Genomic DNA, 72,089 nt, shown 5'->3' on the forward strand with positions numbered 1-72,089 from the left:
ATGAGGTGTCGCTGTAATCGTACTGACCCGAAGAATAAAACTGCTTTATCAATTTTACCAAACGCGGAACGGTATAAACGCCTCCCACAAAAGAAATTCATGAATAGCTGGTTTTTGGTCATTCTTCCTCACAAAAATCGGAATAAAAAGCGATCAAAAAATGTCATGTGCCCGAAAATTTTACCAATAAAAACGTCAACTCGTCCCGCAAAAAACAAGACCTCACATTACTCTGTGGACCAAAATATGGAAAAATTATAGCTCTCAAAATGTGGTAACGCAAAAAATATTTTTTGCAATAAAAAGCGTCTTTCAGTGTGTGATGGCTGCCAATCATAAAAATCCGCTAAAAAACTCGCTATAAAAGTAAATCAAACCCCCCTTCATCACCCCCTTAGTTAGGGAAAAAGTTTAAAAATGTATTTATTTCCATTTTCCCATTAGAGTTAGGGTTAGGGCTAGGGTTAGGGCTAGGGTTAGGGCTAGGGTTAGGGCTAGGGTTAGGGCTAGGGCTAGGGTTAGGGTTAGGGCTAGGGCTAGGGTTAGGGTCAGGGTTTAGGCTAGGGCTAGGGTTAGGGCTAGGGCTAGGGCTAGGGTTAGGGTTAGGGTTAGGGCTAGGGTTAGGGCTAGGGTTGGGGCTACAGTTAGGGTGGGGGCTAAAGTTAGGGTTAGGGTTTAGATTACATTTACAGTTGGGAATAGGGTTGGGATTAGGGTTAGGGGTGTGTCAGGGTTAGAGGTGTGGTTAGGGTTACCGTTGGAATTAGGGTTAGGGGTGTGTTTGGATTAGGGTTTCAGTTATAATTGGGGGGTTTCCACTGTTTAGGCACATCAGGGGCTCTCCAAACACGACATGGCGTCCGATCTCAATTCCAGCCAATTCTCCGTTGAATAAGTAAAACAGTGCTCCTTCCCTTAAGAGCTCTCCCGTGTGCCCAAACAGGGGTTTACCCCAACATATGGGGTATCAGCATACTCAGGACAAATAGGACAACTTTTGGGGTCCAATTTCTCCTGTTACCCTTGGGAAAATACAAAACTGGGGGCTAAAAAATAATTTTGTGGGAAAAAAAAGGATTTTTTATTTTCACGGCTCTGCGTTATAAACTGTAGTTAAACACTTGGGGGTTCAAAGCTCTAACAACACATCTAGATGAGTTCCTTGGGGGGTCTAGTTTCCAATATGGGGTCACTTGTGGGGGTTTCTACTGTTTAGGTACATTAAGGGGCTCTGCAAACGTAATGTGACGCCTGCAGACTATTCCATCTAAGTCTGCATTCCAAATGGCACTCCTTCCCTTCCGAGCCCTCCCATGCGCCCAAACGGTGGTTCCCCCCACATATGGGGTATCAGTGTACTCAGGACAAATTGGACAACAACTTTTGGGGTCGAATTTCTCCTCTTACCCTCGGGAAAATACAAAACTGGGGGCTAAAAAATAATTTTTTGGGGAAAGTTTTTTTTTTTTTTTTTTTTCACGGCTCTGCGTTACAAACTGTAGTGAAACACTTGGGGGTTCACAGCTCTAACAACACATCTAGATGAGTTCCTTAGGGTGTCTAGTTTCCAAAATGGTGTCACTTGTGGGGGGTTTCTACTGTTTAGGTACATTAGGGGCTCTGCAAACGCAATGTGACACCTGCAGACCATTCCATCTAAGTCTGCATTCCAAATGGAGCTCCTTCCCTTCCGAGCCCTCCCATACGCCCAAACAGTGGTTCCCCCCCACTTATGGGGTATCAGCGCACTCAGGACAAATTGGACAACAAATTTTGGGGTCCAATTTCTCCTGTTACCCTCGGGAAAATACAAAACTGGGGGCTAAAAAATAATTTTTGTGGGAAAAAATTTTTGTTTTATTTTTACGGCTCTGCATTATAAACTTCTGTGAAGCCCTTGGTGGGTCAAAGCGCTCACCACACATCTAGATAAGTTCCTTAGTGGGTCAACTTTCCAAAAATGGTGTCACTTGTGGGGGGTTTCTACTGTTTAGGTACATTAGGGGCTCTGCAAACGCAATGTGACACCTGCAGACCATTCCATCTAAGTCTGCATTCCAAATGGCGCTCCTTCCCTTCCGATCCCTCCCATGCGCCCAAACAGTGGTTCCCCCCACATATTATGTATAATCGCACTCAGGACAAATTGGGCAACAAATTTTGGGGTCCAATTTCTCCTGTTACCCTCGGGAAAATACAAAACTGGGGGCTAAAAAAATAATTTTTGTGGGAAAACATTTTTGTTTTATTTTTACGGCTCTGCATTATAAACTTCTGTGAAGCCCTTGGTGGGTCAAAGCGCTCACCACACATCTAGATAAGTTCCTTAGGGGGTCTACTTTCTAAAATGGTGTCACTTGTGAGGGGTTTCAGTGTTTAGGCACATCAGTGGCTCTCTAAACGCAACATGGAGTCCCATCTCAATTCCTGTCAATTTTGCATTGAAAAGTCAAGCAGAGGCTCCTTCCCTTCCGAGCTCTCCCATGCGCCCAAACAGTGGTTTACCCCCACATATGGGGTATCAGCGTACTCAGGACAAATTGTACAACAACTTTTGGGGTCCATTTTCTCCTGTTACCCTTGGTAAAAAAAAAAAAAATTGGAGCTGAAGTAAATTTTTTGTGAAAAAAAGTTAAATGTTCATTTTTATTTAAACATTCCAAAAATTCCTGTGAAGCACCAGAAGGATTAATAAACTTCTTGAATATGGTTTTGAGCACCATGAGGGGTGCAGTTTTTAGAATGGTGTCACACTTGGGTATTTTCTATTATATTGACCCCTCAAAATGACTTCAAATGAGATGCGGTCCCTAAAAAAAATGGTGCTGTAAAAATGAGAAATTGCTGGTCAACTTTTAACCCTTATAACTCCCTAACAAAAAAAATTTTTGGTTCCAAAATTGTGCTGATGTAAAGTAGACATGTGAGAAATGCTACTTATTAAGTATTTTGTGTGACATATCTCTGTGATTTAATTGCATAAAAATTCAAAGTTGGAAAATTGTGAAATTTTCATAATTTTTGCCAAATTTCCGTTTTTTTTTCACAAATAAACGCAGGTACTATCAAATAATTTTTACCACTATCATGAAGTACAATATGTCACGACAAAACATTGTCAGAATCACTGGGATCCGTTGAAGCGTTCCAGAGTTATAACCTCATAAAGGGACAGTGGTCAGAATTGTACAAATTGGCCCAGTCATTAACGTGCAAACCACCCTTGGGGGTAAAGGGGTTAAAATAGGAAGCAGATGTGAGGTTTATTATGGAAGTTTTGAATCCCCTGTAGGTCTTTCGCAAACATTGTATCAAGCTCGCAAACTTATTGCACAACATTGGCCAGATACTCAACCACTGACAGTTAATGAGTTAATAAATAAGCAAAACAATATTATTTGGTTGGAAATTTGACAACATCTGGGCATCCTGGTTGAATGTTCCAGGTCTACCATCTGGAGTACTCCTGAGAGATAATATATGGCAATTTCTGGCTCCATGAACACTTGTAGCATCATCAATCCAGGTTAAATGATATAAGTAGGGCTAGTACACATGCAAACTAATTATGATAACTGAATGGCAGATATTATAAGGTATACACATCATAAAACAATAATACTATGAATACAGATTTATCTGGAGTGTTATCGGGGAGGGGGGTTGAATTAGTTTGAATGAAAACAAAAAATCGAATCCTTGCATGCAAGTCTGTAAAATACCAAAAATAATCCATCCCGCTAGGCCGCTAAGCCAATTGGCTGGATTTAAAAATGAGTCTATATATTGTATAAGCCTCATTAAGAACCTTAAGGAACCTAGAAAATCTGAGTCCAAGTCTCATTGTGTATGCAGTGTGGTACCTTCCTTGGCTCCTGGGGTAAGGCTAAGTACAGCATAGTCCTTGCAGATACTTGTCTGTGTGTACAAATTCAACAGTCCAGCAGTTTTTGTCCTTCTGCGTCTTTTATAAGAAAAGCATGATGTTGAATAAGTTTGTTGTCCCTGTCAACATTTAAACGTTTATCAAGTGTCTCTGTAGGGTGCAAAAATCCTACCACTGCCAGCAAGGTGATTAGGAGAACAGTCATTTTGCTGGCGAAAAGATCTATTTGCAGTGACGGGCATGGATCTAGGTGGGCTTTCCCTCAAGTTTCACTGAGGTGAATGTGGTCAGCTGGACTTTAAAACGGGCCGTCAAACCGTGGATCTAGGCTCCTTCTCACGTGTCTATGTATAACCACCCAATCACCTGGATTCAGCTGATATACGTCTGCACTGGCATTAGGATCTGGAATGGATGAGAACACATGTTTATGCACCACATTAGGTCTTTTCTGCAAGGCCTGGACATAGGCTGTCATAGCACCGTGTTGCATTTGTAGCACCTGTGGGAAGTACAGACCAGCCTTTGGCAAACTACCAAATGGGACTTCAAAAGGACACAAGCCTGTCTTTCTATCTGGAGTGTGTCTGACTGAAAAGAGTGCAAGAGGCAAGCACTCTACCCCGCTCTTTCCTGTGTCTGCCATGGCCTTTGATTTTTCAGTTTAAGTGTCCCGTTTAGTCTCTCCACTTTCCCACTACTTTATGGTCTATATGGTGTATAAAATGCTTGCTGTACTCCCAGGGCCTGCATGACTTGCCTCATTATTTCTCCCGTGAAGTGTGTGCCCCTATCGCTTTCTATGGTTTCTGGGACACCATACCTGCAGATCAGCTATTTCATCAGTTTGTCTGCAGTCGTTTTAGCATTTGCACATTTTACCGGAAAGGCTTCCAGCCAACCAGAGAAGAGATCTACATATATTAGGACATTTATCACACACTCCTACCATGGGTAGCTGTATGTAGTCAGTCTGCAGTCTCTGAAACGGGTAGAGAGGCCTGGGTGTCGCTTTCATAGGGACTTTTACTATTTTACCTGGGTTGTGCTGTGCACAGATGAGGCATGACTGTACGAGTTTCGCCCCTGAGTAACTGAAACCAGGAACGATCCAGAAGGCATCTACCATGGACACATGTGACATTTTGAGGTGTGAGTGGGGCCATGTGTTGCTTGCGCCATCATTAGGAACAGGGACCTTGGTATATACAATTTATCCTTATTCTTCCATGCTCCATTTGAGCTAATCAGCTCCCATTCTCCCCCAGTGTTCCTTCTTTGGGCAGCTGGAGGGATTTCAGGACATCTAGGCTCATTGTGGCAGGAATACGCTGACTTCCCGCCACCGTCCTCTGCTCCCTAGGTCGCCTTGCTGCTACTTTAGCAACCTCGTCCTCCCTTCTGTTGCCCTCTACCTCCACGGAGTCACCGTTTGTGCGTGCTTTCACCTTGATTATGTCAACCTGGACTGGTAACATCAATGCCTCCATTAATTGTTTCACCAGTTCTGTATTTTTAATGGGCTTACCGGCTGATATAAGAAATGCTCTGCTTCTCCAGATCGGGCAATAATCATGGGATATTCCCCATGCATAATTCAAATCTGTGTAAATATTAGCGACTTTACCTGCAGCAGCTCTACACGCCTCAGTGAGTGCCTTCAACTCTGCCTCCTGCACAGACATGTGAGGAGGGAGTGGTTCAGCTCGGATTACCTCATGTGAAAATACTACTGCATATCCATTATCCAGTAGAATTGTCCATTCTGGTGGTATCTGGAGCCATCTACAAAAATAAAAACCTCAGAATATGCATTAGGAACTGTTTTTTTTCCCCTGAACATGTGTAAAACCCACTGTCTCCTGACTCATCAGTTCCTATGCAGTCATGTTCGTGCGTCATGTCAAAGTACTAGAGTATTCTTTTTCACCTGCCAATGCTGTCACCAATTCCCCCTTTTGTGAATCCACAGGCAGATGAGTGGCTGGATTCAGAACATTATATCTTTTGAGGGTGACTTATTCAGGAATTAGTATTAGAGGACATTCAAGTCTGATCTGTCTAGCCTGATGTCGCTGTTATCTGTGACAGTACGGTGAGTGTATTAGGGACAATTGAGGTCATACTCACTGTAACATCATTAATAGCCCGTAAGTCATGATCTATTCTGTAAGTGTCAGGGGAACCCTTGGGTCCTTTTACTTCTTAATGGGATACAAAGGGGTGTTGCAGGGGGGAGATCTCTGCACTAGAACCCCTGCCTTAACATACGCTTTAATATCCCAGCTCAGGGCCATTGATTTGACTAGGCTTAAGGGGTATTGCTTTAAACAAGGAGGAGCGGTTCCTTCTTTCAATTTAATCAGGACAGGGGGAATGGGCAGCCGACCCACATCAGATTTTCCCCTTGCCCAAACGGTATCTGGTACCTGACTCTTTTCCCTGTCCTCAGACATTCTGGTGTCAGGTGTTACTTTCACTACTCTTGCCATTTACACCATTTCTGCAATCTTACACAAGTGTTTATATAAGTCACACATTAATGTCCAAATATTACTTATACCCGTATTAGATTGGGTAGAATACTCCTTAAAGAACTAAATTTGATTCACAAAATATGTTAACAAATTATATATATTAAAATATATAATTACGAAAGATGCGGAGTCATAAAATGGGGGAGCATAATGCCATAGGGCACAGCAAAACACAAGCTAATTTGTCAGTATCTAGTCCTGGAATCTGTTTCTCTTGCCCTTAGACTTGCCCTTAGTTAACATGGATCTTGATGTTTCACGTCGGCCATCTTGCTTCCTGCCAAAGTTGTATATAAAGCCAGCACCTGCTCTGTTTCATTGCTTGTGTATTATGTTTTGGACCTTGTTCCTCTGCAGTCCCAAGCCTGGATTTACTATCCCTGTTGGTCCTTTCCTAACGGCGGAGTCCTCTGCCAACCTGCACATCTGGATCCCTGCCTGCTGACCAAGTGATTGCTGGACACCTGACTTCAGAAACCTCTGACTGACCGACCACACCTGCGGTGAAGTAAGAACTCCAGCCGGCTTGTGTGTTCCTCTGCTCTGCAAGAGACTGTGTCAGTGCTGGACATTCTTCTGCACTCATTGCTCAGTGACTTTGCATGCTGTGTCGCAGAGTATCAGCTCTGCTATTACTGTTTATCAGATTGACTGAACATTTATCTGGACTTACATGCTATATTGCATTCAGATCACAAATACAATTCTGCTTGTTCAAACCAATGTGTCTGCAGTCTCTTTGACCTAGCCACTGGTGTCCAGTTGTATCCACTAGTATCGTGACATAATTCTAAGAAAGTAGCAGCCCTATGTAAATCCAAAACTATCAGTTTCAAATACAAAAAGAATGGATTTGAAAAATGCCAAATATCAATGCCAGATGCTTGCGATAAGGTATAAGAAGTGGTAAAGACAATTAAACAGTGACTATGGTTTGAGACAATATAATGAATGGCAAAAAAAAACTATATCATATGAAGACAACCTAGAAATACACGGTAACTATAACATCTTGTGTAAGGAAACTACTAAACTGGCAAATGAATGGAATTAAGTGTAACTATAATAGGGCATGATTTACCTGTGGTATAATGTGCACGTGGAAGACCCTGGCGTCGCTCTGCTCCAAGTATTTATATGAAAGGGGACTTGTGACTGTAATACCCTCAGGAGAGTACTGTATGGTGGCCTAGATAGCACTCAACACATCTTCTCCCTGCAAATTCATAGGGGTATTGTCACTAACTAAGTTTTGTAAGCACCTCTTGGCTGTCTCGTGATTCTAGTCTTATTTGTTTAGTCATAGGTTCTTCAGTCGCTTGACCCTCTACCCCCACACATTCCACAGTCTCGTCAGTAATCATAAAGAAACAGGTTACACGGCACTCTATAAATTTGTGAGTAGAGGTGCTCAAGTAGGGTCTCCAGCCCGTTAAATCCAATGTATCAAAAAACATGGCACTCAATAATGTTTGAAAAAAATAGTCATTTATTACACATCTGGACAAACAGATCAAATGTAGCTCAATTCTTGCTGAATGTTTTCGGTCCTATAAGGGCTTTCCTCAGAGCAAGTTTATCTGGAGCGTAGGATCTGGATATATTTTCAGATGAAATGAGTTTACTGGTAATATATGGTGGCAAATTTCAAAGGCAGTTATGGAGACCGTGACTGAGCATATTAAGCTGCTGGGGCATGCGGTGTGCCCACACTGTACACGTTCTGTGCCTGGAGCGCTGGTGGCATGCTGGGACGCTGCCCCTCAGTGTCCCAGCGCTCCAGGCACAGAACATCAAGTGGATTTATTGGACTGTACCCAATTTCTGCCCATTGCAGCTGTAACCGTCCAAAGTACATCTCTCCTTTTTGCTGTCACGTCAGTCAGGAGTACAAACTGCTCTGATTGTTTCACTATAGCCCATTGTTTTAGTGATTCTCAATACGTCACCCCAGACCTTGCAGATTTGTCATCCATGCCCTCTGCTTGATCCTTTGCCACATCTGCATGTGTCTTTAATTGTGTACTAGTACGTCACCTGCCTTTGCACACACCAAGCTCTCTGGGTCTGCACAGGTGCACTTATACGTCCGTCATATTGTCTTTGTCTGTAAAACGAGAAAGGTTGGTTCTTAGGGTCAGCCACTGTTTTAGCGTAGCTAGCTAGTCAGAGGGGCTCCAGGGATAATACTCCTGTATGTCTTACCCTACTCACCCTTCTTGGTCCTGATGTGGTTGGTTCTCTGGTAATGGATCTGGTGGTGGAGGTGACTGGATGATCAGTGGGGGTGACATGCTGTTCTACAGCTTCCTTCCCAAAAGGATTACTGTCAGCTTACTCCCAAAAAGGTAATGTCCCCACTACCCACATTCCTGTGTCAGCTTCTTATGTCACTACATGTGATATTGTCTGGACAGGATTCAGCACAATTCACTTTGACCTGTGCTGCAACCTGTCCTTACAAGTATTTCTCCACTCTGGGTTTGTCTGACCACAGTGTTTACAAGTCCAACTGTCTTGGCTGGGTTCCTGGTTATACAAAGGTATGATGGTAGCAGTAATGTGTCGGTCATAGTCTGACTTTTGAGCAGCAAAACATTCATAACACACCTTACTTCTGTACTGCTGCACTCTCTCAGACACCATTTATTCACTTGCTATTTTCCTCCCCTGTCTCTGCCTTTTTGTACATCCAAACAGCCACACTCTGGCATGTTTGCTTTTTCATTATTGGTCCCACATCTTTCACTGCTTCCTTTCCCTCTGTCTTTTACAATCTGCATAGTGGTTCTCTATCCCATCGGGGCCCTGACTGCACCCAGAACAAGTTGCCCATGTCTTTAACTTATTCGTCAGACAGCTCACCTTTATTCTGCAAATGCCCTTTTTAGTGTGCCTGTACCTTATCTATGGGCAGCCACACATGGCAAGTCAGAGCGAGTGTCGAGATTTAGCGGGAAAGCTAAACCACCTCTCACCCGGTAGACCTAAAGGATGTAACGGGAAGGCTAAACCACCTCTCACCCCATTAGATCAGCTGGCTAGAAAAGGAAGGCCCTGATGTGTTAGGTCTCTAACCCACTAGCTCAGCTCCATGAAACGGGAAGAAGGGGGGCTGTAATGGGCGCAGCTGGATGAAAGCCCCCACATGACTGCGTTGCCAAGAAGGGAGTTTTAGAGTTTTGAATAAAAAAAAAAAAAAAAAAAAAGGGATCTTATAGGTGATTGGTGGAAATTTTTGAATAAGGGGTGGACCTAGTGGGGAAAGGAGGCAGGGGCTGGAGAAGTGCGGGAAGGATCACTTGTGAGGTGAATCATCAGGAGAGAAGCCCACCCTCCCTCCCTTTATTGTGGATTAGTTTAAGTGAACAGTTTGATGGAGGGGTAGCCGGGGAGTTGGGTTTTTTTTCATCTCGGTTTTTTAATCAGTTATTGCCAGAGGGGAGTTTTCGTTATCATTGTCACAGTGGCAGTTTTGGCGGGGGGTGGGGTTCTTGGAGGTGGTGATGACGTTTTTACGGGGTTGATCTGGCTTTTGTTTACGGGCTCTGGACGGGGAATTTACCTCGGGAGCTTTGGGGTTTTGGTTTGCCCGAAATGGGTTACATGGTGCCCTTGAGCTGGTGGTCACGGCTGAGGGTAAAGAAGTGTTTGGTTTTAAAGTTGGTGGTGGCTTTATGCCTATTTTTGAGCCAGATTTCTTACCCCCAAGAACCCTCCCCTCCAGGTTTTTACATATGGTATATATGTTGTTATTTATGTTATTGTTTGTTTAATAAAATGGCCGCTGTGGCCAAAATTATCCAAAGAAATTTACGTGTTGGTGTTTAATTTAAATTTACAGGAGAAGGGGAGAATGGCCCCCTGGGGATGGTGTGGGGGTCAGGAAGATTGAGTACGGGAAAGACCCTGTTTTGGCGATACGCGGTCAAGAATAAACCACCTCTGACCCGTAACAAAAAACAAGCTGACTGTAGCAAGAAGGCCCTGGTGTGTTAGGCCTCTCACCTACTACATCAGCAGTGCAGTTGGCTACCTCCTCTGTTGATCCTCATAGTAACATAGTTAGTAAGGCCGAAAAAAGACATTTGTCCATCCAGTTCAGCCTATATTCCATCATAATAAATCCCCAGATCTACGTCCTTCTACAGAACCTAATAATTGTATGATACAATATTGTTCTGCTCCAGGAAGACATCCAGGCCTCTCTTGAACCCCTCGACTGAGTTCGCCATCACCACCTCCTCAGGCAAGCAATTCCAGATTCTCACTGCCCTAACAGTAAAGAATCCTCTTCTATGTTGGTGGAAAAACCTTCTCTCCTCCAGACGCAAAGAATGCCCCCTTGTGCCCGTCACCTTCCTTGGTATAAACAGATCCTCAGCGAGATATTTGTATTGTCCCCTTATATACTTATACATGGTTATTAGATCGCCCCTCAGTCGTCTTTTTTCTAGACTAAATAATCCTAATTTCGCTAATCTATCTGGGTATTGTATCCTCAATTTGCTATATCGCAATCACTCAACTTGAAGCAGGTGAATTTTTACCAATCTTTCAATCACACTGATAACCAAACAATTTTTCACAAATTTGCTCTAAAATAGGCACCATATTTTATTTCCAACTTCCATACAGTACTATTGTTTTAAACACAAATCTTCCATCACGTACTACACCAAGGACAGAATATTCAGAGAATCTTGAGCTCAGCTCCATGCCCCCCTCCCATCTGGCACTCAGCAGAGATAAGAACTCGCAGCATCACTCCACACAGAAAGCGAAAACAATCGCAGCGCAGTTGCTTAGCCCGCTCCTCCCATCAGAATTTTAGAAATTGTCTTTCACACAGAAACAGAACACAGCAGTTTTCAGACGTAATCTCTACAAAACATTCATCCTCTCAGAATTAAAACAGTTTCTCTATACAGGCAGATCACTGCACAACTTGAATAAGCGGATTCTGACCGCGTCCGGCCAAAACACATATAGAAACCTATCCAATGTCAAACCATATATAACACGGGTTTCACTGAATCTCAGATGTAAATTAAATGTACATTAAAAAATATCCAAAATTCATCCATCCTGGACCCTCAGCAACAATTAGATAAGTAATGATATTTATGTGATCATTCATTCATACGTGCTCATTCAGGGATTTTTTCTCTTTCACTTTTCAGTTGATTTTTACAAGAAGAAAATCCCTTATCTCAATCACTCCACCTAATTCAGCTCAAATTGAGTTGAATAATGTCTTCAGTCACATACAGAGGACCACACCTAATGGAACCCCTCATCAATCAGGGATTTATTCATCCCTTAGGCTGCCGTCACACTAGCAGTATTTGGTCAGTATTTTACATCAGTATTTGTAAGCCAAAACCAGGAGTGGGTGATAAATGCAGAAGTGGTACACATGTTTCTATTATACGTTTCCTCTATTTGTTCCACTCCTGGTTTTGGCTTACAAATACTGATGTAAAATACTGACCAAATACTGAGCGTGTGACGGCAGCCTTATACTCAATTACTCACCTCTCATTCAAAGGTTCTCAGACATACATACAAGGTTCACACAGCCTGCCTATTTTGCACTTTGGAATTAACACAACTTATAAAAAAAAAAAACTGCAGCAGTGTCCACTGACAGTCTGAAAGTACTTAACCCCTTTCTGACCTCAGACGGGATAGTACGTCCGAGGTCAGAAGCCCCTCTTTGATGTGGGCTCCGGCGGTGAGCCTGCATCAAAGCCGGGACATGTCAGCTGTTTTGAACAGCTGACATGTGCCCGTAATAGGCGCGGGCAGAATCGTATTAACTAGTTAAATGCCGCTGTGAAACGCATTTAACTACCGCATCCGGCTGGGCGGCCGGAAATGATGGCATCGCCGACCCCCGTCACATGATCAGAGGTCGGCGATGCTTCAGTATTGTAACCATAGAGGTCCTTGAGATTTCTATGGTTACAGATCGCCGGCAGCTGTGAGCGCCACCCTGTGGTCGGCGCTCACAGCACACCTGATTTTCTGCTACATAGCAGCGAACAGCAGATCGCTGCTATGTAGCAGAGCCGATCGTGCTGTGCCTGCTTCTAGCCTACCATGGAGGCTATTGAAGCATGGCAAAAGTAAAAAAAGTGAAAAAAGTGAAAAAAATAAAAAAAATATAAAAGTTTAAATCACCCCCCTTTCGACCCAATCGAAATAAAAAAATTAAAAAAAAATCAAACCTACACATATTTGGTATCGCCGCGTTCAGAATCTCCCGATCAATTAAAAAAAAAGCATTAACCTGATCGCTAAACAGCGTAGCGAGAAGAAAATTCGAAATGCCAGAATTAGGTTTTTTTTGGTTGCCGCGACACTGCATTAAAATGCAATAACGGGCGATCAAAAGAACGTATCTGCACCAAAATGCTATCCTTAAAAACACCAGCTCAGCATGCAAAAAATAAGCCCTCAACCGACCCCAGATCATGAAAAATGGAGACGCTACGAGTATCGGAAAATGGCGCAATTTTTTTATTTTTTTTTTTTAGCAAAGTTTGGACTTTTTTTTTTAACCACTTAGGTAAAAAATAACCTAGTCATGTTAGGTGTCTATGAACTCTTAATGACCTGGAGAATCATAATGTCAAGTCAGTTTTAGCATTTAGTGAACCTAGAAAAAAAGCCAAACAAAAAACAAGTGTGAAACTGCACTTTTTTTGCAATTTCACTGCACTTGGATTTTTTTTCCCTTTTTTTAGGACACGACATGCTAAAACCAATGATGTCGTTCAAAAGTACAACTCGTCCCGCAAAAAATAAGCCCTCACATGGCCAAATTGACGGAAAAATAAAAAAGTTATGGCTCTGGGAAGGAAGGGAGTGAAAAACCAACATGGAAAAACGAAAAATTCCAAGGTCACGACGGGGTTAAGGCCAACCAACAAAAATCACAGCCCTATATAAAATACAGCTTTTTGTAATGTACTGCCAATCCAAAATGACCAAAATAACACTGCACAGAGTCTATCCCAGCTCTGTACTAAACACTACACAACCAATTAGTATGTAGTATATTGACAAAAATTACAGATGACACTTATTATCTTATTACTCTATTATTCAACTCTCATATGTACATAAACAGATAAGACTCACTGGTGATGTAGGTTCTTTGAACCGTGTTCGCAGCCTTTACCCAGAGATCTGGGGAAATCCAGAAGAGATTGCAAATGCAAAACAAAATTGTAAGAATAAAATTTATCACCTTGCCGCAGCTGTGTTTTGCATGTCCAATCTCCCAGGAAGCTCCCACATACAGATTCTGAATAGCTGGTTATCACGGCCCCACGTTGGGTGCCAAAACAGTTGTAGCCGTTTGCGTTCTGACCCAATGTCAGACATGCCAGATCACCAGTGAGGCCAAATAAGGAGGTTACGCCCTTCATTTATAAGCGTTTGGAGAAAAAAAGGAAATCGCACACATTCTGTGAGCAATCACTTTTATCTGATGTAATGCAGCAAGAGGCAGTATTTTACACCATTTACAACAAATGTAACTCATTAACTCATGTAGCCCCCCTTTGCTACCCCGGGTCATGCTGACCTTTATTTCCCACGTACCCAGAACATGCTGTTTGCTGACTATTGGAAACATGTAAGATAAGTATAAAATCCTTGAATCGTAGACTAACAAACTACAGTGTCATAAGAACAAATTCTAAACACATTCTAGCAATAAAAGGCAAAACATTAACCCTTCTATATCAATGACAACTTTATTGCATTTTATGTACAACAATAACAATGATACCGTGTAACACTGAAAATATCTTTGTTCTACGGATGTCCCTTTGTAAAAACTATTGTCATTTTCTTAATAAAATGATCCAATAAAAAAAAAGTGTGTCACATAGTAAGTTCTAAAGTAATTTCCCTCTCTCATTCAATAATACGTCTGTTATATGTTTTTGTACAATTTGTCAATGACGTATATAGTTTGAGTTATTTTTATTGGTCAACAAAATACTATTTTCCAGTAATTAATTTTTCATACTCTGGGTATGATAAGGTCTTCTCCTCTGTGTGGGATTTTGATTTCTCATTCCTCGTGTTTGGTCCTGTAAAAATATAAACACTTCTATAAACCTCCCATGCTGGCACGGTCCCAGCAGTGTCCGCACTTGCATTTCGGTTGCTCAGGTTTTTATGTCATATGAGCCCCGCATCCAATTAGCACTGTCTTCACTGTTCTCACTTTCAGACAAATCGAACAATAAGAGGAAGTCAAAGAGAAGTCACAGCACTTGCTTCCTGTTCATGTTCAATACGTCTGAGGGTTGGGACAGTGAAGCAGGGGCTGATTGGCCACAGAGCTCGTGTGATGCAACAACCTCATATGAGCCCCAGGAAGGCGAGTGACGATACCACTGGAACAGCATCGGCACGGAAGATGAATAAGACTTATTTTAACAAGGCCAAACATGAAGACAACTCCTTTAAGAAAATACCATTTCCGCTTAAAACATTTCCCACATTAACATTAAAAAGGCTTCTCCCCTGTGTGGGTTCTCTGGTGGTGATCAAGAACCGATTTCCGGTTAAAACATTTCCCACATTCTGTACATGAAAAAGGCTTCTCCACTGTGTGAATTCTCTGGTGGTGATCAAGATGCTCTTTACGGGTAAAACATTTCCCACATTCTGAACAGGAAAAAGGCTTCTCTCCTGTGTGAATTCTCTGGTGCTTAAGCAAATCTGATTTCTGGCTAAAACATTTCCCACATTCTGAACAGGAAAAAGGCTTCTCCCCTGTGTGAGTTCTTTGGTGCTTAAGCAAATCTGATTTCTGGCTAAAACATTTCCCACATTCTGAACAGGAAAAAGGCTTCTCCCCTGTGTGAGTTCTTTGGTGCATAACAAGATATGATTTTCTGTTAAAACATTTCCCACATTCTGAACAGGAAAAAGGCTTCTCCCTTGTGTGAGTTCTTTGGTGCTTAAGCAAATCAGATTGATGGTTAAAACATTTCCCACATTCTGAACATGAAAAAGGCTTCTCCACGGTGTGAATTCTCTGGTGGAGATCAAGATGCTCTTTACGGGTAAAACATTTCCCACATTCTGAACATGAAAAAGGCTTCTCCCCTGTGTGGGTTTTCTGGTGGTTATAAAGATGCGCTTTCTGGTTAAAATATTTCCCACATTCTGAACAGGAAAAAGGTTTCTCCCCTGTGTGAGTTCTAAGGTGTATAACAAAATATGATTTCTGGTTAAAACATTTCCCACATTCTGAACAGGAAAAAGGTTTCTCCCCTGTGTGATTTTTTTGGTGTCTAACAAGATGCGATTTCTTGTTAAAACATTTCCCACATTCTGAACATGAAAAAGGCTTCTCCCCTGTGTGAATTCTCTGGTGCTTAAGCAAATCTGAATTCTGGTTAAAAAATGTCCCACATTCTGAACAGGAAAAAGGCTTCTCCCCTGTGTGAGTTCTTTGGTGTATAACAAGATGTGATTTCTGGTTAAAACATTTCCCACATTCTGAACAGGAAAAAGGTTTCTCCCCTGTGTGATTTCTTTGGTGTCTAACAAGATGTGATTTCTTGCTAAAACATTTCCCACAATCTGAACATGAAAAAGGCTTCTCTCCTGTGTGAATTCTCTGGTGCTTAAGCAAATCTGATTTCTGGCTAAAACATTTCCCACATTCTGAACAGGAAAAAGGCTTTTCTCCTGTGTGAATTCTCTGGTGCTTAAGCAAATCTGATTTCTGGCTAAAACATTTCCCACATTCTGAACAGGAAAAAGGCTTCTCCCCTGTGTGAGTTCTTTGGTGCTTAAGCAAATCTGATTTCCGGTTAAAACATTTCCCACATTTTGAACAAGAAAATCTGTTCTTTGGTGTGTGAATTGTTTGATGTGTAAGAACAGTTCGTTTTTTAACGCTTATTTTGTGACTTTGATTTTCCTCAGTAGTTGGTAATGAATCAGAAGGCAGGACCTGTTTCAAAGGATCAGATGACAGATCTTTGCTGTGAAGGGATGATGGTATATCTGGTGCAATGACATTCACTTCAATTGTATCCTGTGTGATCTCAAGATCATCTGATTTAAAAAATGAAGACGTCAGCTGCCCCTCTGATCTCCTGGTACAGTAATCTGCAAAGAATAAAACCAAATTATATTTTTCAATAAAATATCCTCAAATTTAATATTTTTTGAACATTTCTACTTAAACGGTCATTAAAAATGGCAAGTTATGTAAAATATTTGAATTATTCATTAAATAAATGACAGTTCACAATCTAATAGAACACCTCATGGCATGAACCAGTGGAACGTGGGGTTCAACTGTTTGTTCATTCTGCCTCCCAAATATATAATAAAAAGCCCCCAAACAATGTTATGTAGACAAAATAATACCAAAGAAAAGTTCTACTCATCTTACAAAAAAACAAGTGCCCACTCAGGTCCATGTGTCAATGGAAAAACAGGAGGTTTCTACATTATTAGTGGCTTGAAAAGCAACATTGCTTCCATAAACCAATCTAGCAAAATCCACTCTTCCAAAGTTAAATCTCCCCCTCGCTTCTGAGCCTTGCAGTGTGCCCAAACCACATTTGGCATCCATGTATCTGGCATTACTATAGGGAGAAGAACCCACTTAAATTATGGTGCATGTGTCATCTGGAGCACAACCTGGGCACTATGTGTTGGATAATAAAATGGTATATATTCAATTTTTAATCTCAAACATCCACTGCATGCAAATTATCGGAAAGTGGCTGTGGAGTCACAATTGTCACTACTCCTATAGATTAATTCACAGAGGGTTATACTGTCCAAAATGGAGTCACTTTATGGGAATTTCTACTGCTCTGGTTTCTTACATTTTGTCATATTAGGGCTTCTACAAATGCTGTATCCCATATTCTCTGGGATTTGCTCCTATGACGTCTGCCTATTCATTCTGTAGGTGGCGCTGGTATTGGAGGAGACATCAGAACCAGAAGCTCTGGGGGGGTGCAGACTGTCGAGCCACTAAATTTAAGGTGCCTGCAACCTGTGATACCATCCATTCCGGCAGGGGTTCCATCTAATCTGTCAGTTTAGGTGTGCACGCTGTCCAGCTAGAGTAATCTGCACACTACTTCAGCCAACTGGAAAGCATCGCACCCCACTAATGCTTAACCTTCGTCCGGCTGACTAGGTACAATTGTAACTATTCCGTTTTTTAAAATTACAATAACTTTTTTTTTCGAAAAGCCATAGAGGGCTGAAATTTCGTGTCATCTCTGCAGTTTTGGTCCAGAATATATTGGCCAAATAGCACAGTGGAGGTATATATGAAGGTACAATTGTACCTCTGCAGCCTGTTAACGTAAAATTATGCAGCCTGACGAAGGTTAAAGCATATTGTCGGAAGCTGCGAGATACAGGCTTGTTCTCCTCTGGTTCAGTCCTCTGTACTCAGCTCCAAGCTTGTGTATTTATTATTATGTATTGTATATAGTTGTCAGAAATCTGCATGAAATGCAATATCTGTTTCTATTTCAAAATATTAAAAAAAAAATTGAGTGGGCTCCCGCATAATTTTTATAACCAGCAGAGGAAAGCAGACAGCCAATATTAATATTCAGGTAAGGAGCCAATAGCCAAAGATTTGCAGGCTACGAGTATTCATATCAGCTCACAGCTGTTTGCTAAGGCTATGTGAACACGTTGCGGATCCGCAGCTGCGGGTCCGCAGCAGTTTTCCATGAGTTTATGCAGCGCCCCAGAGATCTGGTCGTTGCCGTAGTGTCGCTCTGCCACTAAGGGGAGTGATGATATGTCTGATGGCACTAAAGGAGTTCTACTGACCAGGTATCACCAAGCACACACTACACTTCACACTCCGGCCACTAGGGGGAGCAAAAGGCTTATTTATTGGGCCACTTCTCACATTGGTAAAACTAGGTGTCGGACAGGAAGTTAGGGGAACGAAGCCTGGGAGAGTTCCAGGGAGGATCTGTCAGACCTGGGAAATCTGGCAGGTACCTAGCGACAGGACAGATGGTTACGGGACCGCGCCTGCACTACCTTGCGGCGGTACCCTAAGAAAGAGACAAGAAAGGAAGGATATTGTGGAGCAGTGTAAACGAGATCAGCACAAAGGAGATCCAGTAGGAGTCGTGCCGAGAGAGAGAGGCAACATCTTACTGAGGCGCATAGTCGGTGGCCGGAGCACCGAGGAAGTAACAGTCTCCACGCATTACTTCAAACAGCGGCAGGACAGTTAGAGGTTGGCTGTCTACTATACAACACCTAAGAAGGACATAGGAGGCAACGTGGGAGAGGGGCGACACTAGGGTTCCAGAACACCTCCAGGCCTACCTGTCATAAAGGTGCGTCCTAGCCATATCATACCTGGGGGACGGAGAAGAGAAAAGATCTAAAACGGATGAGAACAGCAGTTGTGAGGACTATCTTGAATGCTGAGCAGGGAAGCACTACAACACACAGGCGCTAGTGGGTAGACACTGACTTTCACCTGCAAAGGGAACCCTGGATGTGCCTTCGGAACGGCCGGTCTCAGACAACCCTGGTGAAAGTGCCCCGGATTGAGGATCCTGAAACCTTCAGTAAAAGGTAAAGAAACTGAACCCTGTGTCCTCGTTATTCCTCACACTCCGCACCACCATCTTTATTGGACGCCCCTTAGCAGAGTCACGACCGGGTCCAGCCACCGTGTGTTGTGAATTCTGTTATCGAGCTCCCTCCTGTGGTCATGAATGGTACTTCGGCGAGTTCTGTCCATGGACTCCCTCTGGTGGCTGTGAGTGGAGCTGCTGCTTCTGAGGTTCCTTCCACAGGTGACGTGGTTTATTCCTTGGCTGGCTGCTCTATTTAACTCCACTCAGATCGTTACTCCATGACAGCTGTCAATGTTCTTGTACTGGTTCAGTTTGCTCTTGGATCTGTCGGGTGTCCTGTCTACTCCAGCAGAAGCTAAGTCCCTGCTAGTTTATTATTTGTTCTTTGTTTTCTTGTCCAGCTTTGCTATCATGATTTTGCTTTGCTAGCTGGAAGCTCTGAGATGCAGAGTGGCACCTCCGCACCGTGAGTCGGTGCGGAGGTCTTTTTGCACACTCTGCATGGTCTTTTGTAGTTTTTTGTGCTGACCGCAAAGTTACCTTTCCTATCCTCTGTCTGTTTAGTAAGTCTGGCCTCCCTTTGCTGAAACCGGTTTCATTTCTGTGTTTGTGACTTTCATCTTAACTCACAGTCAATATATGTGGGGGGGCTGCCTTTTTCTTTGGGGAATTTCTCTGAGGCAAGGTAGGCTTTATTTTCTATCTCTAGGGCTAGTTAGCTCTTAGGCTGTGAAGAGGCGTCTAGGGAGTGTCAGGAACACTCCACGGCTATTTCTAGTGTGTGTGATAGGATTAGGGGTTGCGGTCAGCAGAGCTCCCACTTCCCAGAGCTTGTCCTTTGTTGGTTTATCCATCAGGTCTTTTCGGGTGCACCTAACCACCAGGTCATAACACCGTGACAACCGCAGAACTGAAGAAGGGGGGACCGGTACCGAGTGACCTGTGGCCCTGTGTCTGGGGGCGCTCCATTTACAGTACCATGTAAACCTATGGAAAATCGCTGTGTCCATGCTGTGGAAAAAGACGCGCGGAAACGCAGCGGTTTACATTCCGCAGTATGTCAATTCTTTGTGCGGATTCCGCAGCGGTTTACACCTGCTCCATAAGAATGCGCAGGTGTAAAACCGCAGGTGGAATCCACACAAAATCCAAAGTAAATTCACAGGCAACACGCAGTGCCTTTTACCTGCGGATTTCTCAAATCCACTGTATAAAAATCCGCAGAGCTCAAAAGTACATGTGCACATACCCTTAGGCTTTACTGGCTAGTTTACAGGGAAGCCCCAGAAAAAAATTGACATGGGTTCCCCCTATAAAATCAAACCAGCAAAGGCTAGGCAGACAGCTGTGGGCTGATATTAATAGCCTGGGAAGGGGTTATGGATATTGGCATTCCCCCAGGCTAGAAACATCAGCTCTCAGCCGCCCCAGAAATGGCGCATCTTAGAGATGCGCCAATTCTGGCACTTAGCCTAGCTCTTCCCACTTGCCCTGTAGCGGTGGCAAGTGTAGTTAACATTTGTGGGGTTGATGTCACCTTTGTATTATCAGGTGACATCAAGCCCACAGGTTAGAAATGGAGAGGCATCTATAAGACATCTATCCATTAGTAACCATAGTGATATTGTATAAAACACAGACACCCAGAATAAAGTCCTTTATTTGAAATAATCACAGACTCCTTTATTGAATCAAAATTTACCATACTTAACGCCTAATCTCCGACTCCCTTGTCTCCTGCAAACTATCAAAAAATAATAAACCAACATATAATACTATCATGTCCACCGTAGTCCATTTAATATAGAGTGTCCCACGGCGATCTCACGTGTAGAACAGTCACATCAGGAAATGTGACTGCTCTACCCGGCCTCCGGCAATACACTGACAGGACGTAATGATTCCTGCAATGTATCACTGCGCTGCCGTGAGAGTTCACCAGCTCAGATGCTCTCACTTTCGGCACTACCGCTGTGTGAGAACGTTCCCACGCAGCTGCAGCGCCCCAGAGTCCTGGTCGTTGCAGTAATGTCACTCTGCCACTAAGGGGAGTGATGTTATGTCTGATTGCACTAAAGGAGTTCACCTGACCAGGTATCACAGTCACACATTACACTTCACACTCCGGCCACCAGGGGGAGCAAAAGGCACTATGTATTCCACTCCTCACACTCTGGTAAAACTGGGGGTTGGATAGGAAGTTAGGCAGAACGCAGCCTGGGAGAGCTCCATGGAGGACATGTCAGGGGTGGGTTCCTGGCAGGTACCTAGCAGAAGGACAGATTGCTACGGTGCCGCGCCTGCACTACCTTGCGGCGGCATCCTAAGGAAGGATACGAAGTGAAGGATATTGTGGAGAAGTGAGAAACGAAATCGCAGCACAAGGAGACACCAGTAGGAGTCGTGCCCCGAGAACGGCAACATCCTACTGAGGCAAGTAGCCGGTGGCCGGAACGCCGAGGAAGTAACAGATTTCAAGCATTACTTCAAACAGCGGCAGGACAGTTGATTAAAGGTTGGCTGTCTACCTTACATCACCTAAGCAGACATAGGGGGCAAACGTGGAGAGGGGCGTCTCTAAGGTCCCAGAATAGCTCTAAGCCTTCACGTCAAACAGGTGTGTCTTAGCCAGATATACTTGGGGGACGTAGAGAGAAAGAACGAATACGAAAGTTGTGAGGACTATCCCGAATGCTCAGCAGGGAAGAACTACAACATACAGGCGCTAGTTGGTAGGCACTGATTTCCACCTGCAAAGGGAACTCTGGATGTGCCTTTGGACCGGCCGGACTCAGCCAGCCCAGTTAGCAGTGCTCTGGATTGCGGATCCCGAAGTCTTCAGTAAAAAGGTAAAGAGACTGCAACCCTGTGTACTCGTTATTAACTGCGCCTCACATCATCGCCACCTACACTACTGGGACGCCCTGGGGATATACTTCACCTGTGGGAAGGTACACCATCTAGCTGCCATTCCATCACCCCAGCGGACCCCTAGGCAGTGTCTGTCTCCCTGACCGAATACCACAGGTGGCGTCATGAATACTTGACAAACTACATCACCCTTTTATTGGACGCCCCTTAGCAGGGTCACGGACCGGGTCCAGCCACCGTGACAACCCCAGCACCGAGACAGAGGACCGGTACCGAGCACCCCGCGGCCTTGTGTCTGGGGGCGCTCCACAGCTATGCCGTAAATGAGATCACCGGAGTTGATCAGCTGATTAACTCCAGTGAACTCTCACGGCAGCTCAGTGATACACTGTGGGAGCGATTACCTCCTGTCAAAAGACGCAGCCAGATGGGGGTAGTAGTCCCATCAGATGACGCCTGGGTATACACGTCGCATGAGTACACACACCCACATGCATATATTCTCCGCCCACACACAGACATTCTCTGCCCACACTTCCTCCTTCTGACATTATTTTCCTTTGACAATTTGCAGTTTTTTTGGCAGCAAATCTGCAGCAAATCCACAAACCTTTTTACACCTGTTTTTGCTGCAGATTTGACTGACTCAGTTGAAGTTAATGAGTCCAAAAAACTGCAGAAACGCAAAAAGAATTGACATGTTGCAGAAAATAAAGTACTGCAAATACGGACGGAAACCTACTGATAATGTGCAGAACACTTCAGGATTGTCATTGAATTACCTTACTTTAGTATTCCATTGCGTTTTTAGAGCATTTACACACGTAATAAAACGCTGCGAAAATGCGTATGCAGCTTAATAGTGCAAAGCTGACGTGTGATAAATTTAAATCTCAAGCATTTGAAGAAGGGAATGGAGACCCTTTTTAACCCCTTAACGACCAGAGGTATTTTTGGTTTTGCATTTTAATTTTTTGCTCCCCTGCTTCCCAGAGCCATAACTATTTTTTTGGTAAATATTGCCATGTGAGGACTATTTTTGTAGGTTGAGTTGTATTTTTGAATGAGCGCTTAATTTTAACATAACGCGTACTGGAAAACGGGGGAAAAAAATTCCAAGTGCGGTGAAATTGCAAAAAAGCCCAATCCCACAGTTGTTTTTGGTCTTGCTTTTTTACTATGTTTATTAAATACTAAAACTGACCCACCATTATGATTTTCCAGGTTATTACGAATTCATAGACACCAAACATGTCCTTTTCTTAATCTAAGTGGCGAAAAAAATTCCAAACTTTGTTAAAATAAATAAATTGCGCCATTTTCCGATACCCGTAGTGTGTCCATTTTTCGTGATCATGGGTTGAGTGAGGGCTTATTTTTTTGCACACCGAGCTGACGTTTTTAATTATACCATTTTAGTGCCAATACGATCTTTTGATCGCCTGTTATTGCATGTTAATGCAATGTCGTGGCGACCAAATAGTAGGAATTAGTCCTACCGATAAGTATGTTTCCAGGAGTCCATCATGACAGCACCACCAGGAGGTTGTCCTTATCCTTGATAGGGACAGGAAACACAGAAGAGGTTAAACAGCCCCTCCCCACCTCCACCCCTCAGTGATTTTTCCAAGTACCACACCAGGATGGATGCAACTCTATTTTATTGAAATTCCCTTCTACACATGTTTACATCACATATCAGAGAGGAACTCAAGGGAGGGTATATAAGGGGTGCTGTCATGATGGACTCCTGGAAACATACTTACCGATAGGACTAATTCCTACTTTCCAGGACGTCCCTCCTGACAGCACCACCAGGAGAAATACCAAATAACTCCTCATTTTTAGGGTGGGATTACAGCCTGGAGGACTTTCCTCCCAAATGTAGTCTTGATTTACAGTTATGTCTAACTTATGTCTACAAAAAGTATTTGACCTCGACCATGTCGCAGCTTTGCATATTTGGTCCATAGACGCCCCAGCGCTTTCTGCCCATGAGGTGGAGATTGCTCTCAACGAATGCACCCTGAGGCTTTCTGGAGGAGTTCTTCCTGCCGAGATATAGGCTGCCGTGATGGTAGATTTAATCCATCTTGCTAGAGTAGCTTTGGATGCTTTCTTGCCTTTGTTCTTTCCGGCCATCTGGATGAAGAGGTTAGAGTCAATCCTCCAGCCATCTGTGATCTCCAAGTAGTGTAAAATTATCCTTTTTACATCTAAAGCGTGAAGAAAATGATCTTTGTCATTACTGAAATTCTGGCAGAATGTAGGCAGAACAATTTCTTGACTTCTGTGGAAGTCTGAAACCACTTTAGGAAGGAACCCGGGATTTAGTTTAAGGATGATACAGTCATACTGGACCTTTAAGTATGGATGTTTAATAGAGAAAGATTGGATCTCACCAACACAACGCGCTGACGTTATTGCCACCAGGAAGAGAGCCTTAAATGTTACGACTCTCAGGTCTGCTTGAGCTAGTGGCTCATATGGTTCCTTAGAAAGTTCATTTAGCACTAGGTTTAGGTCCCAGGGAGGCACTGAACTGTGAATTGTAGGTCTAAGTCTCTGAATGGAGAAAACCCAAGAAGAAACACAGAGTACATGTCCCAAAATGTAAAAATACGTTTTTATTTATACCAATATATTAAAAATACAATAATACAGTCATAACATATACAGAGTACACAATAAGGGAAAACTGAGGATGGCACTGAAAGTGTTAAATGTTAATGTTTGCTTCTGCTTCTGTAATTTTTGGATTTCTTTTTTTGAATGACTCCTGCTTGTGATGTGGGAGGTACGCATGTTCCTGAACTGAGTCTAGGATTACCCCAAGAAATGATTTTCTTGTTTCGGGTTTGAGGCTTGACTTTTTGAAGTTTATTAGCCATCCTAGCTTTTCCAGGAGTGAAATCGTTGTTGATAAGTTCTCTTCCATCTGTTGTGGAGAGTCTGCTATGAGTAGGATGTCGTCCAGATAAGGGACAGTGAGTATCCCTTTTTCTGTCAAGAACGCCATCACTTCTGCCATGAGTTTGGTGAATATTCTGGGAGCAGACGAGATGCCGAATGGCAGACATGTGAACTGATAGTGTAGAATTTGACCCTGGTCTTTTATGGCGAATCTGAGATACTGTTGGTGTGAGGCGAAGATGGGAACCTGGTAATAGGCACTTTTTAGATCTAATGTGCTCATTACTGATCCTTTCTGGATCAGAGGTATTGCAGATTTGAGGGATTCCATTTTGAATCGCTTGTAAGCAACTGATCGATTTAAAGGTTTCAGGTTTATAATCGTACGGAATTCTCCACTCGGTTTTTTTTTTAATGGAGAATAGACTCGAATAGTGTCCTCTGAATCTCTTGGCATGGGGTACCGGAATGATGGCTTTTATCTGGATAAGTTCTTGAATATCCTTTAGAAGTCTCTGCTGAACCGATAAAGACTGGGTCTGAGTTAGGCAAAATCTTTTGGGAGGTGTTTGGCTGAACTCTATTTTGTACCCTCGTTCTATCAAACTTAGGATCCATGGGTTTTGAGTGATGTTTTGCCAACCCTGTAGGAAGTACTGAAGTCTTCCACCCACTAAGTTGGCGTCATTGTTTATTAGTTTTTGATTTTCGGTCCTGAAAGGTACCCCTGCCTCTACCACCTTTCGGGTAGCTCCATCTCCCGCCCTTCCCTTTCCCTCTATAGTCTTGCCTGGGATGGAATAGAGTCCTATGAAAGGACGGTGTGTTTTTCGGTTTTTCTTCAGGAAAACCCTTTTCCTTATCCGCTGCTTTTTCAAGCAATTCGTCCAATACTGGACCGAAGACATGAAGGCCAGAGAAGGGTATTGAACACAGTTTGTTTTTTGACTGTGTATCACCGGACCATGATCTGAGCCATAGAGCTCTTCTTGCTGCATTAGATAAAGCATTGCTTCTTGCAGCAAACCGCACTGACTCTGCCGAAACATCGGCCATAAGGTCTGTTGCTATCCTCAGGAGTGGTAAAGCCTTCAGGATATCATCTCTGGGAGTTTTATTGTTAATCTGGGTCTCTAGTTTTTCTACCCACATTGACATTGACCTGGCAACTGAGGTGGCCACAATATTGGTCTTCATGATAGCGGCTGAAGCTTCCCAGGCCTTTTTGAGGAGATCTTCAGATCTTTTGTCCATAGGATCTTTGAGACCCGAGGAATCCTCAAATGGGATGGCGGTCTTTTTTGAGACCTTGGCTACAGGTATATCCACTTTAGGAACGAATTCCCAGATTTTGGTCTCCTCTGGATCAAAGGGCAAACGATATTTGAAATCTCTTGGGACTATCAGTTTTTTCCCTACATCACCCTATTCTTCCAAGATCATTTCTTGAATATGGCGATTCACGGGAAACACTGCTTCTACGAGCTCTAAGCCCCCCAAACATCTCGTCTTGGACCGTAAGGGGTTCCGTGGCCTCCTCTACTCTCATGGTATTTCTGACGGCCTGTAGTAATGTCTGTGCTCAGAAGAAAATAGATATCTCTTCTTTTCCTCTTGGAGGATATTTGAAGAGCACTCTCCCTCCATGGAATCGGATACGGAGTAAGCTGAAAGCTCCCCTTCTTCTGAACTAAAATTCTGTTCCCACCTAGGTCTCTTAGGGCGGGGAGATTCGACTGGCATCAGCGCCGACACTGGACGGTATTTCCTCTCTGATCATAGTTTTTATACTATCCAGAAGGGAAGTCTGTTCTCCTTTAAGCAGTCCTGCCATACATTTATCATACACTTTCTTCTTATGCCCCTCTGGTAGCCTATTGGAGCATAGAGGGCATTTACTCGTCCTGCGCTCTTGGCCTGACGCTGGGCGCTTGGATGCCTCCTTATCCTTCAATAGAGACGGAGAAGCCCTATAGCTTGTGTTGTAAATGTGTTACAATCCCCCTATGTATAACTTACATGATCATGGGCGAGCTCTGAGGACAGGATCTCTGGACGATCCGCACCCTCCATCTCTCTAGGATCAGTGTGCAGTCAGATGTTCATGATTAAATAGGAACTCTTACCTGTCTTCAAATACTCTGATTCGTCCTCCTTCCGAGCTCAGCTGCCGGTGATCACTGCGGGTCTCTAACGCCCACTGCTGATGGGTGGGAATTTCAATCTTCAGCTGTATGATACAGCCCGAAGCCACTGGAAGTCAGCGCCATAGGTAATTGCAGCGTCCTCGAAGCAGCGCACTCATAGACGCGGTGCGCCCCGGTGACGCGGCGCGCCCACTGCGCACCGATCTGAGGCACTACCTGCAGGGCCAACCTGCCGCACTCCCTGGCGCGTGTTGGCAGGATCATCGCCGATATCCGGGTGCAGCAAAAGGTGCAGAGCCCTCTGAAGAGGGATGCACCGGAGTCGGCAGCACAGCTCAACCAGCGCTGAGCGACCTCCAGCGGTGTCAGCGCTATCATGCGGAGTCCTGCTCCGCCTGCTCAGAGCCCTCAGGAGAGGGATGAGGCCGCTCCGGGAGCCCTGCTCGACCGGTTACATGGAATCTTCAGCACGGTAAGCCGTACCAATACTCCTCTGCGTCTGTCCCTGATAGGGACAGGAAAAACACTGAGGGGTGGAGGTGGGGAGGGGCTATTTAACCTCTTCTGTGTTTCCTGTCCCTATCAAGGATAAGAAGGACAACCTCCTGGTGGTGCTGTCAGGAGGGACGTCCTGGAAAAAACGTAATTCTGGTGTTACGACTTTTTTTCCTCGCTATACCGTTTAGCAATCAGGTTACTTTTTAATATTGATATATCGGGTGATTCTGAACGTGGTGATACACATTTTGTATGTTTGATTTTTTATTGTTTTATTTTAAATAGGGCAAAAGGGGGGTGGTTTCAACATATTTTTTAATTTTTTTTTTTTTTTTTTTTTACACTTTTGACATGCTTTAATAGTCTCCATTGAAGACTAGAAGCTGCCATGAAGCGATCGGCTGAGCTACATACAAGCGATGATCAGATCACCTGGATGTAGAAGAATTACTGACTTGATATGAGCACCCACTATGTGGCGGCGCTCACAGCAAGCCAGCAGTGACAACCATAGAGGTCTACAGGAGACCTCTGGTTGTCATGCCAACCCATCGGTGACCCGTGATCACGTGACAGGGGTCACCGATGGGCGGATTTCTGGCGTGATTGCCAGAAGAGCATGTTAAATGCTGCTGTCAGCATTTGGCAGCGGCATTTAACGTGTTAATAGCAGGGGGTGGATCGCGATTCTATCCGCGGCTGTTCCTTGCACATGTCAGCTGTTCAAAACAGCTGACATGCGCCGGGAAAGATGTGCGCTTACCGCCGGAACCCACATCAAAGGGAAGGTATCAGTCATCGGCGTACATTTACACCCGATGTAGGAAAGGACTAACACAAAGTTACAGACTCAGATAACAGGCAGGGCGATCCCATACAATCAAACTATCATACAGATGAACAGGTAAAAATAGACAGTTTTTTATTGCATGATACATCCCCAACAACAACGTATGTATGAGGGGATAGCTCCAACACTAAACCAGAGTTGCACTCATTTATGGTGGACCACTGGAGCCATTATGAGTCCTGTCCAGAATAGTAGAGAAAGTATTAGCACCCCATTTCAGTAGAGATTGTGCATTAATCAGAATTCCTGAGGATTGAAAGCATAATGTAATATATGACGTGGAGTGAATCCATGAAACCAGGGCTCGAGCCATGCCAACACATCTCCTGCAGGTGTGAATAAATGTATATTACAGCCATCAGCCATGCACAGCTTAGAGATATATCATGGCACAGGTGTAATGTATTTTATGTAGTTTATCACAATCCTCCTTGAAGTTATTTGGTTTTAAAAGAAATTGAAAATTCAGTATAAAGGGAAACTCTGTTCTAGTACAGAAATTCACACTTTGCCTCACTGCACATTTAATGTTGTTGATCATAAAAGTGAAGTTTGGCCAGAAAGACTGGACCTGGTCTTGTAGGGACCATATGAGCACATTCAGCAGCACAGAAGGAAGAGAAGGTAGATTCAGCCAATAAGATATCAGGGTACTAGGAAGCCAACAGCATCAATACCCTCCGCTTTCCCTTACATGCCCATCATAGTATTTTTCTTCAAGTGACTTTATAACTTGTCAGCTCATTCTACTTACGCTGTCATTTGGCTTTGCAGTTTACAGACCTGGGAAAGTTACGGTCAGCATCTCCTAATTTCAGGGAGTAGGTGGATCCTCCAGGCTACATGTGTTAGGGATGGCGGAACGCACCGAGTAAATACTGAGATAGAATAGGTGCGTTCGCAGCCCAGGGTCCACTGTGCAGGAGTGGAACCTGCTGCTAGTAAATGGCAGCACTATATGGCGGCAATACGCCTGAATAGACACGGGTTCCATCACCCGGTCTGTACATGAGCGAACTCTTACTACAGAGTCACAGGGATTAAAGAAGACGCTGTACCTTGTTAACCTCACAGGGAATCAAAGCTCACTAACGGAGCATGTAGCTTACAGTGGTCGTACAGTCAGCAACAGCACTCAAACAACTCACTCTCCGAAGGTGTCGGAATTCTATTGGCTATACGCTAGCCCTGAATTCATACACACAAACTCCTCTCCGGAGGTGCCAGAATTCTAACGGCTAAGGCTACTTTCACACTTCCGTCTTTTTGCCTCCGTCGCAATCAGTCGTTATGGCAAAAAAACGGATCCTGCAAATGTGCCCGCAGGATGCGTTTTTTTGCCATACACTTTAATGGACGACGGATTGCAACGGATGGCCACACGTCGCATCCATCGTGCGACGGACGAATCATGTTTTAGTGGTCCGCCGTGACAAAAAAGTTCAATGTAACTTTTTTTGTCCGTCGGTTCCGCCATTTCCGACCGCGCATGCGCAGCCGGAACTCAGCCCCCTCCTCCCCACTCATCACAATGGGTAGCGGATGCATTGTAAAACTGTTGTTCTAAACGTATGTCAAGCTGACGGTTTGAGACGGCCCTGTACCGACGGAAGTGTGAAAGTAGCCTTACAGCAGACCCTGAGCTGACAGACCACGAGGTAGCTAAACTCATACACACATGAACATAGGTTGATACCAGGACCTTCCTAGTGGTCCAATTGTGAAGGAACAAATTATGAAAGATTCTCCATTTTGTGCTTTGACTCCATTTTCTTGTTGGTTAAAGATAAATTCTGTTATTTAATTAGGTAAAAGGTTACAGCTGCCATGAAGTAACTTTATCTTGTTTTTCACAAGCCTGTTATTCAACTATTCTATGGTTCATAATTGGTATAAAGACCTTGAGTGTTCTAACTCGAGCCAGATAAGAGACTCAGGGGTGTATTGCTGTACAAGACTGAGGCATCTGTTAGTATGTCTTTTATGCCAAGAAAACATGACCATATCTGTAGTTTCCGTTTTTTCTGTATCCTCATGGGTTAAGTTTTCCTGCATTCTAATAGGTTAAGAACTGTGAGCGTGTTCTTATGCTGATTGGTTGAAGTATAACTTCTAGGACTATGAAAATTCATACACAATAAACGAGATCCAGAGATCTGCTCGATCCCCCATACAGAGGCACACGTCTCCGTCTGGTCATTTTCAGTTGCCGGCAACGCCCTGTAAATTAATTTGGAAATCACTGAGTCAACCGTGAAGGATCAATTTAGATCCTCCCTCAACACAATAGGAACTGCTTCAGGACCGGAGCACGTGACCCCTGACCTCCAATGAGAGGTCATCCATTGGGCATGCTCAGTAGAGGAAAAGCAGGACTTAGTCCTAGGAGCATCTGCTCGCCGCAGAACAGTGCTGGTTACAATGGCTGAGCCAGGAAGATAAGCAGTAACCAAGCGCAAAGTATCTGCCTGAGCCAGACGCTGGGACAGATGTCTCCGCTGAGCAGGCTCCACTGCAGCTGAAGAAGAATGGGAGACTGCAGTGGAGGTGGCTCGAGATTCCTGCTGTGCAGTGGCGGGAACTCGACACCTAACAATATGTTCTATAGAAAAGGGCTTTTAATACCCAAAGTCATTTGAACAGTTTTGGATAGAGGAGAATGTTATGGTCTAGAGGCAAAATGGTGATCACATGATTGTGATCCAGCCAGACTACACCACCGATAAAGCAGCCATAGCCGGTGACAGAAGAATCTGTGACTTCCCTGCATTTAGTGGTTACTACTCACCTGGGTAGGCATATGAAGGAATCTTCTCTTTACACCTCTCATCATCCCTCACAAATGACTCTGTAGTATTAATATGGATCAGATCTTCACCCTAAAACAAATATTGTCACAGACAGATGGAGTTACATCTATGATCAGCTCTAATCCTACCATCTCCACCGTTCTCATTACACAAGTATAAATTGGATTACTTACCGGTAATTGTATTTTATGGAGTCCACGACAGTATCCACTGAGAGAGGGGATCCGCCCCCAGGAACAGGAAACCTACAGATAAAAAGGGGCAGTCCCCCTCACCTCCTCGGTTGCATTACAGAGTACAAGAGGAACCGCCAAGAAAACATTAGAACATCTTCAAAAACCACACGATATGTATAAACATATACCTCAATATATACTACCATCACCCGGAGTGAATTACATACACATCTCTATTATATGCTACTAAGGGAGGGAAGTGAGTGGGTGCTGTCATGGACTCCATAAAATACAATTACCGGTAAGTAATCAGTTTATCCTCACCATGACAGTACCCACTGAGAGTCTTTCAGAGAACCATCATCTGGGAGGGACCACCATATTGAGGACAGATCTCCCGAAAAGCAAATCAGAAGATGACAAATCGAGTCACTAGTGGTTGTAAAAGGTAGATGTGAAGACCATGTTGCAGCATTACATATCAGATCAATCGAGACATCTGACTTCTCAGCCAAGGAGGATGCTATAGCCTGTGTCGAATGTGCCCTTATTCCATCCGGAGGACCTTTACCCTTTGCTGAATAGGCCAGACAGATTGTATCTGTGATCCAACGTGATAAAGTGCTCCTTGTGACTCCAAACCCCTTCCTGTGGCCCTGAAAAGACACAAAGCCCTACTCTGGCCTCCAGGGATGAGTGTTGCCTATATAATGTAAGATAGCTCTGACATCTAAGGTGTGGAATCTCTCTTACTCAGCAGGAGAAGGGTTATCAAAAAAGGAGGGAAGAAAAATCCCCTGACTTCTAGGAAACCTGGAATGCAGCTAAGGCATATAGTAGAATTGTCCGTGTCTAAATCCCCTGGATCACTAATAGAATAAGCTATGGAGGATATCCCCTATATAAAACATAACCTTTAACCCCTTAAGCCCCGAGGGTGGTTTGCACGTTAATGACCGGGCCAATTTTTACAATTCTGACCACTGTCCCTTTATGAGGTTATAACTCTGGAACGCTTCAACGGATCTTGGCGATTCTGACATTGTTTTCTCGTGACATATTGTACTTCATTTTAGTAGTAACATTTATTCGATATAACTTGCGTTTATTTGTGAAAAAAACGGAAATTTGGCGAAAATTTAGAAAGTTTCGCAATTTTCCAACTTTAAATTTTTATGCCCTTAAATCACAGAGATATCTCACGCAAAATACTTAATAAGTAACATTTCCCACATGTCTACTTTACATCAGCACAATTTTGGAACCAAAATTTTTTTTTGTTAGGGAGTTATAAGGGTTAAAAGTTGACCAGCAATTTCTCATTTTTACAACACCATTTTTTTTTAGGGACCACATCTCATTTGATGTCATTTTGAGGGGTCTATATGATAGAAAATACCCAAGTGTGAGACCATTCTAAAAACTGCACCCCTCAAGGTGCTCAAAACCACATTCAAGAAGTTTATTAACCCTTCAGGGGTTTCACAGGAATTTTTGGAATGTTTAAATAAGAATGAATATTTAACTTTTTTTCACACAAAATTTATTTCAGCTCCAATTTGTTTTATTTTACCAAGGGTAACAGGATAAAATGGATGCCAAACATTGTTGTACAATCTGTACTGAGTACGCTGATAGCCCATATGTGGGAGTAAACCACTGTTTGGGCGCATGGCAGAGCTCGGAAGGGAAGGAGCGCCATTTGACTTTTAAATGCAAAATTGACAGGAATTGAGATGGGACACCATGTTGCGTTTGGAGAGCCACTGATGTGCCTAAACATTGAAACCCCCCCACAAGTGACACCATTTTGGAAAGTAGACACCCTAAGGAACTTATCTAGATGTGTGGTGACCACTTTGACCCACCAATTGCTTCACAGAAGTTTATAATGCAGAGCCGTAAAAATAAAAAATCATATTTTTTCACAAAAATGATCTTTTCGCCCCCAATTTTTTATTTTCCCAAGAGTAAGAGAAGAAATTGGACCTCAAAAATTGTTGGCCAATTTGTCCTGAGTACGCTGATACCCCATATATGGGTGTAAACCATTGTTTGGGCGTATGGCAGAGCTCGGAAGGGAAGGAGCGCCATTTGACTTTTCAATGCAAAATTGACTGGAATTGAGATGGGACGCCATGTTGCGTTTGGAGAGCCCCTGATGTGCCTAAACATTGGAACCCCTCACAAGTGACACCATTTTGAAAAGTAGACCCCTTAAGGAACTTATCTAGATGTGTGGTGAGCACTTTGACCCAACAAGTGCTTCACAGAAGTTTATAATGCAGAGCCGTAAAAATAAAAAATCTTATTTTTTCACAAAAATGATCTTTTCGCCCCCAATTTTTTATTTTCCCAAGGGTAAGAGAAGAAATTAGACCACAAAAGTTGTTGTGCAATTTGTCCTGAGTGCGACGATACCCCATATGTGGGGGTAAACCACTTTTTGGGTGCATAGCAGAGCTCGGAAGGGAAGGAGCGCCGTTTGACTTTTCAATGCAAAATTGACTGGAATTAAGTTGGGACGCCATGTTGGTTTGGAGAGCCCCTGATGTGCCTAAACATTAAAACCCCCCACAAGTGACACCATTTTGGAAACTAGACCCCATAAGGAACTTATCTAGATGTGTTTTGAGAGCTTTGAACCCCCAAATGTTTCACTACAGTTTATAACGCAGAGCCGTTAAAATAATTTTTTTTTTTTTTTCGCAAAAATTATTTTTTAGCCCCCAGTTTTGTATTTTCACAAGGGTAACATAATAAATTGGACCCCAAAAGTTGTTGTCCAATTTGTCCTGAGTACGCTGATACCCCATATGTGGGGGGGAACCACTGTTTGGGCGCATGGCAGAGCTCGGAAGGGAAGGAGCGCCATTTGGAATGCAGACTTAGATGGATTGGTCTGCAGGCGTCACGTTGCATTTGCAGAGCCCCTGATGTACCCAAACAGTAGAAACCACCCACAAGTGACCCCATATTAGAAACTAGACCTCCCAAGGAACTTATCTAGATGTGTTGTGAGAACTTTGAACCCCTAAGTGTTTCACTACAGTTTATAACGCAGAGCCGTGAAAATAAAAATTCTTTTTTTTTTTCACAAAAATGATTTTTTAGCCCCCAGCTTTGTATTTTTACAAGGGTAACAGAATAAATTGGACCCCAAAAGTTGTTGTTCAATTTGTCCTGAGTACGCTGATACCCCGTATGTGGGGGGGAACCACTGTTTGGGCGCATGGCAGAGCTCGGAAGGGAAGGAGCGCCATTTGGAATGCAGACTTAGATGGATTGGTCTGCAGGCGTCACGTTGCATTTGCAGAGCCCCTGATGTACCCAAACAGTACAAACCCCCCACAAGTGACCCCATATTGAAACTAGACCTCCCATGGAACTTATCTAGATGTGTTGTGAAAACTTTGAACCCCCAAGTGTTTCACTACAGTTTACAACGCAGAGCCGTGAAAATAAAAAATCCTTTTTTTTCCCACAAAAATGATTTTTAGCCCCCCAAATTTTTATTTTCCCAAGGATAACAAGAGAACTTGGACCCAAAAAGTTGTTGTCCAATTTGTCTCGAGTACGATGATACCCCATATGTTGGGGTAAACCCCTGTTTGGGCGCACGGGAGAGCTCGGAAGTGAAGGAGCACTGTTTTACTTTTTCAATGCAGAATTGGCTGGAATTGAGATCGGACGCCATGTCGCGTTTGGAGAGCCCCTGATGTGTCTAAACAGTGGAAACCCCCAATTATAACTGAAACCCTAATCCAAACGCACCCCTAACCCTAATCCCAACTGTAACCCTAACCACACACCTAACCCTGACACACCCCTAATTCTAATCCCAACCCTAATCCCAACCGTAAATGTAATACAATCCCTAACCCTAACCCTAGCCCTAACCCTAGCCCTAACCCTAACCCTAATGGGAAAATGGAAATAAATACATTTTTTTTAATTTTATTATTTTTCCCTAAGGCTAGGTTCACATTGCATTAGGGAAATCCGTTTAGCACTAGCGGATTGCGCTAACGCAATGTCTTTTTAGGTGTCGTGTTTAGTGGTCGCGTTAACGTCCCCGCTCTGGAAGATCGGGGATCGGACCTCGGGCGCGCCGCGGACGCTGCAAGCAGCGTCTGAGGCGCGCCACAAAAGAACGGCACCTTGCTAGCGCGAGCCGAAAATGGCACGCTCTAGCGATGCTCTACACCCGAAAATCACATTGCTGTCAATGGTTGTGCTAACGGACCCGTTGCACGGCGTTAATTGTGACATTTTCGCCGTGCAACGCTGTCCGTTAGCGTTAACCCATTAACGCAATGTGAACCTAGCCTAACTAAGGGGGTGATGAAGGGGGGTTTGATTTACTTTTATAGCGAGTTTTTTATATCGGATTTTTATGATTGGCAGCCGTCACACACTAAAAGACGCTTTTTATAGCAAAAAAGTTTTTGCGTCTCCACATTTTGAGACCTATAATTTTTCCATATTTTGGTCCACAGAGTCATGTGAGGTCTTGTTTTTTGCGGGACGAGTTGACGTTTTTATCGGTTACATTTTCGGACATGTGACAGTTTTTGATCGCTTTTTATTCCGATTTTTTGTGAGGCAGAATGACCAAAAACCAGCTATTCATGAATTTCTTTTGGGGGAGGCGTTTATACCGTTCCGCGTTTGGTAAAATTGATGAAGCAGTTTTATTCTTCGGGTCAGTACGATTACAGCGATACCTCATTTATATCATTTTTTTTATGTTTTGGCGCTTTTATACGATAAAAGCTATTTTATAGAAAAAATAATTATTTTGGCATCGCTTTATTCTCAGGACTATAACTTTTTTATTTTTTTGGTTATGATGCTATATGGCGGCTCGTTTTTTGCGGGACAAGATGACGTTTTCAGAGGTACCATGGTTATTTATATCCGTCTTTTTGATCGCGTGTTATTCCACTTTTTGTTCAGCGTTATGATAATAAAGCGTTGTTTTTTGGCTCGTTTTTTTTTTTTTTTTCTTACGGTGTTCACTGAAGGGGTTAACTAGTGGGCCAGTTTTATAGGTCGGGTCGTTACGGACGCGGCGATACTAAATATGTGTACTTTTATTGTTTTTTTTGTTTTTTTTTTATGTAAAGAAATGTATTTATGGGAATAATATTTTTTTTTTTCTGCTTTATTTAGGAATTTTTTTTTTTTTTTTTTTTTACAAGTGTGGAAATTTTTTTTTTTACTTTTTCACTTTGTCCCAGGGGGGGACATCACAGATCACCGATCTGACAGTGTGCACAGCACTCTGTTAGATCGGTGATCTGACATACAGCCGGGCAGGATTAGAGCTGCAGCTGCAGCCTGATCCTGACCCGGAAGTGCTCCCTGCAGGACCCGGATGCAGCCCGGCGGCCATTTTGGATCCGGGGACTGCAGGGAGAAGACGCTCGGTACACGGTGAGCACATCACCGTGTACCGATCGTCTCAGGGAAGCCCGCAGGGAGCCCTCTCCCTGCGCGATGCTTCCCTGCACCGCCGGCACACCGCGATCATCTTTGATCGCGGTGTGCCGGGGGTTAATGTGCCGGGAGCGGTCCGTGACCGCTCCTGGCACATAGTGCCGGATGTCAGCTGCGATAGGCAGCTGACACCCGGCCGCGATCGGCCGCGCTCCCCCCGTGAGCGCGGCCGATCGCATATGACGTACTATCCCGTCCATGGGAATTAAGTCCCAGGTCACCTGGACGGGATAGTACGTCATATGGGATTAAGGGGTTAATATTTATAATTAAAATACTCGGATCCTAACACACACATACATAGACACTAAACAATGTGCTCAAGTGAATCAGTGCTCAATATAAAAAATTAGACGGACGAATAGAAAGAATCCCTCACGTTCTGTAAGGGAGGTGGTTCCAAAAGGTAAATAACAGGCTAGAGGGTAGGGAAATAATGTGTCACTACTGTCTTCCCTGTAAACCCTCCACAGAGCTCCTGTCCTGAAAAGGACAGGCCCCAAGTAGGTCCTGCTATGGACACCCACCAACCAAGAAAAAATAACCAAGATGTCTGTCTTCTCCCAACGCGTTTCAACTCCAATGGTGGAGACTCATCAGGGGAGTGTATAAAATGCGAAGTGGCGACCAGTGGGTCTATTAAATAGTCTAAAAAAACGTTCAATCACATGGAAACCATACAGGTCCGTATAAGTCTGTGCTTCTATGGGTCCCGCAGTGGCAGGGAATCCCAATACATAGTCCACAGATGTCAGCTGTGTCCACAACTCAGAGTAAAGGTTATGCTTTATATAGGGGATATCCTCCATAGCTTATTCTATTCTATGAAACCTGGCAGCTACCTTAGGGAGGTAGGAAGGGTCTGGCTTCAGCAGTATTTTATCAGAAAATACTAACAGGAAAGGAGGGTAGATAGATAGAGCCTGTATGTCACTAACTTTTAGCTGATGTTAAAGCAACTAACAGAGCAGTCTTTAATGATATGTACTTTAAAGCGACAGACTCTAAAGGTTCAAAAGGAGGACCCATCAGGGCATCACGATCCAGGTTCAGGTTCCAGGGAGGCAAGCGAGCAATGTGTTCAGGGTAGCTACGCTCACACACTGAAATAAACCGTGCAACCCATCTATCTCCCGCAATATTACAACTATATAGGGATCTCAAACCGGATATCTGAAACTTTAAGGTGTTAACTGAAAGACCCACCACCCGACCCTTCTGCAGAAACTTGAGAAATGCAGCAACTGGAACCTCACTAGAGAAGGGCCCAGTATGAAAATTAAGGAACTTCCTCCACACTCTACTGTATATCTGCATCGTGGATTCTTTCCTACTCTGCAGACTGGTACTAATCAGGATGTCTGAAAACCCCCTTAATTTCAACCACTGCCTCTCAAGTTCCACGCCATCAAGTGGAGACCCATCATGCGAGGATGACGTAATGGACCCCGAGAGAGAAGCCCGGTTCTGATGGGAGGATCAAGGGGTCAGATATGGACATGGCTCTGAGCCATGAAAACTATGGTCTCTTGGGCCAGAAAGGAGCAATGAGAATTACCCTTGCCCTCTCGTCCCTGATCTTCTTGATGACTAGTGGAAGCACCATCATTGGGGGAAACGCATAGGCTAGACTGAACCGCCAAGGGAACTGGAGGGAGTCGACCATCTCCAGCTGATCTGCCCTGTTCAGGGAGGCAAACCTTTGGACCCTTCAGTTGTCCCTGGTAGCAAACAAGTCTATTTCCTGAAGCCCCCACAAGTCCACTAACTTCCTGAATACTTGGTGACCGAGAACCCATTCTCTCTGATATAACGTATGGTGACTGAGGAAGTCCGCTTTGAGATTTTCCACTCTCCTGTTTGTGAATGGCTGAAAGGGACAAGAGATGGGTTTAAGCCAGTTTGAGAACCTCTGCCACAGTAGACATCAGCACTTTTGATCAAGTTCCGCCTTGCCAATTTACGTATGCAACTGACATGGTATTGTCCGACAAAACTCTCACATGAGACCCCCGCAGCTGTGGGCGAAAGTGATGTAGAGCATGACTGACTGCCTTTAGTTCCTTTAGATTTGAGGAGTCATCAGCCTCCTCTATGGACCACTGCCCCTGAGCCAGGGGTCCATATGAGCTCCCCATCCATCAGGACTAGCATCCGTAGTAACTATCCTGGACGTTTTCACTTACCATGGAATCCCCTTCCCTGGTCTCCCGGGACCTCCATCAGGACATGCTTAGATAATAGACATAAAACCTCCAACTCAAGAGCCTCCTGTTGTGCCGGGGATCTAAGAGAAGTGATGACAAAGGAATCTGAGGGGATTCGACAAAACTGTAGTTTCAACCCCGATTTTACTAAGCCCAGGGTCCAGGGATTAAAAGTGATCTCTCGTCATCTGTGGCAAAATTTTTTTAACCTGCCGCCCACAGGAGGGTCAGGGTCAATGGAATTTATTACTCTTCCTGGGAGAGGATCCGCTAAAATGGGCACCTTTTTGTTTGGTCTCCTTTGTCTCCCAGTGATCTTGGTTTTCATAAGGACACCTTCTACTGAATGGTCCCTTTCTGAAGGCCCTCCGGTAGGACGGAACAGACTGGTTAGGGAACCCCTTCTTTCTCTCCCGCCTTGAGAGTCTAATCGAGCACGCTGCCAAAGAGGAACTCACCCTGGCATGGAATTGCGCACAATTTAGACTTTGTGCATCCCCCTTCCAGCCCTTCAGCCATAGGACACGACAAACAAAATTTACAAGACCAGCTGACCTTGCTGCCAGGTGTAGGGAGTACACAGAAACATCGGCTAGATAGGGCATAGCTCCCCTGATCAATGGAATAGAGGACGACAGCCTCTCTCTAGACCAGTGTTCCCAAAGTCCGGTCCTCAAGAGCCACCAACAGGTCATGTTTTCAGGATTTCCTTAGTATTGCACAGGTGATAATTGCATCACCTGCACAGGCAAGGATTCCATCACCTGTGCAATACTAAGGAAATCCTGAAAACATGACCAGTTGGTGGCTCTTGAGGGCCGGACTTGGGGAACACTGCTCTAGACAATCCTTACTTGATCTGTTCCTCCAGCTAGTCTACCCAAACAAGTACATGTGCTGGATATAGCCGGTCTAAAGGCTCTGGTATAGGACTCCCATGATCTTTTAAGTAATGTCTCTGCTTTGCAGTCTAGAGCAATGTTTCTCAACTCCAGTCCTCAAGACCCACCAACAGGTCATGTTTTAAGGATTTCCTTAGTATTGCACAGGTGATAATTTCATTACCTGCTCAAGCATTAATTCCATCACCTGGGCAATACTAAAGGTACCTTCACACAACGATTTCGTTAAAACGTCACGCTTTTTGTGACGTAGCAACGATCCCGCTAACGATCTCGTTATGTGTGACAGCGACCAACGATCAGGCCCCTGCTGGGAGATTGTTGGTCGTTGGGGAATGATCAGGACCTTTTTTGGTCGCTGATCACCCGCTGTCATCGCTGGATCGGCGTGTGTGACGCCGATCCAGCGATGTGTTCACTTGTAACCAGGGTAAATATCGGGTTACTAAGCGCAGGGCTGCGCTTCGCGTTTAGTAACCCGATATTTACCCTGGTTACCATTGTAAAAGTTAAAAAAAGGAAACAGTACATACTCACATTCCGTGACGTGACAGACATCGGAATGTATGTACTTTTTTTTTTTTTTTTACTTCTACAATGGTAACCAGGATAAATATCAGGTTACTAAGCGCGGCCCTGCACTTAGTAACCCGATGTTTACCCTGGTTACCCGGGGACTTCGGCATAGTTGAAGACAGTTTCAACGATGCCGAAGTTGTTCCCCGGATCGTTGGTCGCTGGAGAGAGCTGTCTGTGTGACAGCTCCCCAGCGACCACACAACGACTTACCAACGATCACGGCCAGGTTGTATCGCTGGTCGTGATCGTTGGTAAGTCGTTTAGTGTAACGGTAACATAGTAACATAGTAACAGTTAGTAAGGCCGAAAAAAGACATTTGTCCATCCAGTTCAGCCTATATTCCATCATAATAAATCCCCAGATCTACGTCCTTCTACAGAACCTAATAATTGTATGATACAATATACCTTGAGGTACCTTTAGGAAATCCTGAAAACATGACCTGTTGGTGGGTCTTGAGGATTGGAGTTGAGAAACACTGGTCTAGAGGGTCAGATAGGACCACAGAATCTTCTGCAGGCAGGACAAAATACCTAGAAGTCAAGGACATTGCGGAGTCCACCTTGGGAACCTTGGACCAAGCTGTCAGGTCATCATCCTCAAAGGGACACCTCCTCCTGGAACATGAAGAGAGGAACCCTCGCGCTGTCCCTGCTTGCTCCATTCCATTTTGACCAAATCCTTCACCACACCAATAACCGGGAAAGCTCGTCTTTCTGCGAGAGACCTGCAAACAATTTCCTTTGTAGATCTAACCTTTTTCACCTCTAAAAGCCCCATGGTATTTCTAACTGAAATCACCACATTATCCATACTCTCTATGGGAAAAAAAGATAGCCTTTCTTCACCAGATGACAATGAATCAGAAGCACCAGAGGATCCAGCCTGGTCACTACCGGAAGCAGAACTGGAGAAAGGGGTAACACTCCTTGCTTTAGACTTCTGTTTCTTAGGCCTGTTTGAACATCCTAAGGACTGAAGTTCCTCTCTTATCATTAATCGTATATCAGCAGATCTAAATGCTCTCCTCTGAAGAGGCAATTTGCATATTATATTTCCCAGAGGAGCATTGCACGGCGAATAAGCCTCCTTACCTTGACAAGCCAGAGATGGTATGTCACTCTCCATAAGGAGAAACGATACCCCTTAGACCCCAGTCCAGAGCCTCTCACCTAGCCAAATCAGTTCTCATGCTTCGCACTGACGAGGGCCAACAGCCCGAAACACCGTGTCTGCGAATTGAGATATTGATTTGGCTTTTATCCTAAGTCATATTGCACGACTCGTTAAAGGGTTGATTGTGACTTGTAGGATCGCTACTTCCAACAGGTGGCGCTATAGAGTTTAAGTCCTCTTTTTCTCTGAAGAGGCAATTTGTAGATCTAACTGAGGACTCCTCCTCTAAAGTCTGGCTGATACAACTCTGACACAGTCTTTTAAGATAGAGGTCAGGAAGGGGTTGTGAGCACAAGGCACATTCTTTGTGCTTGGCTTTTTTAGTTTTCTTAGCCTGAAAGGGAGGTACACAGAAAGAAGGTGAATCAGCTTAGTAGGCAGAGTCATGTAACACTCACCCAGTGAAGCTGTGATGTGGTACCGCAGTTCTGGAAGCGGAGGCACAGCACGAGTTCTAGATGGTACAGCTTACTCCGTACACTCTTGTACTGCTCTTGGGATTGCTGTGCGGCTGCACTTCCACCACCTGTGGGTGCACCTCAGATTCTCCTGGAGAGGACATCTTTGGGACACATTGGCAGCAGGAGGCCGCCGGATCTTATACTTACAGCCCGTTCATCTCCAGAAATAGCCTCCCCGCACCACTGGAAGTGAACCCAAGCAATTTCAGTTCAGTAATGCTGAATGGGCAGTGCGCATGCATGGGCCTAAACCCGGAAGCACTGCCCGATGGAAGAGCAGAGTGGCTGATGCACACATCCCGCTCCACAAGATGAGTGCCAGCCTAATCCTACCGCACCACGTTCCGTGTGAGCCAGGACAGCCTCTCCCAGATCTTGGCCTCACATCATCCACCATCAGATGAGGGTGAAGACTGACAGGCAAGGATCTCCAGACACTGCTTCTGGTGCCGCAGCCCCTGCCATTCCCCAGACACCACACAGGTGGTATGCACAGGGCCAGGAATCCTTTCCTGTGCAGGATCCCGCAGGAACAAGAAACCAACTGAGGAGGTGAGGGGGACAGCCCCTTATCTGTAGGTTTCCTGTTCCTGGGGGCGGATCTCCTCTCTCAGTGGGTGCTGTCAACAATAAAAAAAACAACCATAAGGCCATGTTCACACAGTGCGTTTTTTACTGCGGAACCGCAGCGTTTTTGCCGCTGCGGTTCCGCAGCTGTTTTCCATGCAGGGTACAGTACAATGTACCCTATGGAAAACAGGAACCACTGTGCACATGGTCCTGAATTTCAAAAAAAAAAGCCGCGCTGAATAGCTGCGGGAAAAAAGAAGTACCATGTCACTTCTTTTTTCGGAGCCGCAGCGGTTCTGCACCCATAGACCTCCATTGTGAGGTCAATCCCGCAGTAAAACCCGCAGATCAAAAATAGATCTGCGGGTTTTATTGCGGTTCGTGGTGCAGAACCGCTGCAGCAGGAAGTGCGGGGAAGCGGGCGGAAGTGCGTGGGTGGAGTGTGGCTGCCCCGATCCCACCCCCCCATGCTCCGATGCCCCTCCCCCGTGCTCCGATGTCTCCCCCCCGTGCTCCGATGCCCCCCCCCGTGCCCTAATCTCCCCCCCTTATACTTACCCGGCCTCCCGGTGTCCGTCCGGCCGTCTTCTCCCTGGGCGCCGCCATCTTGCAAAATGGCGGGCGCATGCGCAGTGCGCCCGCCGAATCTGCCGGCCGGCAGATTCGCTCCAAAGTGCATTTTGATCACTGAGATATAACCTATCTCAGTGATCAAAATAAAAAAATAGTAAATGACACCCCCCCACTTTGTCACCCCCATTGGTAGGGACAATAAAAAAAATTAAGATTTTTTTTTTTTTTTTTCACTAAGGTTAGAATAGGGTTAGGGGTAGGGTTAGGGGTAGGGTTAGGGGTAGGGTTAGGGGTAGGGTTAGGGGTAGGGTTAGGGGTAGGGTTAGGGGTAGGGTTAGGGGTAGGGTTAGGGGTAGGGTTAGGGTATTTTCAGCCATTTTAGCCCTAAAAAGCTTCCTAGGAAACACACAGTCTCTGCATAGAAAACTGCATAAAAAAAGGATCAAAAAACGCATCAAAAAACACATCAAAAAAGGACAAAAAAAGGACAAAAAAAGACCTGCGTTTTCTGCCAATAGCTGCAGTTTTTTAAAAAACAGTCCTGAAAAAAAAAGGATGGAAATCAGGAACGTGTGAACATCTATAATATAACGCTGGGAGCGTCACTCTGTCCGAAGCCTCTATAGACTGCGCAAGCGCCGGCGCAGTCTGGGCCTCACAGAGCGACGCTCCCGGGAGATCGCGGTATGCGTAAGCACTGAACGCATACCGCGATCTCCACCGGAGAGTCAGGGACCGCCAGGAGGGAGGGTAAGTATACTCACCTTTCCCGGTTCCAGCGCTGCTTGCGGCTCTGTCTCCCGGCTCCTCTGCTCCCGGCTCCGGAGGGCGCGGACTGCACAGGCGCCGATTCCTGCTGCCGGAATCGGCGCCTGCGCAGTCCGCGCTTTCCGGTGCCATTTTCTTGAAGACACACTCCGGCTCCACTGCAGGTGTGTCTTCAAGAAAATGGCGCCGGAAAGCGCGGACTGCGCAGGCGCCGATTCCGGCAGCAGGAATCGGCGCCTGCGCAGTCCCCGCTTTCCGGCGCCATTTTCTTGAAGACATACCTGCAGTGGAGCCGGACGATAGGTGAGTATGGTATTTTTTTTTTTTTATATGGCAGCAGCATTCGGGGGCATACACACTGGAGCGTCTTATGGGGGGCATATAATACAATGCAGGATGGGAGCAGCACATGACAGAACGGGCGCAGGATGGCCGCAGCACATGACAGAACGGGCGCAGGATGGCCGCAGCACATGACAGAACGGGCGCAGGATGGCCGCAGCACATGACAGAACGGGCGCAGGATGGCCGCAGCACATGACAGAACGGGCGCAGGATGGCCGCAGCACATGACAGAACGGGCGCAGGATGGCCGCAGCACATGACAGAACGGGCGCAGGATGGCCGCAGCACATGACAGAACGGGCGCAGGATGGCCGCAGCACATGACAGAACGGGCGCAGGATGGCAGCAGCACATGACAGAACGGGCGCAGGATGGCAGCAGCACATGACAGAACGGGCGCAGGATGGCAGCAGCACATGACAGAACGGGCGCAGGATGGCAGCAGCACATGACAGAACGGGCGCAGGATGGGAGCAGCACATGACAGAACGGGGGCGCAGGATGGGAGCAGCACATGACAGAAGGGGCGCAGGATGGCAGCAGCACATGACAGAACGGGCGCAGGATGGCAGCAGCACATGACAGAACGGGCGCAGGATGGCAGCAGCACATGACAGAACGGGCGCAGGATGGCAGCAGCACATGACAGAATGGGCGCAGGATGGCAGCAGCACATGACAGAACGGGCGCAGGATGGCAGCAGCACATGAGAACGGGCGCAGGATGGCAGCAGCACATGACAGAACGGGCGCAGGATGGCAGCAGCACATGACAGAACGGGCGCAGGATGGCAGCAGCACATGACAGAACGGGCGCAGGATGGCAGCAGCACATGACAGAACGGGCGCAGGATGGCAGCAGCACATGACAGAACGGGCGCAGGATGGCAGCAGCACATGACAGAACGGGCGCAGGATGGCAGCAGCACATGACAGAACGGGCGCAGGATGGCAGCAGCACATGACAGAACGGGCGCAGGATGGGAGCAGCACATGACAGAACGGGCGCAGGATGGGAGCAGCACATGACAGAACGGGGGCGCAGGATGGGAGCAGCAAATGACAGAACGGGCGCAGGATGGGAGCAGCAAATGACATGATGGGAGCAGCAAATGACAGAATGGGGACGCAGGATGGAGCAGCACATGACAGGATGGGGACGCAGGATGGAGCAGCACATACCAGGATGGAGACCATATACCAATATAAATGCTCGCCACCTGGGCGTAGAACGGGTTCAATAGCTAGTACCCTAATACTGGTGGATAAAACAAAACTGAGCACAAAACCTTCACAGTTGTCTACACATCATAGGGGAGATCTCATGACACCTCTCTATCTACCTGATGATCCTGAGAAACATTGGGATCTTCTTGATTACAGTTCTGTGGAAGAGGAGGATGGGGACATCTCTCTGGTGTTGTCCTCCTACTGAATAGATCTGGAGGAAACATACAGGGACTTAATTCATTCTTTACATACAGATAATTATAGGCCGTCTGTATTCAATCCAGTCCATTACCTGGTGATATGAGGCGCTGGGGAATCTCCATCATGATGTCCTTGTACAGATCTTTGTGTTCTTCTAAATACTCCCACTCCTCCATGGAGAAATAGACGGAGACATCCTGATACCTTATAGGAACCTGACACATACAATGATACCGTCATCCCCCCGATCCCTTCATAGCGTAACTGTATAATGTCCCAGCATTCCCAGCAGTGTCACCTCTACAGACAGCAGCTCATTAATCTTATAGGCGAGTTCTAGGATCTTCTGGTCATTGATGTTCTCATGTATCAGGGGGTGAGGTTGAAGCCCCATGATTGGGCTCAGGGGTCTTCCCCATCCCTCAGACACAGGGTCCTGACAGGGCTCACTAGAGGTCTTCACTACTGTGTAATCCTGGTTATGGAGAGACACATTCATAAATCTCACTACATACATTTCCAGACTCCTCACCTCTCCAGTTCTGTCCATCTGTTATTCCCATAGATAACAATGATGTAATGTGACGTCATCAGAATCTCTCACCTCTCCAGTAAGCCGGAAGAGGATCTCTAGGGCGAGGTGTAATATCCTCTCCACCATCTTGTCTCTGTCCATATTCATCCTTGATGGGTAAATCAGGAAAATTCTCTTATATAGGTGATCTTCACTGAGAGGATCTGATATTGTAGAGACCTGAATGGGAAGTAGAGGAGTCGATGTATCAAAAATCCTGGCGATAATAAGGGGAAGCATATAAGAAGATAGAACTTGTAGATATTGTACTCTAGTTTTGTATGGATTAGAACGCAAGTTGAATTGCTGACTAAGGCCTCTTTCCCACTTCAGTCTTTTGGAGTCAGTTTGAATCCGCTGTTTTCGTCAAATAGCGGATCCGCCATTTTTTTTTTTGGCGGATCCGCTATTTTCCCATAGACTTGCATTAGCGACGGATTGTGGCGGATGGTCGTACGTTCCATCCGCCATGTGATTTGGTGGACGTCTAGACTGATGGACATTGCAATGTTTTTTGTCTGCGCCGAAACGGCAATTCGCGACGGATCCGTCGCGTCCACCATTTCCTAGAATGGGCGACGGATCCGTCGCCCCAATCCGCTTTTTCAATTGAGCATGCTCCAAAAAGTAGATACTTTTCCCAGATACACAAATCCGTCAAAAAAACGGATCCGTTAGAATCTTTTTCTCAACACTTTTAACGGATCCATCCATCCGCCATGATGTCGGAGGAGACTGACGCCAAACAACTGAAGTGTGAAAGAAGTTTAAGGCTATGTGCACACGATGCAGATTTGCTGCAGATCCGCACTGTAATGTACAGTACAATGTAAATCAATAGGGTAAAAAAAATAGCTGTGCAGATGGTGCGGAAAAATCAGCATGTAATTGCTGTTGATTTCAAAGAAGTGCATGTCACTTTTGTGCGGATCTGCTGCGTTTCTGCACCCCTCCATGATAAAAATCCACAGTGGCAAATTTCACAGAAAACGTACACAAAATCCGCATAAAAACTATGGCAAATCCGCAGTAATTGTATTTTATGGAGTCCACAACAGCACCCACTGAGAGAGGGGATCCGCCCCCAGGAACAGGAAACCTACAGATAAAAAGGGGCAGTCCCCCTCCCCTCCTCGGTTGGATTACAGAGTACAAGAGGAACCGCCAAGAAAACATTAGAACATCTTCATAAAAACCACACGATATGTATAAACATATAACTCAATATATACTACCATCACCCGGAGTGAATTACATACACATCTCTATTATATGCTACTAAGGGAGGGAAGTGAGTGGGTGCTGTCATGGACTCCATAAAATACAATTACCGGTAAGTAATCAGTTTTTTATCCTCGCCACTACAGTACCCACTGAGAGACTTTCAGAGAACCATCATCTGGGAGGGACCACCATATTGAGGACAGATCTCCTGAAAAGTAAATCAGAAGATGACAAATCGAGTCACTAGTGGTTGTAAAAGGTAGATGGTGAAGACCATGTTGCAGCATTAGGCTAGGATCACATTGAGTTACGGCAGTCCGTTTAGCGCATAGCGCTACGGACTGCGCTAACGCAATGTCCCAAAAGGGATCGCGTTTGCCGATCCCACTAGCGCAGATGCCCGATCTGCTCTAGCGAGGAACGGACCGCAAGCAGCGTTCGCGGTCCGTCACTCAAATAACGGCACATCGCTAGTGCACGCCCAATGTGGGCGTGCGCTAGCGATGCGTTCGCCATTACAAATAATGGCGGCGTTAACGGACTACGTTACACTGCGTTATGCCGCGGTGTAACATAGTCCGTTAAACGGGTTCACATAACGTAATGTGAACCTAGCCTTACATATCAGATCAATTGAGACGTCCGCCTTCTCAGCCCACGAGGATGACATAGCCTGTATCAAATGTGCCCTTATTCCATCCGGAGGACCTTCACCCTTTGCTGAGTAAGCCAGACAGATTGTATCTGTGACCCAACGTGATAAAGTGCTCCTTAATTTTATACACTATATTAGTGGAGTTACAGTTAATATACTGTTTAATATCAAATTTGACTATTCCATCCGCATTATAGAAAGTTTTAGCAACCACGGCATGTTTACATGTACTACAGTTAAAAAAAACTATATAATTAAGCCAGGTTTTTGTACGTTTTGTCTTATCAGAACAAAACATACTGGGAGCCATTTTGTTTCCAATCGTCGGTGCTCTTCTCGAGACCACATTTATACCCGAATGTAATATGTCATATAGTTGTTGGTCCTCATGTAGGATAGGCAGATACTTAATGTCCTTAATTTTAGTGAACTGTGGGCTGTACTGGAAACATATTTACAGCTTATTTTCTATTTCTGTATTGACTTTTTTTTGGGAGGTGTTATTAATTCCTGGCGATCTTTTCCCTCCTCAATATTTTTTGCCCTATTGATTGTCCATTGAGGATATTTGCGGTATTTTAATTTATTAGTCACCTGTCCAAATTCTCTCCCCTTAATTCCCCCCTCTAGACTACAGTTTCGCTTGATCCTGGTGAACTCACCCACTGGGATCGATTTGATGGTATGCTTACTGTGGCTACTACCCGCATGAAGGATTGCAACCTGTCCTATGTGGGATGTATGGCCAGAAAATTAAAAACACGGATTAGGGAACACTTATATGATATAGCCAACACTCAAAATGGAACTTGAAATATATCAGCAGCGTCTAGACATTTCGTTACACATCGTGCCCGCAGCACAACATATTTCCAGGTCCAGGGAATAGAACGGGTTAATATGTCTCCTCGCGGGGGAGACCCCAGGGAATGTCTCCTTACGCAGGAGGCATATTGGATTTTCCAGTTAAATACTCGATCCCCGACGGGGTTAAATAAGCGAAATGAGATCATGCTGCACTATTCTTGATTCTGAGGTGAATATTTTAATGTTTATATATGCTTGGTATTAACCCCTTTCTGACCTCGGACGGGATAGTACGTCCGAGGTCAGAAGCCCCTCTTTGATGCGGGCTCCGGCGGTGAGCCCGCATTAAAGCCAGGACATGTCAGCTGTTTTGAACAGCTGACATGTGCCCGTAATAGGCGCGGGCAGAATCGCGATCTGCCCATGCCTATTTACTAGTTAAATGCCGCTGTCAAACGCAGACAGCGGCATTTAACTACCAAATCCAGCCGGGCGGCCGGAAATGACGTCATCGCCGACCCCCGTCACATGATCGGAGGTCGGCGATGCTTCAGAATGGTAACCATAGAGGTCCTTAAGACCTCTATGGTTACTGATCCGGTAGCTGTGAGCGCCACCCTGTGGTCGGCGCTCACAGCACACCTGATTTTCTGCTACATAGCAGCGAACAGCAGATCGCTGCTATGTAGCAGAGGCGATCGTGCTGTGCCTGCTTCTAGCATCCCATGGAGGCTATTGAAGCATGGCAAAAGTAAAAAAAAAAAAGTTAAAAAAATGTGAATAAAATAAAAAAAATATAAAAGTTTAAATCACCCCTCTTTCGCCCCAATCAAAATAAATCAATAAAAAAAAAAACCAGCATTAACCTGATCACTAAACGGCGTATTGAGAAAAAAAATTGAAACACCAGAATTACCTTTTTTTGGTCGCCGCGACATTGCATTAACCCCTTCCCGACCCATGACGCCACGTAGGCGTCATAAAAGTCTGTGCCAATCCGACCCATGACGCCTATGTGGCGTCATGGAAAGATCGCGTCCCTGCAGATCGGGTGAAAGGGTTAACTCCCATTTCACCCGATCTGCAGGGACAGGGGGAGTGGTAGTTTATCCCAGGGGGGGTGGCTTCACCCCCCCGTGGCTACGATCGCTCTGATTGGCTGTTGAAAGTGAAACTGCCAATCAGAGCGATTTGTAATATTTCACCTATTATAACTGGTGAAATATTACAATCCAGCCATGGCCGATGCTGCAATATCATCGGCCTTGGCTGGAAACACTAATGTGCCCCCACCCCACCGATCGACCCCCCAGCCCTCCGATCTGTCCGGTACACTGCTCCGGCTCCCCTCCGTCCTGTGCTCCGCTCCCCCCGTGCTCTTGTCCGCTCCCCTGGTGCTCCAATCACCCTCCCCGTGCTCCAATCACCCCCCTGCACTCCGTTCCACCCCCCGTGCTCCGTTCCACCCCTCCCGGGCTAAGTTCCACCCCTCCCACGCTCCGATCCACCCCCCCATGCTCCAATCCCCCCCGTGCTCCCCCCACCCCATCATACTTACCGATCCTGCCGGGGTCCGTCCGTCTTCTCCCTGGGCGCCGCCATCTTCCAAAATGGCAGGCGCATGCGCAGTGTGCCCGCCGAATCTGCCGGCCGGCAGATTCGTTCCAAAGTGCATTTTGATCACTGAGATAGATTATATCTCAGTGATCAAAATAAAAAAAATAATAAATAACCCCCCCCTTTTGTCACCCCCATAGGTAGGGACAATAAAAAAATAAAGAATTTTTTTTTCCCACTAATGTTAGAATAGGGTTAGGGTTAGGGGTAGGGTTAGGGGTAGGGCTAGGGGTAGGGCTAGGGGTAGGGCTAGGGGTAGGGGTAGGGTTAGGGGTAGGGCTAGGGTTAGGGGTAGGGCTAGGGGTAGGGGTAGGGCTAGGGGTAGGGGTAGGGCTAGGGTTAGGGGTAGGGCTAGGGGTAGGGCTAGGGTTAGGGCTAGGGTTTCGTTATGTGCACACGTATTCTGGTCCTCTGCGGATTTTTCCGCTGCGGATTTGATAAATCCGCAGTGCTAAACCGCTGCGGATTTACCGCGTTTTTTCTGCGCATTTCACTGCGGTTTTACCACTGCGATTTTCTATTTGAGCAGTAGTAAAACCGCTGCGGAATCCGCACAAAGAAGTGACATGCTGCGGAATGTAAACCATGTGTACAGCGATTTTTGTTTCCCATAGGTTTACATTGAACTGTAAACTCATGGGAAATTGCTGCGGATCCGCAGCGTTTTCCGCAGCGTGTGCACATACCTTTAGAATTAGGTTATGTGCACACGGTGCGGATTTGGCTGCGGTAAACCTATGGAAAACCAAATCCGCTGTGCCCATGGTGCGGAAAATACCGCGCGGAAACGCTGCGTTGTGTTTTCCGCAGCATGTCAATTCTTTGTGCGGATTCCGGCGGCGTTTTACACCTGTGCCTCAATAGGAATCCGCAGGTGAAATCCGCACAAAAAACACTGGAAATCTGCAGAAAATCCGCAGGTAAAACGCAGTGCCTTTTACCCGCGGATTTTTCAAAAATGATGCTGAAAAATCTCACACGAATCAGCAACGTGGGCACATAGACTTAGGGTTGGAATTAGGGTTGTGGTTAGGGGTGTGATTAGGGTTATGGCTACAGTTGGGATTAGAGTTAGGGGTGTGTTGGGGTTAGTGTTGGAGGTAGAATTGAGTGGTTTCCACTGTTTAGGCACATCAGGGGTCTCCAAACGCAACATGGCGCCACCATTGATTCCAGCCAATCTCGTATTCAAAAAGTCAAATGGTGCTCCCTCAATTCCGAGCCCCGACGTGTGCCCAAACAGTGGTTTACCCCCACATATGGGGTACCAGCATACTCAGGATAAACTGCGCAACAATTACTGGGGTCCAATTTCTCCTGTTACCCTTGGAAAAATTAAAAAATTCTGGGCTAAATAATTATTTTTGAGGAAAGAAAACGTATTTATTATTTTCACGGTTCTGCATTATAAACTTCTGTGAAGCACTTGGGGGTTCATAGTGCTCACCACACATCTAGATAAGTTCCTTTCAGGGTCTAGTTTCCAAAATGGGGTCACTTGTGGGGGGTTTCTACTGTTTAGGCACACCAGGGGCTCTGCAAACGCAACGTGACGCCCGCAGACCATTCCATCAAAGTCTGCATTTCAAAAGTCCCTACTTCCCTTCTGAGCTCCGACGTGTGCCCAAACAGTGGTTTACCTCCACAGATGGGGTATCAGCGTACTCAGGAGAAACTGGACAACAAATATTGGGGTCAAATTTCTCCTGTTACCCTTGGGAAAATAAAAAATTGCAGGCTAAAAGATCATTTTTGAGAAAATATATATATTTTTTTTCATGGCTCTGCGTTATAAACTTCTGTGAAGCACTTGAGGGTTCAAAGTCCTCACCACACATCTAGATTAGTTCCTTTGGGGGTCTAGTTTCCAAAATGGGGTCATTTCTGGGGGATCTCCAATGTTTAGGCACACAGGGGCTCTCCAAACGTGACATGGTGTCCGCTAATGATTGGAGCTAATTTTCCATTTAAAAAGCCAAATGGCGTGCCTTCCCTTCCGAGCCCTGCCGTGCGCCCAAACAGTGGTTTACCCCCACATATGGGGTATCAGCGTACTCAGAACAAGCTGGACAACAACATTTGGGGTCCAATTTCTCCTATTACCCTTGGCAAAATAGGACATTCCAGGCTAAAACATCATTTTTGAGGAAAGAAAAATTATTTTTTTATTTTCATGGCTCTGCGTTATAAACTTCTGTGAAGCAATTGGGGGTTTAAAGTGCTCAATATGCATCTAGATAAGTTCCTTGGGGGGTCTAGTTTCCAAAATGGGGTCACTTGTGGGGGAGCTCCAATGTTTAGGCACACAGGGGCTCTCCAAACGCGACATGGTGTCCGCTAACAATTGGAGCTAATTTTCCATTCAAAAAGTCAAATGGCGCGCCTTCCCTTCCGAGCCCTGCCGTGTGCCCAAACAGTGGTTTACCCCCACATATGAGGTATCAGCGTACTCGGGAGAAATTGCCCAACAAATATTATGATCCATTTTATCCTATTGCCCATGTGAAAATGAAAAAATTGAGGCGAAAAGAATTGTTTTGTGAAAAAAAAGTACTTTTTCATTTTTACAGATCAATTTGTGAAGCACCTGAGGGTTTAAAGTGCTCACTAGGCATCTTGATAAGTTCCTTGGGGGGTCTAGTTTCCAAAATGGGGTCACTTGTGGGGGAGCGCCAATGTTTAGGCACACAGGGTCTCTCCAAACGCGACATGGTGTCCGCTAACGATGGAGATAATTTTTCATTCTAAAAGTCAAATGGCGCTCCTTCCCTTCCGAGCCTTACCATGTGCCCAAACAGTGGTTTACCCCCACATGTGAGGTATTGGTGTACTCAGGAGAAATTGCCCAACACATTTTAGGATCCATTTTATCCTGTTGCCCATGTGAAAATGAAAAAATTGAGGCTAAAAGAATTTTTTTGTGAAAAAAAAAGTACTTTTTCATTTTTACGGATCAATTTGTGAAGCACCTGGGGATTCAAAGTGCTCACTATGCATCTAGATAAGTTCCTTGGGGCGTCTAGTTTCCAAAATGTGGTCACTTGTGGGGGAGTTCCAATGTTTAGGCACACGGGGGCTCTCCAAACGTGACATGGTGTCCGCTAAAGAGTGGAGCCAATTTTTCATTCAAAAAGTCAAATGGCGCTCCTTCCCTTCCAAGCCCTGCCGTGCGCCCAAACAGTGGTTTACCCCCACATATGAGGTATCAGCGTACTCAGGACAAATTGGACAACAACTTTCGTTGTTCAGTTTCTCCTTTTACCATTGGGAAAATAAAAAAATTGTTGCTAAAATATAATTTTTGTGACTAAAAAGTTAAATGTTCATTTTTTCCTTCCATGTTGCTTCTGCTGCTGTGAAGCACCTGAAGGGTTAATAAACTTCTTGAATGTGGTTTTGAGTACCTTGAGGGGCGCAGTTTTTAGAATGGTGTCACTTTTGGGTATTTTCAGCCATATAGACCCCTCAAACTGATTTCAAATGTGAGGTGGTCCCTAAAAAAAAATGGTTTTGTAAATTTCGTTGTAAAAATGAGAAATTGCTGGTCAACTTTTAACCCTTATAACTTCCTAGCAAAAAAAAATTTTGTTTCCAAAATTGTGCTGATGTAAAGTATACATGTGGGAAATGTTATTTATTAACTATTTTGTGTCACATAACTCTCTGGTTTAACAGAATAAAAATTCAAAATGTGTGTCACGATATGGTATGAAATATCATAGTTAGTTTTTTTTTTCTAGCCTGAGTGGGCTAAGCCCCCCTTCTTGGAGTAACAGTTTGTAGCTGCAAATTCCTGGCTTTCCTTCTCAGAGAGTGTGGGGGTTAGAAGTTTTATGGCCAAACGGAATTTACGACTGGCATTTCCTGTGTAAGCTCTTGTCCAGCTAGAGCAGGAAAAATGGCTCCAAAAATTCATGAAAGATTCTTTGTTTAGTTTTTGTTAGATATTAGGCAAACGATTTAAGCTAGAAATACGAAAATATATATACGTAGTCTCACTCGGTGTAGCTACACATCTCATGACACTCGGGTTTCTAACTCCATCTGATAAAGAAGTAGGGTTTTCTCTGTAAATATGTATCCCAGATAGGACATATTTGATCTCATTAGAATGCCCACGTTAATCCGAGATGAATTATGAGTATGTTAGGACTCTGACATGTTTTGTAGTGAAGTTATCGAAATCAGAGAAAATAGTTTAAAGTTTAGGCAGAATGTAGAGAGAGGAGGGTCTGGATAAGCCAGCCTTTCTGTGATGTCACAGCCTTAATGTTTTAAGTGTCTGGCAGGCTCTGAGGAGTCACCTTTCTGCTAGATTTCTTCCTGACTTCTTGTCTTCTCCTGAAGCCAGCAGCATCCCATGGACTGGGATGTATGGAAACTGCCATAGCCTGATTGCCTGTCATGCTTTGAACATGTAAGTGTTGCTTTTTCTCATTTATTCCCTTTATGTTATAATTACCCATGTACATATTTGCAATTGTCTCATTTGTAACTTCTTTATAAAATATTTTTCATAAAGCACTGCCTAATTAATTTCAATGGAATATACTATTATATATTAGTTCGTTCATCCATGCTCTAAACTTACCCAGTCTTCTGAAGTGAAATACGCTACTGTTACTGTTGTGTTGGGTTAGCTTCGGACCCGTTTAATCGAAGCTGGTGGCAGCGAAAGTGTGCAGACTGTTGAGCGATGCTGAAGCGACTGCGGGGTTAATAATTATTGTTCCTGCCTGTGTGGGAGTAGTTATCGCGTCGCTGCAGCGTGCCCAATAGCCAGTACATAGCAGGCAGCCTTTCTGGCGACTAATTACCCAGGGTGCAGTACCTAATCTGACCTGAGAGTAAGGGGGGCGCCAGAGAGCTGCAAGTGTTAAGTGGAACTGTAAGCGGGATATACATAAATCCCTGCAGTTTGTGGTATATTGAAAGCAGTGGGATACCTAGAATAAGCCCCTGCTGTAAACTAAGAGGTCAATAGCCTTGTGTGTGGTTTTACATCACGTCGTGGAGTGGAGGGATAACTAAGATAAGCCCCCCCTGCACATGTGATAGCCGTCTGTTGGCCTAAAGTCACCTCAATCAGTGACGTAGGGGTGACGGTCACGGTGTGACTCCTGACCCATTGGTGACAGCGGTCAGGGGAATCCTGACAATTGGTGGCAAGGCTGTGGGATATCTTAGAGCATTAGTGATTTGGTTTGAGTAATCATTCCTCTCACTAAAAACTTGCAGAAAGTTCTTGCGAGGACTCTGCGCAAATAAGTTTGGAGAACGAACTCAGTGCTTTTAGTTGTGAGACAATTGCGTACTGGTAATTATCCCTTCCCTTTCTCTTCGTTTTTCTATCCTATCCTTTATTTGGCAACCATGGCTGCGAAAGGGGAAGCCTGGTACAACCAGCAGAAGGACTTTCTTGCTGGGATGTGCACGTGCCATGGCCTGAACCCCCAGGACAAGTCCAAGGCTCAAATGGTCGCTGAACTGGTGCAATTTGAAGCAGACCAAGCCAGGCCACAGAGCCCAGAGGCCTCAGAAGCCAGCACAAGCGAACATGGTGCTGCAGCAGAGGTCCAACCACTGAATACGGGCCCTACTGGCAACCAGGGGGGTGCAGACCTCCTCCTGCAGCTGGCTCTGCATCAAGGCTCCGCAGATGACCTAGAGAGACGTCTGCAGCTGATCCAGCAATACCAGCAAGCCGAGCGAGAGGCCCAGGCCCAGCGAGCCGAGCGAGAGGCCCAGCGAGCCGAGCGAGAGGCCCAAGCGGAGCGGGAGTACCGGCTACAGATGGCACGACTGCAAATGCAGGGGTCGTCCCAGTCCAGCCGTGAGCCCAGCAGCGCTCAGATACCTAAGCCCCGGCCCGATCACTTTCCTGTTATGGAGAAGGACGGAGACTTGGACACTTTTCTGCGGGCCTTTGAGAAAGCCTGCAGACAGTACCGACTGCCTACAGATGAATGGGCACGATACCTGACACCAGGGCTGAGAGGTAAAGCTCTGGAGGCATTTGCTGCCCTCCCTCAAGAGCAAGATGGTGACTATGAGGCCATCAAGCAGGCTCTGATAGCCAAGTACCAGCTTACACCCGAGGTGTACCGTAGAAAGTTCCGGACCCTCCAACGTGGCCCACACGACAGTTACAGTGATGTGGTGCATGGACTGGGGACCCACTTTGACCAGTGGACCCAAGGACTGTCAGTGACCACCTTTGCACAGCTGCGAGACCTGATGATCAAAGACCAGTTCTTTCATCTTTGCCCAGCTGAGGTGCGACAGTTCGTGATGGACAGAGAACCCAAAGACGTGACGAAAGCAGCGCAGATTGCCGATGCCTATGAGGCCAACCGTAGATCGGAAGTGCGGAAGCCAGTCACCACCAGCTGGAGAGGGGGTAAGCCTGCAACCAACGCTGGTACCCCTGCCAGCCAGCACACCAGAGGTCCTGTCCCCTTAGCCAACAGCACCAGACCTACCACCGAACCTCGCAAGTGTTACCACTGCAATCAGACTGGTCATATCAGTACCTACTGCCCAGCCAAGCAGAAGAACACCCCAGCCAAGGCCCCAGGGCCTAATGCAGCAGTTCTTTTGGTGGGTGGTGTGGTTGGGAGGGTGTGTGACAACGTACAGCCCGTCACTGTGGGAGGCCATGTTGCTACAGGCCTCAAAGACACCGGGGCTGAACGAACCCTCATCCGACCCGAACTGGCGGCCCCTGAAGAAATCATTCCGGGGAAAACCCTAACTGTCACTGGGATTGGGGGCATCAGCTGTCCCTTACCGATGGCCCGGGTTTTTATTGATTGGGGTGCTGGGAGCGGGGTGAAGGAAGTGGGGCTGTCTGATAATTTGCCCACTGATGTTTTGTTGGGGACTGATTTGGGGAGGATGTTTGCATACTACGTCCCTGATACCCCTCCCCAATCTACTAATAAGGGTAAAGTTAACCCTGATGATGATGATGGGAAATCGCATGTGTTACCTGACCATGCTTTATCTTGTAATGATGCATCTATTAACCATTTTTTTCCTATTTTTTTTTGATGGTGAAAATGTTGTACCTGTGCCAGCTGAACCTGATAATGATTTTTCTGTGAAGGTTATTGTGTCCATAGGTACAGGCGTGCCCAGCCACGTCGCTCTGCGGAGTGAGACGGCTGAGGAACCCCTAACAGGGGCAAGTGTCGGTGCTACAGGAAATGGGGAGATGCATGGGAACCGTGAGGAAGGTGATGCCATGAAAGTGACCAGTGCCACCGAGGAAGGTAACTGGCCCATAAGTAGCACGGCCCCTGGAGTGTTGGGGGTGGATGGGGAGGTAGAGCCCATAGCAGCGCCGGCTGATGGGCCTGTAGAAGCCCCCGGGGAGACAGCCTACGTAGCTGCTGTCACCCGCAGTCAGAGTGCCCGGAACGCAGATAACTGTCTGCCTTCCGGACCCTCCTCAGTCATCACTGTGACTGAACCAGAGGTGGACCCAGAGCAGGTCCAAGAGGGTTCCCGTGGGGAAGGGACCCTGACGTCGCTTTTGGCTTCCCCTAGCCAGGAGTTTCAGGCCGCTCTGCACACAGATGCGAGCCTAGAGAGTTTGAGACAACTCGCCGAGACGCCCACCTCCGTGACTGATAAGGAGAGGGTGTTCTGGGAACAAGGAAGGTTGTACCGGGAGACAGTACCCGGAGAATCACAAAAGGAGTGGTTGAGGGAAAGACAGCTGGTCGTCCCGCAGCAATTCCGGGGTGAGTTGTTGCGGATTGCCCATGAGATCCCGCTAACTGGACACTTGGGGATCAGCAAAACTAAGGCCCGGCTGTCTCAACACTTCTATTGGCCTAAGATGGGGACAGATGTGTCAAACTACTGCCGCTCCTGTGTCACCTGTCAAAGAGTGGGGAAGGCGGGGCCTGCTCTTAAGGCTCCCCTGATCCCTTTGCCAGTGATAGAGGAGCCTTTCCAGAGGATCGCGGTGGACATTGTGGGCCCGCTGGCCGTCCCCAGCAGCTCTGGAAAGCAATACATCCTTACTGTGGTAGACTATGCTACCCGGTACCCAGAGGCAGTAGCTCTGTCGTCAACTAGGGCAGATAAGGTGGCGGATGCCCTGTTGGCCATCTTTTCACGTGTAGGATTTCCCAGGGAAATGCTTACTGATCAAGGGACCCAAGTTATGTCTCGCCTAATGGAGGCTCTCTGTAAGAAAATGCAGGTGAAGCACCTGGTATCGAGTGCGTATCACCCACAGACCAATGGCTTGTGTGAACGCTTCAATGGTACCCTCAAACAGATGCTGCGCATGCTGGTTGAGACTCAAGGGCGCGACTGGGAGCGGTACCTCCCACACCTGCTGTTCGCTTACCGAGAGGTTCCGCAGGCCTCGACGGGGTTCTCCCCCTTCGAGCTCCTGTACGGCAGGCGAGTCCGGGGACCCCTTGGGTTGGTAAGAGAATCCTGGGAAGAGGAGCCGAACCCTTCTGAAGTGTCCATAGTGGAGTATGTCATGCGCTTCCGTGACAAGATGCAGACCTTGACGCAGTTGGTGCATGACAACATGACGCAGGCTCAGGCTGATCAGAAGCACTGGTACGACCAGAACACCCGGGAGCGGACCTACCACGTGGGTCAAAAGGTGTGGGTGCTGGTCCCCGTACCAACGGATAAGCTTCAGGCCGCCTGGGAGGGCCCGTACGTTGTCCACCAACAGCTCAACCCGGTCACGTACGTGGTCACGCTTGACCACGCTCGGGGTAGGCGAAAGGCCTTTCACGTCAACATGATGAAGGCTCATCACGAACGTGAACCTTTCGTCCTACCGGTCTGCAGCTTACCCGAAGACGGGGAGGAAGACACCCTCCTGGACTTGCTGGCCCAAGCCAAGGCCAATGGGTCCATCGAGGATGTGGAGGTAGGCGCCTCGTTAACTGAACCCCAGCGGGTGCAGTTGCAAACCACACTGGAACCCTTCCGGGTCGTATTCTCCAACCGACCTGGGAGGACTGAGTTAGCCGTCCACGAGGTGGACACCGGGAATCACGCCCCACTACGGCGAACACCCTATCGAATCTCTGAACAGGTGCAGCAGACTATGCGCCAAGAGATCGATGAGATGTTACAGCTGGGGGTGATTCGAAGGTCAAAGAGCGCGTGGGCATCGCCTGTAGTTCTCGTGCCAAAGAAGGACCGGACCACACGGTTCTGCGTGGACTACAGGGGGCTCAACGCCATCACAGCCTCGGATGCGCACCCAATGCCGCGCATCGAGGAGCTGCTTGAGAAGTTAGCTGGCGCAAATTACCTAACAATAATGGATCTGAGTCGAGGATACTGGCAGATTCCCCTGAGCCCCGAGGCGCAGGAAAAGTCCGCCTTTATCACACCCTTTGGACTGTACGAGTCCACGGTCATGCCCTTCGGCATGAAGAATGCCCCTGCCACTTTCCAGCGGATGGTCAACCTCCTGCTTCAGGGACTGGAGAAGTACGCCGTGGCGTACTTGGATGACATTGCCATCTTCAGTCTCTCCTGGGAGGAACACCTGCAGCATCTCGAGGAGGTGCTCAGGCGAATCCACCAAGCAGGACTGACTATCAAGCCGGGAAAGTGCCAGATGGGCATGAGGGAGGTTCACTACCTGGGGCACCGGGTAGGCGGGAACACCCTGAAGCCAGAGCCTGACAAAGTGGGAGTGATCGTGAACTGGCCCACTCCCGTGACCAAGAAACAGGTGATGTCCTTCTTGGGCACTGCAGGGTACTATAGGCGCTTCATAAAGCACTATAGTAGCCTGGCAAAACCTTTGACGGACGTCACCAGGAAGAAGCTACCTCACATTGTCAACTGGACAGATGGCTGTGAGGGGGCCTTCCAGGCATTGAAAACTGCACTGTGCAACGCCCCTGTGTTGAAAGCAGTCGACAGCAGTCGACCGTTCTTGGTGCAGACCGACGCCAGCGAGTTTGGCCTTGGTGCTGTACTCAGCCAGGTTGACTCGGAGGACCAAGAGCACCCCGTGTTATACCTGAGCCGGAAACTTTTGCCGAGGGAAGTGGCCTACTCCACCATCGAGAAGGAGTGCCTGGCCATAGTCTGGGCCCTGCAGCGCTTGCAGCCCTACTTGTACGGTCACACCTTCACTGTGGTGACCGACCACAACCCTCTGCGCTGGCTAAACGCCATGTGTGGAACCAACGGCAGGTTGCTACGCTGGAGCCTTGCCCTTCAGCAGTTTGACTTCGTCATTGAACACAAAACGGGCAGGGAGCATGGAAATGCAGATGGACTCTCCCGCCAGGGTGAACCAACCGAGGTGCCCATGGAGGCATACCGTCGGGTTCTACCTCCCTAGCGCACACCAAAAGGGGGAGGTGTCACGATATGGTATGAAATATCATAGTTAGTTTTTTTTTTCTAGCCTGAGTGGGCTAAGCCCCCCTTCTTGGAGTAACAGTTTGTAGCTGCAAATTCCTGGCTTTCCTTCTCAGAGAGTGTGGGGGTTAGAAGTTTTATGGCCAAACGGAATTTACGACTGGCATTTCCTGTGTAAGCTCTTGTCCAGCTAGAGCAGGAAAAATGGCTCCAAAAATTCATGAAAGATTCTTTGTTTAGTTTTTGTTAGATATTAGGCAAACGATTTAAGCTAGAAATACGAAAATATATATACGTAGTCTCACTCGGTGTAGCTACACATCTCATGACACTCGGGTTTCTAACTCCATCTGATAAAGAAGTAGGGTTTTCTCTGTAAATATGTATCCCAGATAGGACATATTTGATCTCATTAGAATGCCCACGTTAATCCGAGATGAATTATGAGTATGTTAGGACTCTGACATGTTTTGTAGTGAAGTTATCGAAATCAGAGAAAATAGTTTAAAGTTTAGGCAGAATGTAGAGAGAGGAGGGTCTGGATAAGCCAGCCTTTCTGTGATGTCACAGCCTTAATGTTTTAAGTGTCTGGCAGGCTCTGAGGAGTCACCTTTCTGCTAGATTTCTTCCTGACTTCTTGTCTTCTCCTGAAGCCAGCAGCATCCCATGGACTGGGATGTATGGAAACTGCCATAGCCTGATTGCCTGTCATGCTTTGAACATGTAAGTGTTGCTTTTTCTCATTTATTCCCTTTATGTTATAATTACCCATGTACATATTTGCAATTGTCTCATTTGTAACTTCTTTATAAAATATTTTTCATAAAGCACTGCCTAATTAATTTCAATGGAATATACTATTATATATTAGTTCGTTCATCCATGCTCTAAACTTACCCAGTCTTCTGAAGTGAAATACGCTACTGTTACTGTTGTGTTGGGTTAGCTTCGGACCCGTTTAATCGAAGCTGGTGGCAGCGAAAGTGTGCAGACTGTTGAGCGATGCTGAAGCGACTGCGGGGTTAATAATTATTGTTCCTGCCTGTGTGGGAGTAGTTATCGCGTCGCTGCAGCGTGCCCAATAGCCAGTACATAGCAGGCAGCCTTTCTGGCGACTAATTACCCAGGGTGCAGTACCTAATCTGACCTGAGAGTAAGGGGGGCGCCAGAGAGCTGCAAGTGTTAAGTGGAACTGTAAGCGGGATATACATAAATCCCTGCAGTTTGTGGTATATTGAAAGCAGTGGGATACCTAGAATAAGCCCCTGCTGTAAACTAAGAGGTCAATAGCCTTGTGTGTGGTTTTACATCACGTCGTGGAGTGGAGGGATAACTAAGATAAGCCCCCCCTGCACATGTGATAGCCGTCTGTTGGCCTAAAGTCACCTCAATCAGTGACGTAGGGGTGACGGTCACGGTGTGACTCCTGACCCATTGGTGACAGCGGTCAGGGGAATCCTGACAATGTGAAAATTGCGAAATTTTCGCTAAATTTCCGTTTTTATCACAAATAAACGCAGAATTTATTGACCTAAATTTACCACTAACATGAAGCCCAATATGTCACGAAAAAACAATCTCAGAACCGCTAGGATCCGTTGAAGCGTTCCTGAGTTATTACCTCATAAAGGGACACTGGTCAGAATTGCAAAAAACGGCAAGGTCTTTAAGGTCAAAATAGGCTGGGTCATGAAGGGGTTAAAATGCAATAAAGGGCGATCAAAAGAACGTATCTGCACCAAAATGCTATCAAACGTCATCTCGGCTCGCAAAAAATAAGCCCTCAACTGACCACAGATCATGAAAAATGGAGACGCTACGAGTATCGGAAAATGGCGCAATTTTTTTTTTTTTTTTTTTTTTTAGCAAAGTTTGGAATTAATTTTTCACCACTTAAATAAAAAATAACCTAGATATGTCAGGTGTCTATGAACTCGTGATGACCTAGAGAATCATAATGTCAGGTCAATTTTAGCATTTAGTGAACCTAGCAAAAAAGCCAAACAAAAAACAAGTGTGGAATTGCACTTTTTTTGCAGTTTCACCGCACTTGGAATTTTTTTCCCGTTTTCTAGTACATGGCATGCTAAAACCAATGATGTCGTTCAAAAGTACAACTCGTCCCGCAAAAAATAAGCCCTCACATGGCCAAATTGATGGAAAAAAAAGTTATGGCTCTGGGAAGGAGGGGAGTGAAAAACGAAAACGGAAAAACAAAAAATCCCAAGGTCATGAAGGGGTTAATTTTATATTGGGACCTTACAATTTGTCATGTGATTGACAGGAGAGATCTGGTTGGATAAGTTCCCCTATATAGAGATGGATAGCCAGATCCTGGTATGGCTTTGACAAAGATCATCTAGATCGAAACGCATTGCCGTATAATCTCTGTTGTCCAAGGGCATATACCGGAGGGAGCCTGTACACCCTGTACATTTGTTTTTATTATTGTACTAATAAACCGATCATTTTAAGGAGCTGGAACTCAACCCCCTTTTTTCCTGATGAAAAACACGTCTGCCTGCAGCGGAGTTCCGTGCACCTGCGGTGGTTACTGGTGAGCTGGCTTTTACCTTTTTTTTTTTCTTTACAAGTATTATGGCCCCATAAGATGCTCCGCACAGCCACTTGCCCCTTATAGTGCTGCACAAGAGTTATGGCCCCATCAGATGCTCCGTATAGCCACTTGCCCCATATGCTTTTGCTGCTATAAAAAAAAAAAAAAAAAAAAAAAAATCACACTCACCTCTCTTCGCTCAGGACCCCAGCACTGGCAATATTTACCTGCTCCTCGTGCGGCTCCATCTTCGGCACTGACGTTCAGCAGAGGGCGCGCACTGACTACATCACCGCGCCCTCTGACCTGAGAGTCACTGCCAGAGGACGCTGAAGACGGAGCCGCACTGGAACGAGGAGAGGTAAATATTGCGCAGCGCTGCGCTCCCCTCCCCGTATACTCACCTGCTCCTGGCGCTGCGTCCCTGCTCATGTGACCGCTCAGTGCAGGAAGAATCTGCAGTGCTGGAAGAAGCAGGGACGTCCAGGGACCGCGCCAGGAGTAAGTGAGTATAATACTACAGAATCTGCCGCCCCCTCTCTTCTGCCGCCTGAGCCAAAGAGCTCAAATTGCCTCATGGTAGCAGCGTCACTGCTTGTGACTCCAAACCCCTTCCTGTGGCCCTGAAAAGACACAAAGCCCTACTCTGGCCTCCAGGGATGAGTGTTGCCTATATAATGCAAGATAGCTCTCCTCACATCTAAGGTGTGGAATCTCTCTTCTTCAGCAGTAGAAGGGTTATCAAAAAAGGAGGGAAGAAAAATCCCATGACTTCTATGAAACCTGGCAGCTACCTTATGGAGGTAGGAAGGATCTGGCTTCAGCAGTATCCTATCAGGAAATACTAACAGGAAAGGAGGGTAGATAGATAGAGCCTGTATGTCACTAACTTTTAGCTGATGTTAAAGCAACTAACAGAGCAGTCTTTAATGATATGTACTTTAAAGCGACAGACTCTAAAGGTTCAAAAGGAGGACCCATCAGGGCATCACAATCCAGGTTCAGGTTCCAGGGAGGCAAGCGAGCAATGTGTACAGGGTAGCTACGCTCACACACTGAAATAAACTGTGCAACCCATCTATCTCCCGCAATATTACAACTATATAGGGCTCTCAAACCGGATATCTGAAACTTTAAAGTGTTAACTGAAAGACCCACCACCCGACCCTTCTGCAGAAACTTGAGAAATGCAGCAACTGGAACCTCACTAGAGAAGGGCCCAGTATGAAAATTAAGGAACTTCCTCCACACTACTGTATATCTGCGTCATGGATTCTTTCCTACTCTGCAGACTGGTACTAATCAGGTTGTCAGAAAACCCCCTTAACAACTGCCTCAAGTTTCATGCCATCAAGTGGAGACCTCTTACACGAGGATGACGGAATGGACCCCGAGAGAGAAGCCCGGTTCTGATGGGAGGATCAAGGGGTCGGATATGGACATGGCTCTGAGCCATGAAAACTATGGTCTCTTGGGCCAGAAAGGAGCAATGAGAATTACCCTTGCCCTCTCATCCCTGATCTTCTTGATGACTAGTGGAAGCACCATCATTGGGGGAAAAGCATAGGCCCGACTGAACCGCCAAGGGAACTGGAGGAAGTCGACCATCTCTGGCTGATCTGCCCTGTTTCGGGAGGCAAACCTTTGGACCCTTCAGTTGTCCCTGGGAGCAAACAAGTCTATTTCCGGAAGCCCCCACAAGTCCACTAACTTCCTGAATACTTGGTGACCGAGAACCCATTCTCTCTGATATAACATATGGTGACTGAGGAAGTCCGCTTTGAAATTTTCCACTCGCCTGTTTGTGAATGGCTGAGAAGGAGAAGATATGGGTTTAAGCCAGTTCGAGAATCTCTGCCACAGTAGACATCAGCACTTTTGATCAAGTTCCGCCTTGCCAATTTACGTATGCAACTGACATGGTATTGTCCGACAAAACTCTCATATGCGTCCCCCGCAGCTGTGGGAGAAAGTGATGTAGAGCATGACTGACTGCCTTTAGTTCCTTTAGATTTGAGGAGTCATCAGCTTCCTCTATGGACCACTGCCCCTGAGCCAGGGGTCCATATGAGCTCCCCATCCATCAGGACTAGCATCCGTAGTAACTATCCTGGACGGTTTCACTACCCATTGAATCCCTTTCCCTGGTCTCCCGGGACCTCCATCAGGACATGCTTAGATAATAGACATAAAACCTCCAACTCAAGAGCCTCCTGTTGTACCAGGGATCTAAGAGAGGTGATGACAAAGGAATCTGAGGGCATTCGACAAAACTAGTTCCAACCCCGATGTTACTAAGCCCAGGGTCCAGGGATTAGAACTGATCTCCCGCCATATGTGGCAAAAATGTTTTAACCTGCCGCCCACAGGAGGGTCAGGGTCAATGGAATTTATTACTCTTCCTGGGAGAGGATCCGCTAAAATGGGCACCTTTTTTTTGGTCTCCTTTGTCTCCCAGCGATCTCGGTTTTCATAAGGCCACCTTCTACCGAATGGTCACTTTCTGAAGGCTCTCCTGTAGGACGGAAGACTTATTAGGGAACAGCTTCTTTCTCTCTCCTGCCTTGGTGAGGATCTAATCGAGCACGCTGCCAAAGAGGAACTCACCCTGGCATGGAATTGCGCACAATTTAGACTTTGCGCATCCCCCTTCCAGCCCTTCAGCCATAGGACACGACGAACAGAATTTACAAGACCAAGTGACCTTGCTGCCAGGTGTAGGGAGTCCACAGAAATATCGGCTAGATAGGGCATAGCTCCCCTGATCAATGGAATAGAGGACGACAGCCTCTCTCTAGACCAGTGTTCTTCAAGTCCAGTCCTCAAGAGCCACCAACAGGTCATGTTTTCAGGATTTCCTTAGTATTGCACAGGTGATAATTGCATCATCTGTGCAATACTAAGGAAATCCTGAAAACATGACCTGTTGGTGGCTCTTGAGGACCGGACTTGGGGAACACTGCTCTAGACAATCCTTTCTTGATCTGTTCCTCCAGCTAGTCCACCCAAACTAGCATTGACCTTACTGTACATATGCTGGATATAGCCGGTCTAAAGGCTCTGGTACAGGACTCCCATGATCTTTTAAGTAATGTCTCTGCTTTGCAGTCTAGAGCAATGTTTCTCAACTCCAGTCCTCAAGACCCACCAACAGGTCATGTTTTAAGGATTTTCTTAGTATTGCACAAGTGATAATTTCATTACCTGCTCAAGCACAAATTCCATCACCTGGGCAATACTAAGGAAATCCTGAAAACATGACCCGTTGGTGGGTCTTGAGGATTGGAGTTGAGAAACACTGGTCTAGAGGGTCAGATAGGACCACAGAATTTTCTACAGGCAGGACAAAATGCCTAGAAGTCAAGGCCACTGCGGAGTCCACCTTGGGAACCTTGGACCAAGCTGTCAGGTCATCATCCTCAAAGGGACACCTCCTCCTGGAACATGAGAGGAACCCTCGCGCTGTCCCTGCTTGCTCCATTCTATCCTGACCAAATCCTTCACCACACCAATAACCGGGAAAGCTAGTCTCTTTCTGCGAGAGACCTGCAAACAATTTCCTTTGTAGATCTAACCTCTTTCACCTCTAAAAGCCCCATGGTATTTCTAACTGATTTTCACCAGGTTATCCATACTCTCTATGGGAAAAAAAAAGATAGCCCTTCACCACATGACAATGAGTTTGAAGCACCAGAGGATCCAGCCTGGTGACTACCGGAAGCAGAACTGGAGACAGTGGTGTTACGGAACCACTCAGCACTCAGAATATGTTGTTCAGTTATATGTATGTAAAATAGGTTCCATGTGAGATGCATCAGCCCACAGGCTGCACCCCTGGGCAGAGGGGACAAGATATCCCCCTTCTGTCCTCCCCCCACCTTTGTAATTCCCACAGTAAATAATGGCAGGCTCCGGCCCCCTGCGGCTATTGTAATGTATGTCTGGCCTGTTGCTTTTCTATTGGCCTGCCCTCTATCTGTGTGATATATTCTGTGTCCTGTGAATAAAGTGTTGTCAGACTGGAAACACATGGAGAAGCAGGGATATTTTATATGCTCCCGGGTAATCAAGGAATTCCAGCCAGCGTCCTTCATTCAGACTCCAGCCAAAGCAGACCGGACCTCCTGAAACACGGGGTGGTACTGAAAGAGGTACCCCAGCTTGGTAGACCCCGTTACAAGGGGTAACACTCCTTGCTTTAGACTTCTGTTTCTTAGGCCTGTTTGAACATTTTAACGACTGAAGTTCCTCTCTTAGGCTGGGTTCACACTGCCTTAGTGCAGTCCGTTCAACACATACGTTAAACGGACTGCGCTAGCGCAAGTGCCGACTTTGGCACAGCGCTAGAGCAGATGGAGCATCTGCTGGCTCCATCTGCGCTAGCAGTGACGGACTTGGAAATGCTGCAGACCACGTCTCGGGTCTGTCACTCAATGGCGGCACATCGCTAGCGCACGACCATTGTGGGCGTGCGCCAGCAATGCATCCGACATTGCATTCAATGGCGGCGTTAACGGACTACGTTACACCGCGTTATGCCGCGGTGTAACAGTCCGTTTAACGGAGTCACTGAACGCAGTGTAAACCCAGCCTTATCATTAATCGTATATCAGCAGATCTAACTGAGGACTCCTCTAAAAAGTCTGGCTGATACAACTCTGACAGTCTTTTAAGATAGAGGTCAGGGAGGGGTTGTGAGCACAAGGCACATTCTTTGTGCTTGGCTTTTTTAGTTTTCTTAGCCTGAAAGGGAGGTACACAGAAAGAAGGTGAATCAGCTTAGTAGGCAGAGTCATGTAACACTCACCCAGTGAAGCAGTGATGTGGTACCGCAGTTCTGGAAGCGGAGGCACAGCACGAGTTCTAGATGGTACAGCTTACTCCGTACACTCTTGTACTGCTCTTGGTATCGCTGTGCGGCTGCACTTCCACCACCTGTGGGTGCACCTCAGATTCTCCTGGAGAGGACGTCTTTGGGACACATTGGCAGCAGGCGGCCGCCAGATCTTATACATACAGCCCGTTCATCTCCAGAACAAGCCTCCCCGGACCCCTGGAAGTGAACCCAAGCAATTTCAGTTCAGTAATGCTGAATGGGCAGTGCGCATGCATGGGCCTAAACCCGGAAGCACTGCCAGATGGAAGAGCAGAGTGGCTGATGCACGCATCCCGCTCCACAAGATGAGTGCCGGTCTGTTCCTACCGCACCACGTTCTGTGTGAGCCAGGACAGCTTCTCCCGATTCCTGGTCTCACATCATCCACCATCAGAACAGGGTGAAGACAGACAGGCAAGGATCTCCAGACACTGCTTCTGGTGCCGCAGCCCCTGCCGTTCCCCAGAAACCACACGTGGTATGCACAGGCCCAGGTAACCTTTCCTGTGCAGGTTCCCGCAGGAACAAGAAACCAACTGAGGAGGTGAGGGGGACAGCCCCTTTTTATCTGTAGGTTTCCTGTTCCTGGGGGCAGATCCCCTCTCTCGGTGGGTGCCGTCAACGATAAAAAAAAAAACAATACTGGTGGATAAAACAAAACTGAGCACAAAACCTTCACAGCCGTCTACACATCATAGGAAGATCTCATGACACCATCTCTCCATCTACCTGATGATCTTGAGGAACAACATTGGGATCTTCTTGATTACAGTTCTGTGGAAGAAGAGGACGGGGACATCTCTCTGGTGTTGTCCTCCTACTGGATAGATCTGGAGGAAACATATACAGGGACTTAATTCATTCTTTACATACAGAATTATAGGCCGTCTGTATTTAGTCCAGTCCATTACCTGGTGATGTGAGGCGCTGGGGAACCTCCATCATGATGTCCTTGTACAGATCTTTGTGTCCTTCTAAATACTTCCACTCCTCCATGGAGAAATAGACGGTGACATCCTGATACCTTATAGGAACCTGACACATACAATGATACCGTCATCCCCCCGATCCCTTCATAGCATTACTGTATAATGTCCCAGCATTCCCAGCAGTGTCACCTCTCCAGTCAGCAGCTCAATAATCTTGTAGGCGAGTTCTAGGATCTTCTGGTCATTGATGTTCTCATGTATCAGGGGGTGAGGTTGAAGCCCCATGATTGGGCTCAGGAGTTTTCCCCATCCCTCAGACACAGGGTCCTGACAGCGCTCACTAGAGGTCTTCTTCACTACTGTGTAATTCTGGTTATCGAGAGACACATTAAAAAAATCTCACTACAGACATTTCCAGAGTCCTCATCTCCCCAGTTCTGTCCATCTGTTATTCCCATAGATAAGAATGACGTAATGTGACGTCATCAGAATCTCTCACCTCTCCAGTAAGCCGGAAGAGGATCTCTAGGGTGAGGTGTAATATTCTCTCTACCATCTTGTCTCTGTCCATATCCATCCTTGATGGGTAAATCAGGAAAATTCTCTTATATAGGTGATCTTCACTGAGAGGATCTGATATTGTAAATACCTGAATGAGAAGAAGATGAGTCGATGTAACATCATAAAAATCCTTGTGATAATAAAGGGTACATAAGAAGATAGAACTTGTAGATGTTGTACTCTAGTCTTGTATGGACTGGAACGCAAGTTGAATTGCTGACTAAGGCTATGTGCACACGATGCGGATTTGCTGCGGATCCGCACTGTGATGTACAGTACAATGTAAATCAATGGGGTAAAAAAAATAGCTGTGCTGATGGTGCGGAAAAATCAGTGCGTAATTGCTGTTGATTTCAAAGAAGTGCATGTCACTTCTTTTGTGTGGATCTGAAGCGTTTTTGCACCGCTCCGTGTTAAAAATCCAGTGGCAAAAACCACAGAAAATCCGCACAAAATCCGAATAAAAACCGCGGCAAATCCACGGCTGCGGATTCTGCCAGGAGATGCGGATTTTGTGCAGAAAATTCTGCACCTCTTTTCCTACGTGTGCACATAGCCTAAGACATCTCCTCCATGCTCCCAATCACTGCCTATGTTACTCACTGCTTTGGCGACTGATTGGTTGTAAGAATCATAACTTCGTTAGGACTGAGCAGAAAATACAGAGTCTGGCGGGGACCCAAGCAGCAATGGTATATTTGCTATTTTACAGTGTTTAGTTTTCTTCTCTACATCTAGTAATAAAACCTATATATTTAGGCCACAGACAAGCAGTTTCTTCCTCGGAGTCGACAGCTGAATACGTTTCTCATCGACTCATCTTCCATAACGCTAATTCTCGTCTCATTTACCGACACTGGAATCGGCATTAGCAATACTGCAGGAGATATTCATTACACGTGACAGGAGAAAATAGAATTAGAACTTACCGGTAATTCTCTTTCTAGGAACCTTCCACGACAGCAGTATCGGAGGTTGCCTCCCTGCCCTAATAGGGCACAGGAAACAGAAAGAGGTTAAATACCCCTCCCCTTCCTGCAACCACCAGTGTTTTTTCTGGACACAGTAGCATGTATAGTTACCACTGTCGTGGAAGGTTCCTAGAAAGAATTACCGGTAAGTTCTAATTCTATTTTCTCCAGTCACCTTCCACGACAGCAGCATCGGAGTGATACCAACCGCTAATTTCTTTAGGGAGGGACAACAGCTTGGAGAACTCGTCTGCCAAACGATAGGTCCCTATTGAAGTTGAGCCTGTTATGTCTGGTGAATGTATGGACTGACGACCAGGTGGCAGCTCTGCATATCTGCTCCGATGAAGCGTTACCCCTTTCTGCCCAGGAAGTTGAGACTGAACTGGTGGAGTGAGCTTTTAGAGCAGCTGGAGGAGTCAGATTCTGGGATGAGTATGCAAGGTTAATGGCCTGTTTAATCCAATTTGCTATTGTGCTTTTGGCTGCCTTCTTGCCTTTATTTCGTCCTGTCCACTGGATGAAAAGATTCTGATCCACTCTCCAACTCTCTGTCTGCTGAACATAGAACAGGACCACTCTACGGACGTCCAGGGTATGGAAAACCTCCTCTTTTGGATTAGAGGGATTCGGACAGAATGAGGGCAAGATGATCTCCTGATTCCTATGGAATTCCGAGACTACTTTAGGCATAAAGGAAGGATCTAATTTGAGGATTATGCTGTCCATATTTACGGTCAGGAATGGCTCCTGGATTGATAAAGCCTGTATCTCCCCTATACGCCTGGCAGTAGTAATAGCCACCAGGAAGACTGTTTTAAGGGTCAAGAATTTTAGGTTGGAGACTGAGAGGGGTTCAAATGGGACACCAGTCATACTCTTTAGAACAAGATTCAAATCCCACGGAGGAGTGTGGATAAGACGTCTCGGACGGATTATGAACCGTTTGATCCATCGGTGATTTGCCATATCTTGGTCAAAGAAAGACCCCAGAGCTGACACCTGAACCTTTAGGGTACTAGGTGAAAGCCCCAGCTCCAAGCACTTGTGGAGGAATTGAAGGATTTGAGCAATGTCTGGTTTGAATGGATCTGGTTTGTTCGGGAAACACCATGA

General features: G+C 46.0%; 1 protein-coding gene across 1 annotated transcript; it reads right to left on the reverse strand.

Moving 5' to 3' along the window:
* Nucleotides 1–14,744: 14,744 nt before the first annotated feature.
* LOC138666458 (uncharacterized) lies at nt 14,745–46,231 on the reverse strand. Its single transcript, XM_069754682.1, has 12 exons — nt 46,130–46,231; nt 45,923–46,046; nt 45,744–45,841; nt 41,829–42,018; nt 40,916–41,021; nt 39,006–39,106; nt 38,589–38,689; nt 31,120–31,210; nt 25,869–26,197; nt 25,301–25,354; nt 23,783–24,488; nt 14,745–16,575 (listed from the first exon to the last, which is right to left on the reverse strand). Exons 1-12 carry the CDS (start codon nt 46,223–46,225, stop codon nt 14,957–14,959), a joined length of 3,615 nt encoding a protein of 1,204 aa, XP_069610783.1. The 5' UTR covers nt 46,226–46,231; the 3' UTR covers nt 14,745–14,956.
* Between the last annotated feature and the right edge of the window lie 25,858 nt (nt 46,232–72,089).

Source organism: Ranitomeya imitator, chromosome 2, assembly GCF_032444005.1.
Source record: "Ranitomeya imitator isolate aRanImi1 chromosome 2, aRanImi1.pri, whole genome shotgun sequence".
NCBI classification, from domain to species: domain Eukaryota; kingdom Metazoa; phylum Chordata; class Amphibia; order Anura; family Dendrobatidae; genus Ranitomeya; species Ranitomeya imitator.

What these genes read in the sequence shown, in the direction of transcription:
- LOC138666458 (XM_069754682.1), bottom strand. Translation starts at nt 46,225, where the DNA reads ATGGGGCTTCAACCTCACCCCCTGATACATGAGAACATCAATGACCAG. An exon ending in CCAGCGCCTCATATCACCAG is followed by an intron (nt 45,842 to 45,922) that starts GTAATGGACTGG and finishes TGTTTCCTCCAG; the next exon opens with ATCTATTCAGTAGGAGGACA. An exon ending in GGAGGAAAGTCCTCCAGGCT is followed by an intron (nt 16,576 to 23,782) that starts GTAATCCCACCC and finishes TATTCTTTGCAG; the next exon opens with ATTACTGTACCAGGAGATCA.